This window comes from Prunus avium, chromosome 5 (genome assembly GCF_965620075.1).
Source record: "Prunus avium chromosome 5, drPruAviu1.hap1.1, whole genome shotgun sequence".
Lineage (NCBI taxonomy): Eukaryota > Viridiplantae > Streptophyta > Magnoliopsida > Rosales > Rosaceae > Prunus > Prunus avium.
In genome coordinates, this window is record NC_142288.1 from 24,164,389 (window position 1) to 24,219,114 (window position 54,726).

General features: G+C 38.9%; 3 protein-coding genes across 4 annotated transcripts; 2 read left to right on the plus strand and 1 right to left on the minus strand.

The window, feature by feature from the left end:
• The first annotated feature begins 682 nt into the window (after positions 1-682).
• On the plus strand, positions 683-4,316 carry LOC110758905 (alcohol dehydrogenase-like 4). The gene is made up of 10 exons (XM_021960874.2): positions 683-934; positions 1,051-1,187; positions 1,286-1,335; positions 1,466-1,794; positions 2,354-2,436; positions 2,912-2,987; positions 3,109-3,170; positions 3,381-3,476; positions 3,583-3,744; positions 3,937-4,316. Exons 1-10 carry the CDS (start codon positions 853-855, stop codon positions 4,045-4,047), a joined length of 1,188 nt encoding a protein of 395 aa, XP_021816566.1. The 5' UTR covers positions 683-852; the 3' UTR covers positions 4,048-4,316.
• A 304-nt stretch (positions 4,317-4,620) lies between these two features.
• On the minus strand, positions 4,621-8,849 carry LOC110758904 (polyadenylate-binding protein-interacting protein 12-like). The gene is made up of 10 exons (XM_088253398.1): positions 7,832-8,849; positions 7,490-7,591; positions 7,364-7,408; positions 7,208-7,280; positions 6,974-7,086; positions 6,798-6,857; positions 6,661-6,708; positions 6,476-6,544; positions 5,164-5,225; positions 4,621-5,031 (listed from the first exon to the last, which is right to left on the minus strand). The coding sequence occupies exons 1-10, from the start codon at positions 8,405-8,407 to the stop codon at positions 4,974-4,976; spliced, it is 1,206 nt and encodes a 401-aa protein (XP_088109524.1). The 5' UTR covers positions 8,408-8,849; the 3' UTR covers positions 4,621-4,973.
• Positions 8,850-10,802: 1,953 nt separating this feature from the next.
• LOC110758903 (RING/FYVE/PHD zinc finger superfamily protein) lies at positions 10,803-16,729 on the plus strand. Of its 2 annotated transcripts, XM_021960872.2 has the most exons (8): positions 10,807-12,075; positions 12,261-12,607; positions 13,120-14,208; positions 14,308-14,466; positions 14,929-15,262; positions 15,345-15,415; positions 15,531-15,653; positions 15,969-16,729. In XM_021960872.2, exons 1-8 carry the CDS (start codon positions 11,190-11,192, stop codon positions 16,323-16,325), a joined length of 3,366 nt encoding a protein of 1,121 aa, XP_021816564.1. In that variant the 5' UTR covers positions 10,807-11,189; the 3' UTR covers positions 16,326-16,729. The 2 variants fall into 2 exon arrangements, with proteins under 2 accessions (XP_088109523.1, XP_021816564.1); XM_088253397.1 differs by lacking the exons at positions 15,531-15,653; positions 15,969-16,729 and having other exon boundaries at positions 10,803-12,075; positions 15,331-15,413.
• The last annotated feature ends 37,997 nt before the right edge of the window (positions 16,730-54,726 follow it).

The following is a 54,726-nucleotide window of genomic DNA, read 5'->3' on the forward strand; positions in this document are numbered from 1 at the left end:
TGGCAATACATATAAGCACATAATTAATTTTATATATTGTGGAGCAAGGCTTGAAATGCATGTAAAATCATTTTTTATCTTTTAAAATTACGTCTCTAATGAATGAATCGTTTTGATTTGCCGTCCTTTGGCATTTTGTGCATCTCAAGCACGCAAACGTTCCGCTGACTAATTGAAATATGGACAAATCTTTACAAACTGAAGCTTTCACAATATTTATCAAGAAATATATTTTGTTTAGTTTATAGATTTTTCTCAGTCAATGTCAATATCATGTTAAATTAGACAGCCAAAGTGTTCATTGGGTGCCCTCTGCGCTTACCGAGTCAGTAGTAATCCCAGCTAGCAAGCCATCTCCAGAGAGCAAGTCCATAGTAAAGGTTTTTTTTTTTGTTACAAGCCATAGTTTAAATTACAGAGAAAATAAATTTCTCACACGTATATACAACTAAGGTGTCATGGAAGTTCGAATTTGAAATCTCTTACCTGCAAGTCAAGTCCATAATAAAGTATTAGTATATGTTATCTATTTGTATATGTACGTTCTGATATTTCTTTTTCTTTTTCTTTTTCCTTACACTTAATACAAAGTCAATGGCAGATTAGTAGACCATATCCTCTCCTATTTACATATATGTCATTCCTGATTCATATATATAATGACATCCAACTTTGATGTCCCCATATTTGAAATCTACTTTTCCAAATCTTGAGATTGCTTTCTCTTGCTTCTTTCTGTCTTTATAAGGGAAAATCCAGATAGCTCTAACTATATATATATATAAGAACTTAGAATACTTGCATCACAGCAAGCTTTTACTTGTGCACATTTGCTAAAACTAAGACAAAAAGATGGCCAATCACCAAAATTCTGCCAATGGTTGGTCCAAACCAAGTGATCAAAGAACAACCGGAAAGGTCATCACTTGCAAAGGTATATGAGGTTCAGTAGTGTTTACATGAAATATTTTTTTTCTCATTGTTTGTATATTTACTTGATCAAACACTAACTTACATATGTTGGTTGATGGACGGTGGTGATTTGTGAAGCTGCTGTTGTATGGGGGCCAGGGCAACCTTTTGTGATGGAACAAGTTCAAGTCGACCCACCACAGAAATTGGAGGTCCGAATCAAGATCCTCTTCACCTCAATCTGTCATACTGATCTTAGTGCTTGGCAAGGAGAGGTATGTATATCTATGCCCCTGAATATATTTCTATTGGAAAATTTTCAGCCTATCTTTTGTCATCTTATTCTCGAAACTTTTCTTGTTACTTGTTATAGAATGAAGCTCAACGAGCCTTTCCTCGAATTCTAGGCCATGAAGCTTCTGGGTAAGTCATATTTGACACCAATCTACAGTACCTGATACATTGAGGTTATCGACAAAATATCAACAAAATATCAATCAAACATTTACCGTTTTAAGATTCGACCCTAAAATCTTGTTTCGGTTGTTGATAGAATTGTTGAGAGTGTGGGTGAAGGTGTCAAGGACATGAAAGAAGGGGACCATGTGGTTCCAATCTTCAATGGAGAGTGTGGAGACTGCAAATGTTGCAAGTCTGAGAAAACCAATATTTGCCACAACTTTGGGGTGAACCCATTTAAGAAGGTGATGAACAACGATGGGAAAAGTAGGTTTTCAACCAAAGATGGAAAACCCATTTACCATTTTCTCAACACATCAACTTTCAGTGAGTACACAGTCCTTGAATCTGCTTGTGTTGTCAAGATTGATCCTGAGGCTCCTCTCAAGAAGATGACCTTGCTCAGTTGTGGTGTTTCAACTGGTAAGTCATGCATTAATTGTGCATTAATTAATTTTATAATAAATAATAATAATATCAACTTGTGCCTTTGCCCTTAAGCGTACGTTATAATTTATTCTTATGTATTCTCAAATTTGGACCCACTTGGTCCAAATTTTATAGTCCATATCTGACTCTTTTTTTGTCTTGTTGCAAAAGACCACATGGAAGTTAGCAGCAACAGAATCCACAATATCAGGGAGAGTCTATTCAAAACTTCTGGAATGGATTATGTATTGTAAAAATAAATTATCAACATGAACAATTAATTCTTTATCTCCAGTATGTAAGAATTGCTGATGTGGAAGAACCCTAATTAACTAACAAAGATATTGTGACTTAACTGTATTACAGTATTAACGATAGTCTAGAGTAATGTTCTTTCGTTCGTATCGTGATATCAAATTCGTAGATGACTGTTTGACGAGATAACATTCTAAAGAGTACTGATGTTTATTCAATGTTATACTTTAGAATATTGATGTTTATTCAATGTTATACAGAATTATAATGTATGCGTTTGGTCATGTGATATATGTAGGAGTTGGTGCTGCATGGAACATTGCCAATGTGCAAGCTACCTCGACTGTCGCCATCTTCGGCTTAGGCGCCGTGGGACTTGCTGTGAGTTTCTTTAGTTTTTTTTCCCTTCGGTTGAGTTGCTCACAGGTTTTCTGGCTTCTTTTTTCTTTTTTAATTGATGGTTTTCTGTGAGTTTCATCTCTCTTTTCTTTTTTCTGTTTTTTTTTTTTTGCCTTTTTGGTCAATTACTCACCAGCTATGTATGTATGCATGCACCTTATTACTAAAATATATTGACTTTTTGTATGTTTTTTTCCGTATATTATATGAAAAAGAGAGACATGTTTGACTGTGGAGAGTATTTGTCTTCAATCTTTATATCCAAATGATCTCATCTAATAATTCATTTAAAAAAACGAGTATTATTAACTTGGAACTTGAAGGATTTTGCTTTGTTTATATCAATATTATATTTTCAACAAAAAATTAGTTGCACCTGTCAATATAATTGCTCAAGTGGGGCTGCTTCTTTATTATATCAAATTGCTCAACTAATTGCATGTTGCAATTGGGTCAGGCTGCTGAAGGCGCAAGAGCCAGAGGAGCATCTAGAATAATAGGCGTTGACATTAACCCCAATAAATTCATCAAAGGTGCTTAATTCAACCCTGGCCGTCTAATTTGTTGTAATTAATTTGTGTCATGAAGTCAGCGCATAATTTGTACTTGATTTGGACCTCTGGCTTGGCTTAGCAAATCTTTCGTATAATACAGGTCAAGCAATGGGAGTGACAGATTTCATAAATCCAAGTGAACCCGGAAAGCCCTTGCATGAGGTCAGTGGGCCGTTACATATATTATTAACGGTGTATTTAGGGAGCTGTTATTAGCACTTCAAAAAAATTGTACATGAAAGTAATTCAGATGATCTTTTAGAGTGTCAATAACTCTTCTCTGTATTTTTGATATCTTATTGAAAATTCTGTTTCAATTACAAAATCATGATCTCTTTGAAAGGAAAAATTCATTGGCCCAAATGGTTGCAGAGGATCAGAGAAATAACAGATGGTGGAGTGGACTATAGCTTTGAGTGTATAGGGAACTTGGATGTTCTGAGAGAGGCCTTTCTGTCCACACATGAGGTAGCTTACTTATTATTCTATATGATTTATTTGTGTGTATATTCCTTTTTAATTTCAATGAAATTTTGGGTGAGAAGATATATGATTTTCTGTTTTGTAATTGCAGGGGTGGGGGTTTACTGTGGTTTTGGGAATTCATCCAACCCCAAAAATGCTCCCTCTCCATCCAATGGAGTTGTTTCATGGTCGAGGAATTATTGGATCTGTGTTTGGAGGCTTCAAAGGGAAGTCCCAACTCCCTCATTTTGCCCAAGAATGCATGCATGGGGTTAGTTAAATTCCCACATATTTATATTAATCGTCGTGATATAAGATGTTTATGTTGTTAAATTGTTACGCATATCCGAACTTATTATCTAAATTTACTATCGGACAATATAAGTATGACAACTTAAGTCGGGCGAGAGACAACATTACCCTTCTTTTCCAATTCTGAAAGTTTTATTCATGTGCCTTTCAGGTTGTGGATTTGGATAAGTTCATAACGCACGAGCTTCCCTTTGAGAAGATAAACGATGCATTTCAGTTGCTCATTGAAGGCAAGTCGCTGAGATGCGTTTTACAGCTCTGAGCTTTTCATGCAACTTGCAAGCTGGACATGGATGGCCAGAGGCCTCTGTTTCACGGACTGTGCTTTGCTTGCAGTTGGATTTTGGAGCATGCCATCTAATTCAGTCAAAGTAGGCCTTGAGTTGACACAAAAGTTTTCTTGCCTTGTGATGTATTAAACAGTTGTATTGTGATTGGCTTGTAATGCATTACTATTTAATTAAGGGTAATTCTATTCTATTAAAAATACCCAAACTTTAGGGCTTAGCCAAGTTGGCTAAAACGGACGAACTCCCCACTTTGCACCCAAGTTTGAATCCTCCTTCCCATAATTTAGATTCAATTAAAGTAAAATATCACTTGTATCCAAAACAGAAAAACAAACCCCCAAACTTTTCACATCTACAATTAAAAAGAGTTCATTTTGCTCAAAACATGTACAACTTCCAAGAAAATCGTTACAATTTAAATCAACTTTCAAAGGGCCACAACAAAAATATGCATGCTCACAAGCCCAAATATGCAATGCAAGTATGCACGCAAGACATGGAGAGTAAAAGATTAAGTATGAGCAACATCTAAGCAAAACCACCCATTAACCAAAAGGACGATTTCCATTAACTTACAGAAGGCTGTTAAAAGGGTCTTTAATATACGTCAGAAACTACTTTGCAGCGTTTAGTCTTAAGAGAAAGACCAAACCAAAACGAACAATAATACATGGAATTCATCTTTTAAGCCTCAAGGTTTTTGTCCAACTCTATATTCCAGAACATCATAATAAACTCTAAAAAGAGATCAAAAGATCCAAGGCTATGAAGGCCGAGGACAAGTATAGATAAAAGCAGAACGACCAGAGGCACGGAGAACATCTTTACATAAGTTGTATGTGTATTTAAATATATTTCCAACCGGAACCGTAAATCAGTCTGGGATGCCAAAGATGACTCAATGTATGGGAAGGCGAGGAGAGCGTGGACGAACAGGTGTCTTTGATGGACTTACCCTGCTTATACAAGACACCAGATATATTAATAAACCAAAATCAGACTTATCTAGGAATTATATAATTCGAAAGGTTGGGAGAAGAAAAAGAAAGGGAATCAGTATTCCATTCATAGGATAGATGCAATCTAACCTGATTGGCAATGATCCCAAAACCACACCACTACAGTTGAGAGCAGCAATTGCACTTTCAGCCTGCAGGATGGAAATACATTACAATTACATTTTTATGAATTGCAGCAATGACTGTGGACGTCTATTTTTTATGAGCAGATATCAAGTATAACCCAACTCGTTTCGCAATCCAACTTCAGGAGGACTCAAGTTTGACACTTCATCATTATAGTATGTTCTACAATGCACAAGACATTATATTTCTGGGAAAAAGAAACATAACTAAAATGATAGGACCTTAAGAGGCTTGCCTCCAAAACATAGGTACTGCAAATAACAAATCTATGGGCCGGAGAGGAATGTAAGAACCAATAACAACTTCGCTTTTCAATATTGTATAAACTATGGCAAAAAAGGAAAATGTAAACAAGAATAGAAAAGATAGATATACTTATCAAAAACCAAAATGGGGACTTAGGAAACGGAGGGGAATAGGACAGAACCACACTTAATAAGTGATCCTCTTAGAAACAAAGACATAAGCACAAGAGAAGATCCACGAGAGATGGTCTTGACAACCACCACTCAGGCAACGATTATTCTATTGAATTTTACATTTTCTGGCAGTTTACCACTTGACTCTCTGATTTCAAATCTGACCTATTCCATGTGAATCAAGATCTACTAAATTCTCTAAACCACTAGAAAGCCCAACCAGTGGAATTCAACATATATTAGAAGGTTGCAGTTGCAAGGTTTTCGAATTCAAAATCTCCCGCATAGAATGATAAAAGTTTGTTGGTTTATCACTGTTCCTAGGTTCTTAGGATGTGACTCAACTATAGTTTTACAATCTACCACTAACAATGAATGAAGCATTCACTTGGCCTTTACAAAAGTAAAGACCTAAACTTCTCCTATCCGATCACTGCATGACAGAAAGAATAGAGAGGAACGAACTTCAAAGGCTTAACACAGATTTTCAAAGAACCTTCTTCCCCCTATCCAAATCCCAAAAGCCCCCTTCCTGCTAATCATCCATCTCCACCCTTTTAAAATGAACTGCTTCTTAAATAGCAAATCCATCGCAGCAGTGAGACACATTAGTCACATGACTCAAGTGAAATTAAAGAGACTTTTTAAAAGGTTGAATACCAATCTGCCATACTGTGTTATCACAAAGAGCATTTGGTAAAACTAGAATGCTCAAGTATTCTTACATGATCCTCATATCTACCTCGCTTGTTTCTATTGGTCTAAAAATTAAACCAGATAGCAATACTAAGAAAATAAAAATACAGCATGCAAAGCATAGAGGAATAAGCAACTACCATCACAAACTCAACAAAGGCAATGCGAGTAGAGTGGTGATAGTCCCCTAGTAGCCTCAGACGATAAACCTGCATCAGAAGAGATGACTTCATAAATACTCCAATACATTGGCAGTAATAAGAACTATTAGCGAGGTTACCTAAAAAATGAAACATAAATTCAAACTTTCTATGAAATCACAAACCTCTCCACAGACAGATTCAAAAAAGAGTTTGACATCAGCTTGAGCAACCTGCACAAATCAACCCAAATAACAACCATAAAAATTTTACAAATCGCAACTTGGGCCACATTGGTAACAAAACCCTTCAAGAAAGATACCTTTTTGTCAATATTTGTACAATAGATAGTTCGTGCACACATCTCACGTTCATCTTCAGTCTGAAACCAAAGATCCAAGGAATAAACAAGTTACTATGCAAGAAAATACTGATTCCAAAAGGCGAAAACTATCTCCAGTTCAGAATCCGCAACTGTCACAAAAGAGGTTGACTCACCCGAGGCAAGAATGTAGGGTTAACAGGTGCAATAGCTGTCTTAGAGGGCAACACCCTAACAGGGTAGAATCCAAGCATTGTCCCAGCCAGACTCAAAGCAGCTCGTGCACCATCTGCATAACGAAAAACCACCAACCAAAAATCAATCAGTAACAATCACAGATCATGACCACAGAAAAATAACTATTCAAGCTTATGCAGCCACATAATCTCAGGATATGTCATCCACATTACCTTCGTCAGTGAACTCTATAAAGGCAAAACGGAGAACAGAATTAGGGTCACCGCAAATTCGGCAGTCAACAACCTTCAGACATGGAAAAGGGCGATTGTTCAAAACCAGAATTTAAGTACAGCCAATCACAGAGCTCTTCAAAAGAAGACTATTACCTGCCCACAAGTAACAAAGAGAGCTGCAAGCTGTTCCTCAGTGACCTATGTCCCAAAGAGGCCGCAGCATTAGTTTCACATAGATCAAAATGCTAATCACAACGAAAGAAAATGCTATCTCTATACCTGTTGATCAATGTCAGAAACATAAACAGTCCTTCGAATTCTATCTTCTCGCTGCGCTAGACTTGTCCTGCTGTTGATTCTCCGTTTCCCTTGATTGTTTCTCTGATTTTAAAAAAAAAAAGACCAATCATCAATGAAACCATAAACCTGAGCCATTTTGTGGCATAATACTTAACCAAAAGTTTATACAACCTAATAAACAAACAAACAAACAAACAAACGAACAAGATACAAATTTTCCAAATCATTTTTCTCAGGAATCAACCAAACAATCAAAAGGAAATGAACCCATAAAGCTAAAGTCTTAAAAACGAAAGAGAAAAAAGAAAAAGATGTATATACCCGTCGACCAGCACCAAAGCCATTAACTTGTCCATTTCTGTTGCCATTTTGCATCATTAGTGCCATGTTAACAAAGCCAGCATTAAGTCCATGACCGTTAGCAAGTGAAGGAGGCACAAACTCCTCAGCCATGGGGTTGAGCTTAGAGAACAGCTCCCTCAGCTCCCTCATGTCCCTGTCCACGTCGTGATGATCCCCATTACTCATCTGAAAATCCCCGCCGTTGGATCGCTGCTGCTGATGCTGATGATGATGATTCACCTGCTGCCCCCCGATCTTCGCCACGTGATCGAAGGTCCCCAGCTGACCCACCTTCTGGTTGCTGCCGTTGTTGTTGCTGCTGATGCCGTTGATATTGCCGTTGCCGTTGGGGGGCGGCGTAACCATCACATACAGGCTCTGATCGAGACGGTGTCGTAAAGGGGCGGCGTTGTGCTTGGACTGATCCTGATCGTTGGATGCAGCAGCCGCAGCCGCAGCTCCGCCATCCTGCGATGCAGCCTCCGGGTTCCGATTAGCCGAAGCCGACCCAACGCTCTTCCCCAGCTCCACCCCTGCATTCTCAACCACTGCCATAGCTTTCTCTCTCTCCTCCTCCTCTCTCTACCCTTTTTTCTTCTTGGGTTTTTTACAACAAGTCTTTAAAAATGAATTCTTTGATCGGTGGATCAACAGCGAGACAAAGCCTAAGAACAATCGCGCCTCGAGATCACTACGGAGAAAACGAAAAGAAAGGTTTTTTAAACCACAAAATTAAAAATGAAAAATAAATCGAAATTGGGTTCTCAGTTCTTCTCTCAGCGTTTTTTTTTTGGGGTTTTTGTTTTTTTCTGTGTTATTGGTTTTTAGGAGTGAGAGAAGAGTCGAGAGAGAGTGTGTGTGTGTGATGAAGAAAGCTGTGTGCTTTTGTGTCAAGAGATCGGCTTCTCACTTAAAACTATGACATCTTCGTCCTAAAAATGGCGATTGTTCTTCAACTCAGATTCTGCCCTCTCTCTCTCTCTCTAATCTCCAAATGTACCGTGTCTCTCAAAGCCCATTTCACCATGCACATCCATCCATCCATCCATCCATGCATACATACATATGCCGTAGGTTCTATGTGGACACGTGGCGAGATGTGACTGGAGCATCAGGAGGAAGGGCAGGCGATTGATAGTGTTGAATCATTAATTGGAGGCCTTTCTTTTTTGACTTTTACTCTCTCTTTGCTCCTCCGTACTATTTGGATTTTATACAGTATCGGGAGCGCGCTAACAGTATCAACCTGTACCCGTCGGTCTAGGGGTGTTTCCGTCATTTCGCCTCCCACGCATGGTAAAAGTTGAACAAAAAAGCAGTACTCTAAACTACTCTAAAGGAGATTGAACTCCGATAATATTCTATTTTAAGAGGATCGAACTTAAGTATAAGGAGGTCGACACATTATTTTAACCAACCGACATAACTTATATTTACATATTTGCCCTTACATGTGTTATTTGATTTCAGGAATAATTTTTACAATATAATATTTGGTCGTTTATTTCTTAATTTTTTTAGTGGTTCATTTAATTTACCTTGTGGTGAAAAAAGAAAGGACCTTTGGCTGATAATGTGAAGCAGTATCTTTACTGCTTAACATAAGAATATGCTCCCTTGAGATGAGTATTGGAACGTTGTACATCCATCACATTCTTCTTTTTTTTGTTTAATATTATATTTTTTACTTTGTTTTTGTCCATTTTTGTAGTTGGCAAATTGTCCATTTCATGCATGACATGGGGAAAGAACAATATAATTCAAAACAAGGGTTTTAAGGAAAGATTAAATTTTGTGGCACATCAAATGATGGGTTTGGATTTGTAGCAATATGAAAAGATGGTCCTAGTTGGAAAGTATCATCACTCGCTTGATAGTAACTCAATAACTGAAATTAAACGGTGGGTTTGGTGAGTGAGAAATAAGTATCCGTGATCAAATATGACATTAAAACATTGCAATGTTATGGGGCAAATGTATGGGAAAACATTATGTACGACAATCAGTACACTTTTGATTTGGATTTCTCTTTAATGGCTTATTAATTTGAATACGATACTTTTTAAAATGACATTTAGGGCTACTTTTTTGTAATGAGTATACCGTAAAATAATCAAGAGATCCTTAAATGAGTTACTTATTGAACATGTGATTGTATTTGACGACATCTTTAGATGAAATTGTTAATAATACGAGCAGATCGACCAATTTTACATAATTTAGTGCATAAATTTAATGAAAAAAAAAGTGAAGAAGTAAATTAACATATCATGAGATATGCACCACATTGAATTCGCGTTGAACAATGAGATAAAACTAAACAGATTTGAGTCTCTCTCATAACCCAAATTTTCTGTTGACCGGAATGAATTTAAACGTTTGAAAGTAAACATCAAGTACGTGCAATCACTTACAAACTCTACATATCAAATAAGGTTGGGCAGAAATAATTTCATTATGTATTTATCTTTTTTTTCTCATTCCCCTATTTTAGCGTATGAAAAGGAGACGTCTACTTTCTACCATTTTATACGACCAAAAAAAAAAAAAAAAACTTTCTACCATTTTATTCTGTTGTATTTCATAATATGCTTTACAATTTGTAATGCTGCGTTGTCTTTACGCTAGCTCACATCACATGTGTCATGTCACAATAAAAACATAAAAAAATAAAAAATAAAAATAAAAATAAAAGTTTGGACTTTGCAGAGGTCTGTGGAAAATATAAAAAAAAAGGTCCATTGGACCATAAATTGATCCAAAATTCAAAGCCCAATGAGCCTCTAAAGTAGACTCAATCAATCCTATTCTCACTAAACGCTGTCGTTTCGAGTTTCCAACTGAACGCCCTGATGAATCACGGCCCGGCTCGTCTTTTGACGAGAAGCGATATTTTGGAGCCGAGCCGCGGTAACGAGTCAAAGCTGGACGGACGCCAACACCAATTCACAAAACTCAGAAAAAAAATAAAGAAAAAATAAAACTGGCTCTATCTTTTTCAGTTCCGCTTAATCGTTCTTGAGAAGAAACCATTTTCGTCCCTGCGGATAAAGATCCATTCGTTCAAGCTCTTCGCCCAAGCAAAGAGAAGCCATAGCTTTCCGGATTCCAGGTACTCAAATTTTCAAACACCAATCTTTCGATGCTTGGGAGCTGTATTCTGGGGAATTATAGAAATTCGTAGTCTTGTTAGAGATTTTGAAAACAATGCATCCAGACTGAGAATGATGTGAATTGGGATTTCTTAGGCTTAGGTTTAGGTTTAGGTTTAGGGGTTGTTTGCTTGATTGCGAGGAGACTAGGGTTTTTTGGTTTTAGGAGATAGGAGCTTGGAATTATGAAGGGTCGATCGCACCGCCTTCAGAATTCGGACCCTCCGGACGACTGGGTTAACGGGTCGTGGACCGTGGACTGCCTGTGCGGTGTGAATTTCGACGATGGCGAAGAGATGGTCAATTGCGACGAGTGTGGCGTTTGGGTGCACACCAGGTGCTCTAGGTACGTGAAGGGAGATGATAATTTCGTTTGTGATAAATGCAAGACTAGGAACAATAGGAATGAGAGCGAGGAAACTGAGGTTGCGCAGTTGTTGGTGGAGCTTCCTACTAAGACTGTCAGAATGGAGAGTTCTTATGCCCATCCGCCGAATGTGCCTACTCGCCGCCCTTTTAGGCTTTGGACTGATATACCGATGGAGGAGAGGGTACATGTTCAGGGAATTCCGGGTGGGGACCCTGCTATATTTGGTGGATTATCGTCGGTTTTTACTCCCGAGTTGTGGAAGTCTACTGGGTATGTGCCCAAGAAGTTCAATTTTCAGTATAGGGAATTCCCTTGTTGGGATGATAAGAAGGAGGATGATGCTAGATTTGACGAAGACAATGAGAACCCTGTTAATAAAGGTGCTGGTGTTCTGTTCTCTTTGTTGGCAAACCCAGTGGCTGCTTTGGTGGGGATGAGGGGCCGAGAAGAGGATGGAGGGTATGACAAGAATGTGTCTTTGAAAGAAACGAAAAGGTGGGATAATGAGGTTGATGATCTTAGATGTGGTCAGAGTGGTGTGAAGAAGGAGAGAAGCTTACTTCGGCCTGTTGTATTCCATTCCGGCAAGCGAAAAAAGGACGATTTGGGGACATCCAAAGATCGGAGTAGCAAGAAGAAAGCTAGAGCTGCTGATAAAGAAGCTGATGCAAAGAAAAGAACCACACAATCGTCCAAATCAGGTGATTTGCTGTGCTTTAGATGCTTTAAATGCTTTCTGTGTTTGCTTTTCTTTATGTGATGGAACATATCAGTTTTTGATTTTGATAACTTACAAATGGTAAGAAATATAGCAGTGGGTGAAATCTTGCAGTGGTAGACATGCTCCTGTTAACTCCTACTTTTGTGTTTTAATTTTTATTACTAGTGTTTACACCCCCGAGTGATGCAAAACAATTGGAATTTTCTGAGGACAGAGGTCCGAAGACTTCCAAGGCTGACATTCAGAGTATGAAGAATAAGAAGTTGAGTGACTCTGTGGTCAGAGAACCTGCAGCACCTGCAGCAAACTCTTCTGTTGAAAAGAACTCTTCGGAAGCTGTAATTTCAGACATTTCTAAACATAAGCTTTCATTTGGTGATGGACTGAAGGATGACAAGGTTGGCCAGCAAGTTCCTGCACTGCAGGGGAATATCACCCTTACCAAACCTGATGATGCTGTCACGCCATTGTTAGAGAACAATGACGATGCAACTGATAATGTAAACCCAGAGGTATGCTTTACTGATACTCACCTTTAGCTGGTTACTTAGTGTTTATTTTGTATTTTGTAGTTTTCAAAACACATTGCTTCATTAGCCCCTTGATTTCAACATTTATCCCCTTAATGGCACCATCACTGCAATTTCCACTGTCTCCTCCATTTGGTACACTATGAATAATTGAATTATTCACAATTTATTTTGAAAGGTTGTAACCATGTTTTGACTCTGTGAAGTTAAATAAGAAACAAAGTCTTGGCATATTTTTTCGTTTCCCTAAAATTTGATGCCCAGCATGTAGTAGGCCTATAACTAACTTGACAATTTGAAGAGGTAAAAAACGATAGACAAAAGCATCAGCTTCCACTCTCTATGCAAGTAATGGATTTATGCATTTAAGGACTACTGGATTTGGCACTATTTAATGCTCGTTCATTGGACTGCAAATCTGGTGCTTTATGTGTGTTTTGAGATTTGAGAGTTCAACTATTTTGTGGAAATGACAAATCTTGTAATTAAAATAGGGAGATAGCACGGCAGATGATAATTTGGATGTGAAACCTCCCATTGAAGATGCTGCTGCACCAGAAATTAAGAATCAGGTTCAATATCCTACTGGTGGCGTGTCTATAGAGCATTGTTCCAAAGTGAAAACAGAAGAACATGATGACAATTCTAGGAGCCCTTTGAATGCTCAGTCTTCTCCTCATGCTGATGCACAGGATCTTGTCGTATCTTCGGATCACATGTCTGAAAGTTCGAAGATTAATGATGTGACAGTAAACGGCCCATTGTCCAGTGACCACAAGGTGCTACGTGCTGACAGAAATTCAGAAGCAGCTAGTGAGTCTCATACAGACAAGGGTGTTGAATTATCTGTTGATTCTTGCCAGCTTAAACGAGAATGGGAAGGTTCTGAGGATTCAACGACTCTGCAAAAAAGTTCTTCAGATGCCAACCATGGTTTGGTGTTTGCCGAAGAGCTTTCAAAACCCGGTGGGACTATCTTAAACTCTCCAGCAGTACCCAGTCAGTGTAAAACAGTAGTAGCATGTGCTGGAAAATCTTCCACCGTTTCATCTACCATTGCAATCTCCAAATCATCCACTTCTGATAACTTAAAATCTGGTGATGCTCAGAATCCTAATCCAATCCCCAAGCAACGAGTAATGTCTGAAAGTAATGTTAGCATTAAAAAGGATCGTGCTTCATGTGAGGATATGGATGAAGACAGGGACAATATGTCAAGGAAAACAGTGAAAGAGCAATTAAGATCCCCTACTAATTCTGCTCTGAAAACCTCACACTCAAGCCGGAATCATGATTCCATTTCCAAGTGGACCACATCAGATTCAAAAGATTCAGTGCTTCACTCATCTTCCAAAACATCATCAACTGGAAATACTGCAGTTCCTTCAGGCCCTAGTGAGCCTGCTGGATCTCTGCCAAGCCAGAAGGTTTTACATGCTCATAATAAGTGTTCAGCTTCAAGCGCATTGCAAAGAGGTGAAAAGTTTAACCAGACAACTTCATCTAAGACTAATCAGAGTCACACCACGTCTGCTTGTCCACCTGCACCATCAAGTTTGCAGGCAAAACTAAGTGACGAAGAAGTGAGAAAAAAAGTTTCATTGCTTTATATTGTTATCTTTCATTGCTGGTAGTAGGTTTCCTCTGATAAGATGTTATATATTTTATGGGGATTTTGGCAGCTTGCATTACTTTTACATCAACAACTCAACAGTTCTCCGAGAGTGCCTCGTGTACCACGTGTTCGCAATGCATCTAGCTTACCTCAGTTGGCTTCTCCAAGTGCAACAAGCACGTTAATGAAGCGCACATCTGGTTCTGGAGGAAAGGATCAGAATTCGGTAAGCTGTCATATTTTATATTATCTTTGGAAAAAAAATATGATTTGATTTTACCTATTCTTTTAATGAAAAAAATATGTCTAAATTTATGCAGATTCCAATATGAACTGTTAAAACTGGTTGTTTTTGTTACTAAGAAACTCATTCCTACATAAAATAATAATATAAAAAAGGGAGTTTCACTAAAACACCCAAAATGGGGGCTGAAATTATAAAAAAACCCAACACCCAAAACACTTTATAAACACACCCAAAACCCATCATTACACACACTCAAAACCCATTTATAAACACACCCAAAAAATATACAATTGTTGATTTTGGGTGTGTTTCTATGTTTAAATAGTGTTTGGGTTTTTTTTTATAAATACATGTCTAGTATTGGGTTTATTTATAAATTTGTATATAAAAAATACTCTGAGTCAGGGTTCTGCTAACTAATCCCATTGATACAATCTATAGGTGTCTAGAAGAAAAGTCAGGGATAAAGATGGGTTCCGAAGTTCCCGTGAACATGATGATGAAGCTAAAAGGATTGACAGGGTACCAACTTCTTCAGATCAAAGAAGACAAGATGCAGCATGTACATCGGATGTTGCTGCTAAGAGGGAGGACAATTTATCTTCAACGGTGGTACATTCCAGCAAGAGGAACATCTCCACTGCCACTGCAAACAGTGGACCATCTTCATCTACTGAGGCTAGTGATCGTAATGTGTCATCTGTGCGCAGTTCCCCAAGGAATGCCTCTGATGATGATACAGGCGCAGTTGGTCCTGTTCATCGTACTTTGCCAGGTAGCTGTAATCTTTCTTTACGGTTTCCTATTTCTACTTAGAGTTTTATTCATTGTTTGCTCATCCAGTTCTCCCTATCTAGGCTTGATAAATGAGATTATGAGTAAAGGCAGGCGCATGACATATGAGGAGCTTTGTAATGCCGTGCTGCCGGTATGATTGGTTTCAATTGAATGCTTGCTGTTTTATGTGTAATTGTTGTCTCCCATAATGGGTGTAGAATAATAAGCTTCTTTGTTTGTTTTTCTTCTTTTTTGTTTCTTTGCAGCACTGGCATAACCTGAGAAAGCATAATGGAGAGCGCTATGCATACACAAGTCCTTCACAGGCTGTTCTTGATTGCCTTCGGAATCGACATGAATGGGCTCGGCTAGTCGATCGTGGTCCCAAGGTATCCTCATGAAATCATTTCAAACAGTTGGTTGACATTCTCTGTGTGCATTTGTGTTCATTGAATCAGATATGCTTGGTTGCATGCTTTACTAACTTAATGGGAAATTAGGAGCAAAGAATCAGGGCTGACATTTGTATCTTTTTGGTAGTTGAAAGGTTCTTTTAGATTGTGGCTTGGTGATTTTGTTCCCATTTGCTTCAACATGATAAGTAGGACTATGTAGTTTCTCATGCTATGTTTTTAGGACTTAGATTTGTGGGTGTGCTTGTGCTGCCTTTATATATTTCTGACCTCAAAATTGTTCCGTGGCAGACAAATTCAAGTAGGAAGAAGCGAAAACTTGATGCTGAAGACTCGGAGGATAATGAATATGGCAGGGGTAAAAATCCAAAGGAGTCAGAAGGCAAAAGCATTGAAACACAGAGAGAGGATTTTCCAAAGGGCAAGAGAAAAGCCCGAAAACGCAGGAGACTAGCTCTTCAAGGAAGAGGAATAAAGGATGTCAGGGAGAAACGGAAGGCAGATCTGCACAGTGATGATGATATTGGACCATCATTTTCTAATTCCACTGAAGGAAGCATGTCCAGTGAGGATGATATTCAGGGAGGTGGGGCATGTCCAGCAGGAAGCGAAGCCTCTACTGGTTCGGATGAGACGGGGGCAATGTGATTGTTGATTTTCAGTGTTTGGTCGGATATTGAGGATTCTGGAATAGGCTCTCACAAAGTGGTCATGAAGTCTCTTGGTGAGCTGCCCCTTCTTCCATTTAAGGGTTCTTGCAAGATTGGATCTGTAGGACTACAGCTGCCATACGATTTGGAAGGCTTTTTGCACTGAAGTCCCAGATGCGATTTCATGTCAGATCAGAAAAATGTAATACTAGTGTACATATGAATTGTATAATTTTTGTGACAATGGGTTAGGAATTCCTTGTTTATTGAAGCGTAGGTTCAATTTGATTCTGTAAAATGTTAGGCAGGCTGCAGCTCCCCGGTAACCAAACCTAACCTTTTGTGAATTCATCATCTTGATTTGCGAGCAAATGGGAAAGGTCAGATTTTCTTTTGCATTTATCAATGGTCTTTACTTCACAGTTGTAATGCAGACAAAGGATATAAACCTGAGAAAATACCCTAATCAGAATTGTTTGACCGCTCTCTATGATGCTTCTATTTTTCTTGGCATTTCCCTTCCACTAACTTCTTAGAGGCTTTTTTCCTCCTTAACCTGGACATATAATTATTTTTTTTAACATGATTTCACCATCCCACAGTTATCTACACCACCATCAAAATACTTGTATCTTATAACCCAAAAGCCAACAACAGAAGAACTAGTATATTAGGGAATCCTCATCAATCTGATCAAGAAAAACCCGTTGTGATTAAGGAGCACTAGTAAATGATTGGACTCAAAACTTGAATCAACTTAAATTAAATTCTTATTTACAAGTATCTAGGAAAGCTTTAAAATTAAGAGCTAATAATAATACACGTTTTTTGTGTGTGCATATTTGATATGTATCATTCATTGATCATTTCACACACTACTGAAAAAATACTACAAGTAAAAATTAAATAAATAATATTGAAAGATTATATACATAAGGGCCGATTTTTCAATTCGATTTTCTTATGTGAATGCAATTATGTGCATCAAAGAATTGCTCCACGTGACCATACTTGTCACATCCCAGGATCGGCTCCGCCGTAGCACGATATTGTCCGCTTTGGGCCCCCCTCTCTGCTCTCACGGTTTTGTTTTGGGGAGCTCACGACAACTTCCCAGTGGGTCACCCATCCTGGGATTGCTCTGGCCCCCAACTCGCTTAACTTCGGAGTTCCCATGACTCTGAAGCCAGTGAGCTCCCAAAAGGCCTCGTGCTAGATGGATGCGGGCATGTACATATAAGGCACATCACCCCCCTTTCCGTTGGTCGATGTGGGATTTTACAATCCACCCCCTTAAGGGCCCAATGTCCTCGTCGGCACGCTCGCACCACACGGCAAAGTGGCTTTGATACCAAATTATCACATCCTAGGATCGGCTCCGCCGTAGCACGATATTGTCCGCTTTGGGCCCCCCTCTCTGCCCTCACGATTTTGTTTTTGGGAGCTCACGACAACTTCCCAGTGGATCACCCATCTTGGGATTGCTCTGGCCCCCAACTCGCTTAACTTTGGAGTTCTCATGACTCCGAAGCCAGTGAGCTCCCAAAAGGCCTCGTGCTAGATGGATGCGGGCATGTACATACAAGGCACATCACCTCCCTCTCCGTTGATCGATGTGGGATCTTACAATACTACCATCGTATTCTATAATAACTCCTCGTATAGCCCTCCATTTATGAATTTTAAATCCTTTCATAAGCCTAGCCATATAGATTTGCATTCACTAACGAACCCATGACTCCGAAGCCAGTGAGCTCCCAAAAAGCCTCGTGCTAGATGGATGCGGGCATGTACATATAAGGCACATCACCTCCCTCTCCGTTGATCGATGTGAGATCTTACAATACTACCGTCGTATTCTATAATAACTCCTCGTATAACTCTCCATTTATGAATTTTAAATCCTTTCATAAGCCTAGCCATATAGATTTGCATTCACTAATGAACCCCTTCTTTCTCCTTTGTCATCTATTTTAGAATGTAAGTTGTTTTAATTGAAAAGAAACATTTATTTTAGCAATTATGTAATGTAGTAACATTTATTTTAGAATGTTTCTATTACTACCATTCAAAAAAGAAAAATTATATTAAAATAAATAAATAAAAATTAAAACTTAAAAAAAAAACTCTCACCCTTTCACTCCTCCCAGCCACCCCACCCCAACTTCTCGTTCCCCACCTCATCATCATCAGTCATCACCACTCACACACTCACCGGCGCTGTCATTCTCAATCTGCCATAAGCGAAGAAATACTCTCCTCAGCAACCACACACCTCGTGCTGGCCCACATGCTTATGCATAGCCTCGTGCTGCTGGCTCACAGGCTTATAAGTAGGTTTTCCACATGGAGCCACATCAGCAGAAAAAATAGGCCCCACATCAGCCACTTAAGCATGTTTCCCCTCTAATTGACTTAGAATTAGAAGCAGCATCGGGCTCAAGAACATAGTTTGTTCTCATGTCTTTGTTGATTTGCTAATGCAAGCATTAGGCAGGTTAATTTTTGGTGTGCTTATTTATTTTTTTACCATGTGTGGATAATTAAGGTTCCAACAACTTACTCTGTTTCAGGCTTCTTTACGAGAAGCTGTGCACACTTGAGGAATCTGCGAGCTAAAAAGTCCTTGTATTGGACTTTTTACTTTTTTCAGGAGGACCTTCAGATGAGTCAGTTTTGGTGATTATTTTGATTTATCTGTAGTGAGTGTGAGTCCATTGATCTATGCTTTTCTCTGAAGATTCTTCTTGAGGAGCAAGTTGCCTTAAGCAGGGAAGTGCCTTAAGCAGCCCAACATCAGCAGATACAGATGATAAATGTTATCTTTTTAAATAGTTCTAATGAAAAAAGGAGATAGGGGAGGATTGCAGCTTGTTTTATGAATAGTTCCATCCAGTGTTTGTGTCACGCTTGTCCCACGTGGATAGTCTTGAACACTGATTGCTTTGCTCCTTTTTTCCCCCTAAATTTCTAACATATGTCGTTGCAGGGTGAGCTTGCTCTTGCCTTTGGTGAGTTGTTGAGGAAATTGTGGTTCTCAGGTTAGGAAGAACAAACGATTGCACCACGTTCGTTCAAGGGCAAACTTGCTCGATTTGCTCCTCAGTTTAGCCAGAAAGACTTACTTTTAACCGGGATAATCATAGCAATGTTTTGCTATCCCGTCCAATAACACAATGACACGTGGAAAAGTCATCTCACGTGTCATTGCGTCATTAGCCGAGATAGCAAAAAGTGCTATTCCCGTTGCATGAAAGTCCTCCTCCAGTTTAGCGGCTATGATTCTCAAGTTAGTACTGTAACTGTACCTTTCTTAAATGTCTTCTCTATCTTTAGTACATATGCTACATTATGCTATTCTCTCTCTAGACTCTACTGCCAAGCCATATGTGCAATAGATTATTACATTTTTTAGTATAGTTTCACCAAGTCTTGTAAAGCCATCTACATACTTTTCTAGCAGTATTTATGACAAGTTACCTGATTATTGTATTTGTTCTGAATGATGAATTATTCTTTGTAGGTACTTGTTGCTTTCTTATTGGGTGGACTGCATGAAGATTTGAACCGTGTCAAGAATAAGCCGTACATTGAAACAAAGGATTCAGATGAGGAAGTCGCAGATGAATGTCGGAAATATCACAGGCTCGAAATGATTAATTGATTTGTGGATGTTTGCCAGGTAAGAAATCTTTCTACTATTATTGTTGTATCTGTATCATATAATTTGTGCATCTTGTGCGTTGCTATTTTTACCGTCCATCTACTTTTTCTTGTAGTTGAGTTTCTAAGTCCTTATTATTGCATGTAAACTTGTAAGTGTACAAAATCGCATCTGAACTTTCTGATATTGTTGCTTTCGTATACACATTGAAATGGCACCTAGTGAAGATGCATACAAGGGTCTATACAGGACCTAAATAGAATTTGGAAACAAATAAGTTAAAGAGGTTCAAAGCTTGCGGAGGATGGCTGATTTCTGCTTTTGAAATAGTAATTTTGTGTTTTGCATGTTGTTTCATGCTCATTTTTCTTCATTATTGTAAGCTTCTAAAGTAGGTATCATGATTCCATTTCCAAGTGGACCACATCATATTCAAAAGACTCGGTGCTTCACTCATCTTCCAAAACATCTTTAACATGGAATACTGCAGCTCCGGCGGGCTCTAGAGAGCCTGCTGGATCTCTGCCCAACCAGAATGCTTTACATGTGCAAAATAAGTGTTCAGCTTCAAAAGTGTTGCAGAGAGGTGAAAAGTTGAACCAGACAACTTCATACAAGGCGTACAGGGAAGCATTATTATAAATTTATGTGTATAACATCTACAAATCCTTCAAAGAAGTACCTAATATCGTAATCAAGTTCATCTAACGTAACAGTGGGTCGACAACATACTTGTGAAAAGTGATGAAATAAATTTCGAATAAATCTAAGTAGGTCTTCCGGAGTACCAATGTAGTCAGTCTTCTCTTTGAAGAAATAAACCTCTTGCATGTAGTCAGACCAAGATGCTATGTGTCACGGCCCGCATGTTGAAGGCTCAACTCAACAACTATTGGGCCAACCTAGAGGATCCATTTGTGAAGGTCAAGCCCCACAAGAGAAGCTCAAGGCCCAGCCCGTCGTATGGATCATTCTAGCTCTCTTAGCCCACATGTCTAGATTCAATGTACAGTAGTAGGTAGATTCCAATCGGTGAGATTGTATTGATCCTAGCCCTCTATTGTGGTGGTAGGTGGGATATGATCTCTATTTAAGGAGGATGTCTTATTGTGTATCCTCACCCCTCAACTTGTAAAGTATTGAGTAGCAATACATGCATATATTCTCCCAAACTCTCTCGAGTGTTATTTAGCGTTCTTATCGTTCTTGCTCTTGTTATTGTGTTCTTGCTTGGTTCGATCTTATTTTGTAGGAAGAAAGGCTAACTTAGCTTGTTCAAGAGGCAATCAAGTCTAAGGCCGCACGGAAGGAAGACTCTGAAAAAGTTATCCTGTGACAGTTGGTATCAGAGCGAAAGCTCGAATCATTCGAAGAAGCATGTCGAAGAGCAGATCTGATGTGGAGACGGATATGTCCAAGGTGAATGTGGAGCGTGGGGGCAAATCAAAGAGGGAACGATCTAGAGATGTCATAGCCACGATGGAGAGGCGGCTTTCTAAGATGGAGAATGTCGTGACCGAGTTCGATCAGAGACTCGAGGAGGACGTCCTTACGAAGGTGGGCTTCGAAGCTGTGGTGGAAGAGCTTCAAGGCCAATTCCAGGGAGCCCTTAACTCCGCGCTAGACATCATGAAGCTAGATGTCCAAACCAAGCTAGATCACTTCTTAGTGGAGCTTACTGCGCTTCGTGATGAGATGAAGGATGTGAAGGGAGATTGGGCCTTGTGCAAGGAAGCTGTCTTGAACAAGACCCGGACTCCGAAGGAACCGAAGGTGTTAGATTCTTTCAAGCCCAAATCCTATAATGGGAAGAGGGAGGTGAATGAGCTAGACACGTTTTTGTGGAATATCGAAAGGTATTTCAAGTATCTCAAGATGGAGGATGATGAGCCCAAGATTACTACAGCAACGTTGTTTCTCACCAACAATGCTCTCATGTGGTGGCGTCGTCGATCCATGGAGATCAACCAAGGTACGTTTACACTTAAGACTTGGGATGATTTTAAGAAGGATATTATGTTGCATTTCTATCCAGAGAATGCCAAGTATGAGGCAAATGAGAAGTTGAGATGGCTAAAGCAAACGGGGAGCGTGAAGGACTATGTCGCCACGTTCACCAACCTGTTGTTTGAGGTGCCTAGCATGACAGATGAAGACAAGCTCATGTACTTCATGAGTGGCATACAGAATTGGGCCAAGCTGGAGTTACAAAGGAGACACGTCCAAACCTTGTCAGAGGCAATTGCTGTAGCTGAGTCTCTTGTTGAGTTCACGAAGAATGATCAATGCGACTCCAAGTTCAAAGGAAAGAAAAGTAGCAGTGGATCCGATGGGGGAGACAACAAGCCAAAATAGGGTAGCAAGTCAGGAGACAAGTCCGACAGTCACAAGTCATCCGCGAAGAAGAATGACAAAAGTGACAAGGGGAAGGACAAGTCGAAGATAGCTTGCTACTTGTGCGATGGACCGCACATGATGTGGGATTGTCCATAAAAGAAGGCCTTGAATGCTATGAACCAAGAGAAGGAAGAGGAGGCCGACATGGAAGCAGGAACGAGGGCCATTCACCGCTTCAATGCCCTACAGGCCAAAGTTGCTTAACCATAGGTTCAAGCTAAATGAGTGATGTTCGTTGACGCCATGGTGAATGGCAAGACAACCCGTTGTCTGGTGGATACGGGTGCCTCACACAACTTTATGTCAATGCAAGAAGCAAAGAGACTTGGGTGTCGGGTCTCAAAGGAAGCAGGCAGTATGAAGACGGTGAATTGTCAAACTAATTGATGGAGTAGTGTGGAGCTACACATTGCTATTTGGAAGGGAGTAGCTGACTTCTCCGTGATCTTAATGGATGACTACGATGTCATGCTAGGGATGGAGTTCATGGACAAGGTAAAGGCATTTCCCATTCCGTTTTACAATACTATGTGCATTGCACATGGTGGGACAATGCCATGCATGGTGCCAGTGGTGAGGCAACAAGGCGAGTCAAAGCTTTTGTCAGTCATGCAATTTTCCAAGTCTTGGAAGAAGGGCGAGCTGACATTCCTTGCAACTATGAAGATGGATACAATTGAGAAGGAAATCCAACCAGTCCCAAAAGTTGTGGAAGCAGTCCTTAAGGAGTTTGCAGATGTCATGCCCAAGGAGCTTCCCAAAACCTTACCACCTAGGAGAGAGGTGGATCATGCCATTGAGTTGGAACCGGGTGCCAAACCCCCTGCCAAAGCGCCGTACCGGATGGCACCTCCTGAGTTGGAGGAATTGAGGAAGCAATTGAAGCAGTTGCTGGACGCAGGGTACATCCAACCATCCAAAGCCCCTTATGGTGCCCCAGTCCTATTCCAAAAGAAGAGAGAAGGGACACTGAGGTTGTGCATCGACTACTGGGCACTGAATAAGGTGACCATAAAAAACAAGTATCAAATCCCTTTGATTGTAGATCTATTTGATCAGTTGGGAGGAGCTAGGTACTTCACCAAGTTGAACCTGTGCTCAGGATACTATCAAGTGAAGATCACACTGGGAGACGAACCGAAGACCGCATGTGTGACAAGATATAGGTCTTACAAGTTCCTTGTCATGCCGTTCGACCTAACTAACGCCCCTGCAACCTTTTACACTCTAATAAACAAGGTATTCCATCCTTTCTTGGACAAGTTTGTTGTGGTTTACATCGATTAATATTGTGGTGTACATCAATTCTCTAGAGGAGCACCTCAATCACTTGCAGAAAGTGTTCCGAGTTCTGAGAGAGAACAAGCTATATGTGAAGAAGGAGAAGTGCTCGTTTGTCCAAGAAGAAGTAGAGTTCCTTGGTCACAAGATACGAGGTGGACAATTGCTCAGGGAGGAGGGCAAGGTGCGAGCCATTCAAGATTGGGAACAACCAACCAAGGTACCTGAGTTGCGGTCTTTCCTTGGATTGGTCAACTACTATCGCAGGTTCATCAAGGGATATTCAGCCATTCCCGCCCTCTTGACGAATTTGCTGAAGAAGAACAAGACGTGGCAGTGGACGCCACTATGCCAGCATGCCTTCGATGAGTTGAATATGGCACTTATGGAGGAGCCGATGCTGAGACTACTCGATCTTAGCAAACCTTTTGAGGTACACACTGATGCATCAGATTTTGCTATTGGTGGTGTCCTCATACATGATGGACACCAATTGGCTTTCGAGAGTAGGAAGCTCAATGAAATCGAACAGAGGTATATCGTTCAAGGGAATGAGATGACAGCCGTAGTGCACTGCTTGTGGACTTGGAGGCACTACCTACATGGTTCTCAGTTCGTGGTCAAGACTGACAATGTTGCCACAAGCTACTTTCAGTCCTAATAGAAGTTGTCACCCAAGCAGGCTAGGTGGCAAGATTTCTTAGCAGAGTTCGACTACAAATTGGAGTACAAGCAGGGGAAGACGAATGTCGTTGCCGATGCCTTAAGCTGGAAGGCCGTACTAGCAGCTGTTGTACAACCCCAAAGTTCTCTCATGCAGAGGATCCGAGAGGGCTTGTTGCATGATCCTCACGCCAAAATTCTATTATAGCTTATTAAGGATGGGAAGACAAGAAGATTTTGGCTTGATGATGGTGTTCTCTATGCAACAGGGAAGAGAATATATGTTCCAAGATGGGACAATTTGAGGCGAGAGCTACTAAAGGAGTGTCACGACTCGAAGTGGGCGGGAAATCCAGGCACTCATCGAACTTTAGCATTGATGAGTGAAGCTTACTACTGGCCACAGATGGGGGAAGATGTAGACTCGTTTGTGCAGACTTGCCTTGTATGCCAACAAGATAAGACATTGCAGAAGCAGCCGGGTGGGTTGCTAGAGCCACTTCCTATTCCAACCAGACCATGGGAGAGTGTGTCCATGGACTTCATCGTGAGTCTACCCAAGTCAGAAGGGTGTGGCTCAATTTTGGTGGTGGTCGACAGGTGTTCGGTTCATTTTTACACATGATTTTTCATGTTATTCACCCACTATTTTGAGTTAGTTCTTGACATTTTATAGCTTTTTACTTCCTTTTTGTGTTTTGTTAGATTTTACCTTGGTTGGAATGAAAATGAGCTAAAAGTGCATTATTGGTTATAAACTTTGTTTTTGTTCATTTTCGTAGGTCAACTTCTTGGCCTGGGATCAACATGCTCTGGTGCTCGGATGAGGTCATGATCTTCATGAGACTTGTTCCAATGGATGTTAACTACAACATATCCAAATTTGAGCTCCATTGGACAAGTATTGCCTATCCAACCAATCCAGCATGTTACCACAGCTCTGGAAATCCGGAATTGGCCAGCTTTTACCCCCATTGTGTCATCTTGATTATTCTTGTTACCATAACACTTGGTAACAAGAATTTACCTTAGTAGATGAGATATTTTCTGAAGCATTTGGCATCTTTGTGACGACAAGGCTTCATCATTTGCAAGGGGACAAGAAGACAATGGGTGAAGACTTTGCATTAGAATACTAAAAGTAAAAGCTGGAAAGGAGGAGAGAGGGAAGCAAAAGGAGTGCAAAGAGCATCAGCCATTGCAATCAGAATAATTCCATAATTTTGCAGAGATTTTGGAGCTGGAGATGAAGCTTGGAGCTAGGGAGCTCAAGGAGGAAGACAAGGGCAACAAAGCAAGAAGTGGAAGAGATTTCCACCATTGAAGACCTTGAGCTCCCATGTTCACAAAATCTGTAACTTCTTTCTAGTTTTGTTTTGAGTTTGTATTTGAAATAAGTATGAGGAACTAAACTCCATAGCTAGGGCTTAGGTTGAAGCCCTAAACATGATTACCTTTTTGTTTTGATGCTTGAGTGTATGAATTTCTAGATATTGTTGATGAATTCCAATTCACCAAATTAATCTATCCTTGATGTATGTTCTTCTTTGATTGATCACTTTTGAAAGCATGCTTCTTGAGATTGTTGGGATTATGTGTATCTTCATGTTCTCCTAAGCAATAAATGGATGAAGTAAGAATCATCCATGTGAATTGGTTTCTTGAATACCTAATGTAAACACCATGCTATTAGGATTCTTGTGATGTTCATATTCTCTTTGAACTTAATGGGTTCTCCTTGTAATTGAATCGAAGTACGAACCATACCTAGGTTCGGTTATGGGGAGGGCACAAGTATTGTAGCACGAACCATGCACTTTACGTATATTAGAGAGAATCAATGCGTCTTGAGCCACGACCCATGGTCTTGATTGCGAACATCTTCATCAACACGTTTAGAGTTCATTACTTGAGTATTCATGAACTTGGGTAGAATTGTTTAGGGTGGATTCCGAAACCCTAGTGTTTGTTACATTTTGATTTCACATCTTGATAATTCATCTCCGCCATTCTCATTTAATTTCAAAGTCCATTTACTTTCATGCAATAGAAATAGGTTACTTCAAACAAATCAAACCCCCCCCCCCCAATGTGTGTGTGAGTTGCGTGTTTGACACGTTACGTGTCTTTGTTACTAAATTCTATTTGTTTCCGTAATTGTTTTGGACTTTTGGTCCGCGTTGTGTTCTTCCATTTTCTGTGCTGAATTCAACCGTATAAAGAACGTGAATTTTGGACGTACGGTTGGAAAGTTATAGGCAAAACACTGGATAGAGGTCGAAACTGTTCACGACCGGTCGTCACTGTTCATTTTCACTGTTCACGACCGGTCGTCACTGTTCATGGCACTGTTCACAGGTGATAAAAGGGTGATAGAAAGTGCTGTTTCTGTTTTTCTTTGGTTTCTTGTGTTGTTTCATTTTTTTTACATTTTTTTACTTATTTTTAGTTTCCAATTTGCATTTGTGCATTTGTGGTGTGTTAAATTAGTGTTCTTTACGTACTCAAACTAGAACTTATAGGAAGCCGACAAGTTCTTCGTGGGATCGACCCCGTACTTACATAATCTTTACTTCAATAGATTCGTGCACTTGCGGGTATTTTTAATTGGTTGTTTGCACATTAATTTGTGTCCTCTTAGGAATGCAACAATTTTTGGCGCCATTGCCGGGGAACTGGCACGGCTGCTTATCTGTTTTGTTTGAGTATGTTTAGAGTACTTAGTTTTATTTTTGTTTATTGATTGTTGTTTCATTTTATCTTGATTTGTTTTTTTTTTGTTTTTTTTTCTTACAGGAACATCCAAGGAGTCACCTTCACCATCACCAATGGCAGCCGCAACTGAAATTGTGGAACTTACTATGCAAGAATACTCCAATAAATTTGGGATGGAGGAAGCAAATGCTTTTGGCTCATTTCAGAATGAGTTGACTATGAATGAATATTTCCAACAAACATACAATCCGGAGTGGAGAAATCATTCGAACTTCTGGTGGACCGACAATCCAAATTTTCAACAAGAGCCATATCAACCATATCAAGGCCAACATCATATTTGTCCACCTCATGATCAACCTCAACATTACACTCCACCACAATCTTACCAACCACCTCAAGGACCGACTTTGGAAGAACTTGTTGCTTCAATGGCTAGAAGCACAGATAGTTTCATCAGTGAGAGAAAAAGCTACATACAGAGGAATGACACCCACATGCAGAAAACGGATAAGGCCATTGCCAATCTAGAAAATCATGTGGGGCAAATTGCCACAGCTTTGAGTCAAATGGAAGCAGGGATGATGCCTAGCCAAACAGTGATACCAACCGAGCATGAGCATGTTCAAGCAATTATCTTGAGAACCGGTAAGGTAATTTGTGAGGTTGATAATTCTAAAAGTCTAATTCAAAATAATGATGAGATACAGGTTGAGCAAGTGATTAGGCCTAAGGAAAAAGATGAAATCAACATGGAGGAAGATAAACAAGCAGCTTCTCCATCCGAATGGATCCCAAAGCATGAAATTGCAAGAAGGGCAAGGAAGGAGAAGGTATGTCGTGAACCTACTGATGAAGATATCTTACATGCTCCTTTTCCTCACAGGTTGATGAGTTCTAGGAATATTCAACATACCAAGGACATATTAGAAACTTTCAAGAAGGTGCAAGTCAACATTCCTCTCTTGGATGCAAACAAGTTCAAGGAATGCGAAACTGTTGCATTAACGGAAGAGATTTCTGTTGTTTTGCAAAGGAAGCTTCCTCCCAAGTTGGAAGATCCAGGAAGTTTCACAATTCCATATGTCATTGGTGATAAATTGTTTGAGAAACCTTTAATTGATTTAGGTGCTTCAATTAATCTAATGTCTTATTCTATTTTTGAAGTACTAGAGGAAGACAAGCTGAACATCCATGTTCCAAGTACCAATCATATGTTCAATGCCATCCTTTCTACTCAAATGAGAAGGCCACCCGATCCTAAATATGTGCCTCCTCCATCTAATCCACGTATTGAAGAGCGCTTAAAATTGCTTTTGAAATCTACTCATGCGCATAAAAAGAAAAGAATACGAAAGGGGTTGATTAGATGGCAAAGGGATTTGAAGAAACTTCATGTTCGGCACAAAGAGGCGATTGAGCCAAAACCCCCCAAGTGACCATGGTATGTTGGAAGTCCGGCAAAAGACTTTAAACTTAGCGCTTCTTGGGAGGCAACCCAAGGTGAAGAGAAGAAGTTTGTTGTCATCCTAATCGCTTCAAAGTGGAGTTTCTCTAGACTCAAACTTTCTTTTATTTTATTTTATTTTATTTTATTTTTTTTGAGTTAGGGTTACATTTTTCCAACCAAGGTAATTAAGATTTTCTTGTTGTTTCTCTTTGTTTTTCTTACTCTTTCTTTCTTTTATTTGTTGTTGTTTCTATTTTGTTGTTAAGTTTGGGAAGTGTTTTCAATTCATTAATGCACAATTAGGAATTGGGCGTGAATGCTTATTCTATTTCATAACATGTGATTACATACACAAACGTGAAAATGCGTACATATAATTCCTAATCACATGTTCTTTGTTGCATTCTGCGCCACCTGAGGCTTCTGCTAATTGCCTATATCTGTTCTTGCTTGTAGAATCTGCAGCAGCTCTACATGATCTTCGTTCCTTTTCTGCAGCATCTCTACATGCTGGTTGGCGCTGTAGAGCCGTTTCTGCAGGTCCGCCACCAGAGCTTTCAGGGCCGCCACCTCCTCACTCAGTGCCCCGCACTCTCGTGTTCTCGCCAGTAGGCGCATGCCCAAATTTGTGGCCGAGACCGCGTTGAGCACGGTTAGATTGTGGGACTCGTCCACTGCCATCTGGTCAGACCTCTGCGCCACATGCAGATGATCTGCAACTGTCAGTCTGCTGACAGTCATGCCCTCCGGCAATACTACCCTACGCGGCACCACCTCAGAGAAGTTTGAGGCCGAGCCATGATGGTATGAAGAGTTTGGGAAGATAGGGTTTGGAGGAGCCCGTGTCTGGGCATTTGGTGGTGCAAGGGACAACTCAAGGTTAAGGTCATCAACAAGCATATCTGGGGATGCCATTGATTTTTCTGTCTGGGCTTTTTGATGGTTTTTCTTGAGTTTGCAGGTTGAAATGCAGGATGCTCCTTCTTTCAACCGAGAAGTGGTTTAAATAGCCATATGCTCATAAGGGAGCCGACACCACTTTGCATTTCCTGCGCAATTTGCGGTTGCGTCCGGTTAAAAGGGGAAGCATTTCTACTTTCGCTTTGCTTTCTTTTCCTCCCTGTTTTCTGGTGCATTATGTTTTGATTTCTTTTCAGTTTGTCGTTTTTGTTTTATTTCAGTTGGGGAAGTGTGATTTGTGTCTTTTTCGTTTGTCGCATTCCTTTTATTCCGGTTTGGGGAAGTGCGTTTTGTTTTTCTTCTTTGTCTTTTGCAACTTTCTTTTCTTTTTATTTCCGGAACGAGAAATTTAAAATTTAAAATAAAATAAAATAAAATAAAATACATGGAAATGGCAAAGACAACCAGGCACACCACTAATACATTAGAAATTATTCTTTCACAATGCTCGTTGTCTCGACCATTGGACCTTTGAGTTTAGCCCTATGGCTATCCTCTTCCGGGGCTTCATGCACAGCCTCTTGGGGCTCATCACTCGAGCTCCCAAAGATCGCACTCTTAGCTTGAGCGTACCTACTCTCGCGATCTGTTTTCTTGCGTTTACCCGGTTGGTCCAGGTCCTCCAGCTGCTTTCTCATGTCATGGGCGTAAACACTTACCATCTTTGAGAGATTTTTGTTCTCTTCCCGCAACGCCTCTAGCTGGTGTCGATTCACCTCCACTATCCTTGCCCTTTCCCTTTTTAAACTTTTAATAATACTCTGGCACTCCTCCACCATACTTCGCTCCGCCGCCAACTGACCTCTTAGCACCTCCACCTCATGGGACTTCGCAAGTAGGCGATGACCCACACTTGCGACTGTTGCGGTGCTTTGCACGCTTAGTGCTAGAGCATCGCTCACGACCCTGTTGTCATCCCTTGATCCCAGCACCCGTATATCCTTGGGAGTCACTAGATTTCTAGCAACTCCAAGGGCAACATCGTTGTCCAGCAGTATCGAGTCATTCACTGTCACGTGCCCCCGTGCAAAGGCAAAGTAGGGCATCCACACTGGTGCCACTGCTTGGCCCCGAGTCTGAGTTGGTGGAGCTAGGTTGAGATCCAACGAGAATGGGTAGGAAGAGGCCATTTGAACTTTCTTTTCTTTTGTCTTTCTTTTCTCTTTTGTGTGTTTATGAGTTTGTGTGTTTTTCCCCAACTCTTTCTCTTCTTCTTTTATAGAGTTAGTTTCTACGTAACCCTAGCCACTGCGCTTCTGCGTTTTGCGCGGCCCTTACGGCCTATCTCCTTAGGTCACCTCACCTGTTCCCCAACCCCTTTAATTGCATTTCTGCCTTTCAGCGCTTTCAAGAAACAAAAGTCGTCACACCTTCCTATGAAGCCAATAATTCTGGCTTTGGGACTTGAGAGGGACCTCTGCTTGTCGACACGTCTCTCACTTTGTATCCCGTGACTCATAGGTGCCGAGACTTCAGGGCCCACTTTTTCTATTTTACTGAGTCCTCGCTCTTTGTGCTTCTAACTTGGTTTCTTTGTTTTATATACTTTCTTCGCTTTTGGGCTTTCGTTTGGGTTGGGCTTTCATTTGGTTTGTACGTTTCTTTGGGTTGGATTTCTGCATGTGTAAGACTGTTGTTAGGGCTTACTGTTTTATTTGTTTCTGTTTGGTTTCGTTTTTGTTTTTGTTTTTGCAACCGTGTTGTAGTTGTTTTTCGTGTTTGTTCTTGTATTTACTTGCTTTATTCCCTTTAATTCTTGTTATAACTTTGTTGATGCCTGAATTCTTTAACATTGAGGACAATGTTTGTTTCTAAGTTTGGGAAGGGATAGCAAGTCTTTTTCGTTTCACTTAAATTCTTACTTTCTTTTATTTTGTTTTCTTTTCTGTTTTGAGTCTTTTTTGTTCTTAAGTCACTTTCCGGACATATATGATGAGATTGTGATGAATGTTTAAATGACTTGATTGAAAATGCTTTAAAAAAAATAATAATAATTTGTTATTCACTAAATGGCATCGTTCTAGCATGATATGTTTGAAACCCTCTACGCACTTGCCATTTGTTTCATAATTCTCTAGTTGAGGGACTTGCATGATCCAAAGAATTGTATCAAACATGAATTAGACTTGTATAACCATATAATGTGAGCTTTGAGCCTTGTGCTTCAATTCATGAGTGTTATACACATATTCTTACTTTTCTTGTCATCTGAGTTGTTGTTTGATCTCATTATTCATTGATTTGGTTGAGCACTTAAAAGTTACTCATTCTTGTGCAATTTGATTACATGACATTTGAGAAATGATATTAAGGCCCTCTTTGGACCGTTTGTGCCTTTCAAGCTAACCCTATGCATGCTTAAGCATGATTTTCCATTGTTAACCACCTTGAGCCTATATGTATGCCTTTTCTTTCAAGTAACCAGTTATTACTTCTAGCCTTAGCCTGAAAAACAAGAATTTACCTTTCTAAGGAACTCGTGAGCTTTAATTTAGATGTGTTTTTCATGCTAAGTTTGGGAAGGGTTATTACACCAAATTGAAAAAAAAAAAAAAAAAAAAAAAAAAGAGTACTTCACTAAAAGGGTGAAAGAAAAGAGAAAAGTTGTGGTTAAGTGGCAATGGTCTCAAATTCAATTCCATGTTTCTTGGTTGTTCGAATGGAAGGAAGGAGTGTGAATCATAATTAGTGGAGGTATAAGGCTTTGTGGTCTATTTGATCACCAAAAAAATGAGTGAAAATCTCAAGCGTGATGTTTCAAAGTCTTTTAGTCAACGATTATATGCTCTTACATTGTGAGTTCCTTGGACTTTGTTGTATCCATATCCTTCATTTCTTACTCACCTTACACCCTTAGCCCCATTACAACCTATAATAAAGACCTAAATTGATCCTAAATGTCATGTAGTTGATTTGCACACATTTTTCAACTTTTAAGTGTTTAGCATCCTTCTTGAGATCATATTCATGCATGTTTTTCATCTTGCTAATTTTGAGTTAAGTCCCTTATGGTTTAACTCTATTCTCATATTTACTATTGAGTGATGCATTGTAACCCTCTTCCGAGTGATTCATTTGTGAGATGACAACTTTGGTGAGATTTGAAGTTACATTTGTGCTTGGTATGATTTTTGAAGTTGTGTGAAAACTGAAATTGGAGAATGAGTTCCATTTGGCCATCACACTACTACACTTGAGCATGTTGTGTTCTGAACTTTGCCGCCTTGTGACTAATGTCTAAACTGAGTTTTTCTTGTGAAAACTTTTGAGTCGTTTGCATGAGTCGCTCTCTCTTTGGAAAGTGTTCGGAAAGTTTGTTTCGAGTCTTGTTTTAGTTTCTGTTTTGCTCGAGGACTAGCAAAAGATAAGTTTGGGAAGTTTGTTCGGTTCATTTTTACACATGATTTTTCATGTTATTCACACACTATTTTGAGTTAGTTCTTGACATTTTATAGCTTTTTACTTCCTTTTTGTGTTTTGTTAGATTTTACCTTGGTTGGAATGAAAATGAGCTAAAAGTGCATTATTGGTTATAAACTTTGTTTTTGTTCATTTTCGTAGGTCAACTTCTTGGCCTGGGATCAACATGCTCTGGTGCTCGGATGAGGTCATGATCTTCATGAGACTTGTTCCAATGGATGTTAACTACAACATATCCAAATTTGAGCTCCATTGGACAAGTATTGCCTATCCAACCAATCCAGCATGTTACCACAGCTCTGGAAATCCGGAATTGGCCAGCTTTTACCCCCATTGTGTCATCTTGATTATTCTTGTTACCATAACACTTGGTAACAAGAATTTACCTTAGTAGATGAGATATTTTCTGAAGCATTTGGCATCTTTGTGAGGACAAGGCTTCATCATTTGCAAGGGGACAAGAAGACAATGGGTGAATACTTTGCATTAGAATACTAAAAGTAAAAGCTGGAAAGGAGGAGAGAGGGAAGCAAAAGGAGTGCAAAGAGCATCAGCCATTGCAATCAGAATAATTCCATAATTTTGCAGAGATTTTGGAGCTGGAGATGAAGCTTGGAGCTAGGGAGCTCAAGGAGGAAGACAAGGGCAACAAAGCAAGAAGTGGAAGAGATTTCCACCATTGAAGACCTTGAGCTCCCATGTTCACAAAATCTGTAACTTCTTTCTAGTTTTGTTTTGAGTTTGTATTTGAAATAAGTATGAGGAACTAAACTCCATAGCTAGGGCTTAGGTTGAAGCCCTAAACATGATTACCTTTTTGTTTTGATGCTTGAGTGTATGAATTTCTAGATATTGTTGATGAATTCCAATTCACCAAATTAATCTATCCTTGATGTATGTTCTTCTTTGATTGATCACCTTTGAAAGCATGCTTCTTGAGATTGTTGGGATTATGTGTATCTTCATGTTCTCCTAAGCAATAAATGGATGAAGTAAGAATCATCCATGTGAATTGGTTTCTTGAATACCTAATGTAAACACCATGCTATTAGGATTCTTGTGATGTTCATATTCTCTTTGAACTTAATGGGTTCTCCTTGTAATTGAATCGAAGTACGAACCATACCTAGGTTCGGTTATGGGGAGGGCACAAGTATTGTAGCACGAACCATGCACTTTACGTATATTAGAGAGAATCAATGCGTCTTGAGCCACGACCCATGGTCTTGATTGCGAACATCTTCATCAACACGTTTAGAGTTCATTACTTGAGTATTCATGAACTTGGGTAGAATTGTTTAGGGTGGATTCCGAAACCCTAGTGTTTGTTACATTTTGATTTCACATCTTGATAATTCATCTCCGCCATTCTCATTTAATTTCAAAGTCCATTTACTTTCATGCAATAGAAATAGGTTACTTCAAACAAATCAAACCCCCCCCCCCCAATGTGTGTGTGAGTTGCGTGTTTGACACATTACGTGTCTTTGTTACTAAATTCTATTTGTTTCCGTAATTGTTTTGGACTTTTGGTCCGCGCTGTGTTCTTCCATTTTCTGTGCTGAATTCAACCGTATAAAAAACGTGAATTTTGGACGTACGGTTGGAAAGTTATAGGCAAAACACTGGATAGAGGTCGAAACTGGAAAAACAGAGAAAACGACTCTGCCCAAGAACGACCGGTCGCTAGTGTCTCACGACCGGTCGCTCAGCACACAATTCTGAAGTTTCGACTCTGTACTAAAACGACCGGTCGCTTTTACCTCACGACCGGTCGCCAGACAAAAAAACGACCGGTCGCTCTTAACAAACGACCGGTCGCTGGTCACTGTTCACAGCACAATTCTTTTTTTGTTTTGTTTTGTTTGTTTCTTTTATATTTCTTTTTAGTTTAAAATTTTCATTTGTGCATTGTGGTGTGTTAGTTAAGTGTTCTTTTTGTACTCGAATTAGAACTTATAGACAACCGACAAGTTCTTCGTGGGATCGACCCCGTACTTATACAATCTATACTTCGATAGATTCGTGCACTTGCGGGTATTTTTAATTGGTTGTTTGCACATTAAATTGTGTCCTTTTAGGAATGCAACAACAGGTTCACTAAGTAAGCTACCTTCATCTTCGCACCGACGGATTGCAATGCGGAGGAAGCTGCACGCTTGTTTCTAAAGCATGTGGTGAAGTATTGGGGGATCCCCAAGAGTATTATCAGTGACCATGACACTCGCTTCACTGGTAAACTTTGGACGAAGCTCTTCAGGCTACTTGGCTCACAATTGAACTTCTCTACCAATTTTCACCCACAGACAGATGGTCAGACGGAAAGGGTGAATGCATTGTTGGAGTTATACTTGCGGCACTATGTGAGTGCCAACCAACGAGATTGGGCAAAGTTGTTGGATGTTGCTTAGTTCTCGTACAACTTGCAGTGATCGAAGTCAACAGGGTCAAGTCCTTTTGAGTTGGCAACTGGACAACAACCTATGACACCGAACACAGTGGTGTTAAGCTACACGGGGAGAAGCCATGCTGCATACAAGACGGCCAATGACTGGCATGTGACTAATGAGCTGGCTCGGGCTCAATTGGAGAAGGCAACTCGGAAGATGAAGAAATGGGCAGACAAATATCGGCGAGATGTTGTATTCCAACCAGGTGATATGGTCTTTGTGAAGCTCAACCCCTCTCAACACAAGTCCACTAGAAAGGTACACAAGGCGTTGCTGAGGAGATATGAGGGCCCATTTCCTATCCTCTGAACTGTGGGAAAAGCTGTTTACTGTGTGGAACTATAGCCACGATTGAAGATTCATACGATGTTTTACGTGAGCAATCTCAAGCCCTACCATGTTGACCCCAAGGAGCCAAGTCATTGGGAGTCTCAACGAACTCTACATTTAATGGTGACTTCATTTGACAAAGAGGTCGAGTGCATCATGGCCAAGCGTGAGGTGCGACACAAAGGTGTATCGAGGTACTTTGAGTACTTTGTCAAATGGAAGGGCCTGCCAAAGTTCGAAGGTAAATGGGAGAAATAAGAGTCCTTGTGGCAGTACAAGGACAACATCGAAGCATTCGAACAAGAAGGAATTACCACGGCGACAAGACATCACCAGATTAGGTGGGGGAAAATGTCACGACCCGCATGTTGAAGGCTCAACCCAACAACTATTGGGCCAACCTAAAGGATCCATTTGTGAAAGTCAAGCCCCACAAGAGAAGCTCAAGGCCCAGCCTGTCGGATGGATCATTCTAGCTCTCTTAGCCCACATGTCTAGATTCAATGTACAGTAGTAGGTAGATTTCGGTTGGTGAGATTGTATCGATCCTAGTCCTCTATTATGGTGGTAAGTGGGATAGGATCTCTATATAAGGAGGATGTCTCATTATGTATCCTCACCCCTCAATTTGTAAAGCATTGAGTAGCAATACAAGCATATATTCTCCCAAACTCTCTCTCGAGTGTTCTTTAGCGTTCTTATTGTTCTTGCTTTTGTTATTGTGTTCTTGCTTGGTTCGATATTATTTTGTAGGAAGGAAGGCTAACTTAGCTTGTTCAATAAGCGATCAAGTCTATGGCTGCACGAAAGGAAGACTCTGAAAAAGTCATCTCGTGACATATGGCAGACTTGCTATTCCAATTCTTGTACCAGTCAAAAACTTGTGAGCTGAGGATTTTCCTCAAGTTGCTCCCAGGGTCGGCAGCCATCAATTGATATAACCTATCTGCATATTCTAGACGTTTCATTGGGGTCAAAAGAAAAGGGTGGTTCCTCAGTTTAAAATAAAACTCATTGTACCTGAAAAGACAATAAAAATAATCATTATAACAAAATATAACACATTATATTTCACCAAAAATCAACAGATGAATATCTCTCACCCTAACCGATAGGTACTCAAAATACAAGTCAGAAATGCATCATTCTCAGGCCACCGGAAACTTGATGTCAACAAAGAAAACAAACTCCTAAAAAGCAACTCCATGTCGACAAAATCTTGCCGCTTTTTAAAATCATAAAGATCTTGACTTTTATCACTATAGGATCCTTCAAGGTTTATCATTTTCAAATGACCAGCAATGAACACATAGCTGGATTTCAAGTTCAACGCCCCATGGTCGCAACCATAGCTATGGATCTTAGACACAACAACAATCAACTCCCTGTCAATATAACATAAAAATACTTAGGTCAAAACATTAACATAAATTTAAATAGCAAATGGTAATTTGAGGACCACCTTATTTCCTTCATCCAATAGTCGCACAAAACACAATCTCTGCATATCATGTTTGTCTTCATCAAATCGTGCACTGCACCAAATCTGACTTGGCCAAACCAGTCAGCATGGGACATTCCCACCCATTCATAGCAAATCGTAGCATACACCTTTGAAGAATATGTCTGTTGATCCAGACCACAAACTTTATAGCTACAGCTAGTGCAGAACCATGGACGCATGACCCGTTCATTGCAAACTGAATTAGTTAATTGAAACAACCTCTTTGCTCTATTTTCAGCTCGAACCCCAACCCCTATTTTCCAAAATGTTACATCTTCAGGCTGCTCAATATTATCAAAAAATATATGACCATCCCAAAACATATCACCTTCACTACCATAATGCTCATACTTTATGATACATGACCCCACTATAGAAGAACAAGTGTTATTCTCGAAGACCCGCTGTGACTCCATTCCTGAATCAATCAAAAAAACCAAAACAGATTCATAAACACCAACATACAATTTAAAAGCCAAATTATTTTTAGCTCTGTAAACTCAATATTTATAAATATGAGTGTTGAATTAAGAACCAACAAAAACCTCAGACAAAAAAAACTAAACAGATTTATACAACAAATTCAATACTCATAAACAATACCACACTAAAAACAAATTCAATACTCATAAACAATACCACACTAAAAACAGTGACAGATGAATGTAACAAGAACCTTAAAAGGAAAAAAGACATAAATATATGGATTTTAAATTCATAATTGAACAACTAAAATTAGTACGAAAGGAATGGTAAAAAGAACCTTCAAATGAGAGTCTCTCTGATGGTTAAAGAATGATAAAGCGGGAGCTTTCAAAATAAATAAACTATAAATTCAATTTATTTAAGCATGAGTGTTAAATAATGAAACAGAAAAACCCTAAACTAAATGCAATCAAAGAATACAACAAATGAAACAAATTGAATAGAATTAAAGATTCATGAAAACTAATTGAACAACTAAAATAGTACAAGAGGAATGGTAAAAAGAACCTTCAAAGGAGAGTCTCTGAAGGTTAAAGAATGATAAAGCTGGAACTTTCAATATGAATAAACTATAAATTCAATATATATATAAACATGAGTGCTGAATGAAGAAACATAAAAATTCTAAACTAAATGCAATCAAAGATATAAAATACGACACATAAAACAAATTGAATAGAATTAAAGATTCATGAAAATGAAAAATTTCATCCATACCTATAATACTTAGTAGAAAGGTTTAACAGATTTGTCCTTGAAATGAGGCTTCAGTGAGGAATGATAACAAGAACATTCAAGGGAGAATGTTTGAAGGTTGAAGAATGATATGGCAGAAAGGTTTAACAGATTTGTCCTTGAAATGAGGCTTCAGTGAGGAATGGTAACAAGAACCTTCAAGGGAGAATGTTTGAAGGTTGAAGAATGAAATGACAGAAAGATTTAACAGATTTGTCCTTGAAATTAGGCTTCAGTGAGGAATGGTAACAAGAACCTTCAAAGGAGAATGTCTGAAGGTTGAAGAATGATATGGCAAAAAGGTTTAACAAATTCGTCCTTGAAATGAGGCTTCAGTGAGGAATGGTAACAAGAACCTTCAAGGGAGAATGTCTAAAGGTTGAAGAATGAAATGGCAGAAAGTTTAACAGATTTGTCTGATGGAAAAAAACCACAACACCAGGGCAGAGAAGGAGGTAGCGTTGGCGAGACGTTAGTCCGAGATAGCGAAAGCTGCCACTGCCGAAGTTCATGCTGTCGTTTGGGAGAGGAATGTGCTGCAGGTGAAGGTAAGGAGGTTGGAGAATAAGCTTAAGGAGGTGTCCCGCCGACTAGACGATGCAGAAGAGGCCATGGCCGAAGCTGAGAGGAAGCAAGTGGAGGAGCTGGGGGCAACTCATGCAAAGGCTGTGGTGGAGTACAAGGGTTCAGATGAGTTCAAGAACCTAGTGCTCGACTGATGGTCGAGGAGTAGTTCGGCTGGGAAAAACTGGTGGCAAGGTTTAACCCCGAGTTGGATATAAACTTTGATACCAGTGGTGTGCCTTGATCGGTTCATAATTGTATATTATTTCTTACCCTTCTAGCTTATGATTTGGTTATGTTTTTGAGTTAAACTTGTGCTTTTAATCCTTTTTGTGTTTATCTTTCAGTTAATTGAGCTTTAGGTAACAATGATGGCTTTGGAGAACATAATTCATGCAATTCAAGCATGTTAAGGCCTAATTTGGATGAATTGATGAAGAGCTTAAAGACAAATTCATTATGGCTACAGCCCCCTGCCAGTCCAGTTCCGTAGGTCATATTGCAAGCTTTGTTTCAGCAACCTACATAGCTCGGATGAGGCCACATTCTTCATGAAAGTTGCTCCAATTGGTGTGTACTATAACATATCCAAAATTCAGCCCCATTGGATAAATCTGGAGTCCGTTACCTAGCAAACACAGAACCATGCTCAGGATGGATCTTATCAGCGCGGAAAATGAGTTAGCAATTTGTTTCGGCCTTAACTTCTTCCTCCGACCTTGGATTGGCCCAAATAACATATGGCTGGAAAGAAGACATTCCGAACTTCAATTTTGAGTGCTTAAAGTCCTAATTTGATTAAGAGAAGCCCAAGTTGTAAGCCCTTGAAGTTGCTGGTCATGCTGACCTCAGCATGTGCTGGTTGGATGCTTGGTCATGGTGAGCTAGGTATGAGCTATCATTTCTGGTTGGAAGCTTAATCATGGTGACATGAAGATGAGCTAGGGCTGCTGGTGGGATTTAGTGGTGAAGTGCATCAACCAATTCAAGATTTTCTAATACAAGTGCATCACCCATTTCAGATTTTCTAATACAAGTGCATCAACCATTTCAGATTTTATAATTCAAGTGTTGTATGCATTAGTCTTATTGAATTCTGATTTTCACTTCCCCTAGGCCTATAAATAGGGAAGTTCTCTAAGCTTGTAATAACACCCCAAGGGGGGGAGCTCTCAAGCACTTCTCTAGAGCTCCCTTCCCTTCTCTCCCTCAAATTCTCTTAGTTTCCCTTTGTAGTTCTCAATTGTTGTAATAAGATCATTCTATTAAATTTTCTTTGTACTAAATATCAAACACTTTTCCTTTCTCTTCTTCTAAATTCTTCAAATACTCTCTTCTCCAAACACTTCCCAAACACTTCTCCCATTTCCTTCATCAAATTCTCTAAAGCTTTCAAACACATGTTCTTCCAAAATCCTCAAAGTTCTCAAACATCTCTCTACTTCCCTTCTCTTCCAAAAGTCTCCATGTCTCAAACACTTCACAAACACATTTCTCTTCCTTCCCTAAGTTCTCAAATTCTCCAAGTTCACAAACATCCTCCAAGTTCTCAACCACTCTCTTCCAAATTCTCAAAGTTCCTAAACACTCTCTTCCAAAATCCACAAAGCTCTCAAAACACCTCTCTACTTTCTTCTCCAAATCCTCCAAGTTCTCAAACACTCTCTTCCAAATTCCCCATGTCTTAAACACATGTTCTTCCAAAATTCTCTAAAGTTCCCAAACACTTTCTTCTTCTTCCTCAAAGTTCTCTTAGTTTCCTTAATGTTTTCTTAGTTGTAATTTATTTTTCTTTGTTATGTAAATTCTTTTCTTAAGTTTTCAAGTTGAATTAGTTTCCAAGTTTCAATTATGGTTTTTGTTCTTATTCATTATGCTTATAAGTTAATATGCTAGTTTGAAAGATTGATCACCATTTAGGCTTGCATGTTAGCTATCTTGGTTTGAATTAAGAGTATACACCATGCTTTAATTCAAATTGAACTATGAATAGGAAGAGTATGTATGGACATTCGACAACAGGGATTAGATACATACTTGGTTGTTTAAAATGTTCTTCTATGCTTAATGGGTTCCTAATGCTTAATTTTAGGTTAGACAACAAATGATCAAATTAGGGAATTAGGAACACAAGGTTATGACCACACACCATGGCTTAATCATACTTTAGCTAGAATCAATCCATTAATCTAAATTGAACTTGGGAACTTATTTGCTTGAGTTACTTATTTCTTTCTTCCTTGTTTTATGTTCTTTGTTTTTGTTTCTATTTTGTGTAGGGAAACTAAATTGGATCATTCAATCACCAATCCCTGTGGAATCGACCTCGCACTTACATATGCTATACTACCAACGGTTCGTGCACTTGCGAGTATCACAAGTTGAGGATGCAGCTTAATCCATTTTGGTGGAGCTAAATCTACGCAACAAGTTTTTGGCGCCGTTGCCGGGGATCGGTAACATTGTTTGATTCTATTTGGCTTTCCTACTTTTTTTTTTTTTTTTTTTTCTTAACTAGACAATTTCAAGTTTTAAAGTTAATGACGTTAATGGACAAGTTGTGTTTGTAGTCCAACAGAAAAGGACAATTGCCCAACAAGCAAGAGAACTGGGTTTAAGTCCCAGCTTACACAACCCATTGGTGATTGTTGCTTTGAAACATGGAATTGGATGTGTGTTGATTTTCCTTTTCATTTTAGTTTTTATTTCCTAATCCTTTTTTCAAGTTTTCTGTGTTCGTTTTAGCAATTTATGATAGCTTAATAAAAATGGAGAGAGATGGCAACCTCAATCATAAGAATGGGGAGTGTGGAGCAGTGGGAGAAGTCGCGACCTCCAAATGCATCCATGCTCGACCTAATCGCTTCAAGGGGGAGTATTCCAATCTTTTCTCTTTAGTTGTTTTGTTATTATTTTAGTAATTTTAATTTTCTATTTCTTTTATTAAAAAAAATTAAAAAGATTTTTTATATTAGCTGACTCGTGGTAACTCCAGTGAGCGTCTCCGTCAATACAGTGTCTAGGAGTTCTTTAGGCGACACCTTCGGTGTCTAAGAAGTTTGGGTTTTAAGTGGGACCTTTGTGACCCCTCCAACCTTCCCGGATCCCCTGGCTGTGTTTTCTGAGGCCCTTAACTGGTCATCCATGAGTTGCTTGTATATTTGTGTGTTTTAAAAAAAAAAAAAAATTAAAAAAATTGAAATTTGAGTTTTTATTTTTTTTTTATCCTTGTAAATTGCAATTTGGAACTTCTTTTTTTTATTTTTTTATTTTTCTTTGTGTGGTCAGTTAGTTGTAAATAATAATAAATTTTAAAAAAAAATCAATTTGGAACTTCTTTGTTTTCTTTTTTTTGTTTTGTTAGGTTAGTTTATTTATTTACGTGGTGTGGTTAGTTAGTTTATTTCTGAGTGTTAAAAACACATTTTTATTTCATTTCAAACATTACAAACAAAGAAAAAAAAAAAGTAAAACAAAAAAAAAACAAAAACAAAACAAAAAACAAAAAAAAACATTCAAGTAAATTAAAAATAAAAACAACTTCTTCATCTTCATCTTCATCTTCATGGCATGCCTCTATTGTCTCTTACTTGCAGAATCTGCAGCAGCTCCACATGGTCCTCATTTTTTCTCTGCAGTGCTTCCACGTGCTGATTGGCACAGTAGAGCCGCTTCTGCAAGTCCGCCACCATAGCCTTCAAGGAAGTTATTTCCTCGCTCATCGCGGCACACTCTCGTGTTCTCGCCAGCAATCGCATACCCAAATTGGTAGCCGAGACCGCATGGAGAACAGTTAAATTATTGGACTCCTCCACCGCTGCTTTGTCAGACCTCTGTGCCACATGCAGATGATCTGTCGGTGTGAGCTTGCTGCCAATCATGCCTCCAAGCAGCGCTGCTCTGTTCGGCATTGCCTCAGAAAAGTTCGGTATTACCTCAGCAAAGTTTGAGGCCGTACCGTGATGATATGTGGAGTTTGGGAAGACATGGTTTTGAGGAGCCCTTATCTGCGCATTCGGTGGTGCAAGGGACAGTTCAAGGCTAAGATCATCAAGGTGAGTGCATGAGGATGCCATTGTTTTGTTTTTGGATTTTTTGATGTTTTCTCTAAATTTGCAGGAAGAAATGCGGGGTGCTCTTCTACTTCACCGAGATGAGTTTAAATAGACTTATGCAGATGAGGGAGCCGAAAGCACTTCGGATCTCGAGGGTGCTATCCTGTGCTCTTTTCTCTCGGATCCCTTCATTTCTGGCGCAAATTGCGAGCACGTTTTTTTTTTTAAAAGGGAGCATGTCTACACTTTCACTTACTTTTGCCTCCCTGTTTTCTGATGTTTGTGTTTTTGCTTTTTCAGTTTTTATTTTATTTTATTTTATTTTATTTTATTTTCAATTATTTTCTTCTTGTTTGACTGGTTTCTTAATAATGTAGTTGGAAGAAGAGACAAAATTAAAGATGCGTCTTGGACACCTGGTGCAAGAATCCCAACTCTTCTTTTAAATTATTGTTTGAATTGCGTGTTTATTTCAGTTTATTTATTTATTTATTTATTTTGTTTTTTATTTAATTAGGTAGTATAATTTAAAACTCATAGGATATTCTTTGAAGGAGCTAAATTTTTGGTAACTCCAGTGAGCAACCGCAGTCTATACAGTGTCTAGGAGTTCTTTAAGGCGACACCTTCGGTGTCTAAGAAGTTAGGGTTTTAAGCGGGACCATTGTGACCCCTCCAACCTTCCCGGAACCCCTGGCTGTGTTTTCTGAGGCCCTTAACTGGTCATCCTTAAGTTTTTCTCTTAAAAGAAGAAGCAGTTATTTGTGTATTTACTTAACTAAAAATAAAAAATAAAAAAAATAAAAAATCTTGTTTGGGTCTTCGTGTTTTTGTTTGATTGTCGTTCTTTACATTTAGGGTCAATCGTTTCTTTGAGATAGCTAACGTTTTTATTTCCCAATTAAAGAAAAAAAAAACACACATACACTTTAAAATTAAATAATAAATAAAAACTGAAATCATTTCTTCTTGGCGCTCGGTGTCTCGACCATAGGAGCTTTGAGTTTGGCCCTCTGGCTGTCCTCTTCCGGGGCTTCACGCACAGCCTCTTGGGGCTCATCACTTGAGCTCCCAAAGATCGCAATCTTAGCTTGAGCGTAACTACTCTCGCGATCTGCTTGCTTGCGTTTACCCGGTCGGTCTAGGTCCTCCAGCTGCTTTCGCATGTCGCGAGAATACAACTCTACCATCTTTGATAGGTTTTTATTCTCGTCCCGCAATACTTCTAGCTGGTGTCGATTCACCTCCACTATCCTTGACCTCTCCCTTTTTAAGCTCTTTATAGCACTTTGACAATCTTCAACCATACTTCGCTCCGCCGCCAACTGAGCTTTAAGCACCTCTACCTCATGGGACTTCGCAAGTAGGCGATGACCCAAACTTGCGACACATGCTGTACTCTGCACGCTCAGTGCCAGGGCATCACTCGTGACCCGGTTGTCATCCCTTGTCCCGAACACACGTATATCTTTGGGAGTCACTAAATTTCTGCAAACTCCAATGGCAACATCGTTGTCCAGGAGTATTGAGTCATTGACAGTCACAGGCCCCCGTGCGGAGGCAAAGTAGGGCATCCATACTGGTGCTACTGCTTGGCCTCGTGTCTGAGTCGGTGGAGCTAGGTTGAGATCTAACGAAAAGGGGTAGGAAGAAGCCATTTGATTTCTCACTTTTTTTTTCTTTTTCTTGCTTCTTTTCTCTTTTGTGTTTCTGAGTTTGTGTGTTTTTTGTTTTTTGTTTTTTTCCCTTCTTTTTCCTTCTTATAGATGTAGTCTTTGACAAACAAACCCTAGCCGTTGCAGCGTCTAAGCGTTTTCTGAATATCCAGCGTTCCTCGAGTCCCACAACCTTCTCACTTTCCAACCGTTTCCAACACATTTGTCATGACTTGCTTTGTCTGAACGGACGCGTTCAGCAAAGTTGTCGCGCCTTTCCATGAGCCCGTAATTTTCGCTTGTGGATCTGCGGCGCCTCTATGCGTCGACACGTGGCTCCTGCTTTCTGCCCGTGACTATCCATGAAACGACATCAGGGACCACATTCCCTCTTTTTAGAAATCCCGCTTTGCGCTCATAATTCACGTTTTATCTTTTTAAGAAAAAAATTAAATTTAAACGTGTGGGCTTCAGATTTCATGTTGGGTCGGGTTTTACCGTTGTTGGGTTAATTTCATTTTGGGTTGGGCTTTCAATTGTTTGGGTTTCAGTTTGTGTAAGACTATCTGTTAGGGCTTACTGTTTTGAGTGTTTTACTGTTTCGTGTTTTTTTATTTATTTATTTTATTTTATTTTATTTGATTGTTTGTTTTGTAATTTTTATTTTGTAATTGTTTTATTTTATTTTTGTATGTTTTGTGATTTTTATTTGCTTTAATACCCTTCATTTGTTGTTATGACATTGGTTGTGGCTAATTTTTAAACATTGAGGACAATGTTCATTTCTAGGTTTGGGGGTATTGGAGTTTAGCAAGTAAATTTGGTTTTTCTTAAAATTAAAAATAATAATAATTGAAAAAAAAAATTTTTTTTTTTTTTTTTTTTTTTGCTTGTTTTTATTTTAAGTATTGTTTTGTTTTGTTTTTGTTTTGAGTCACTTTCCGAACACTTATGATGAGATAGTGATAAATGTTTGCATGACTTAAATAAAAATTGGATTTCATTTTATTTTAGTGTTTTTTTTTTTATTATTAAAAAATAAAAAAAAATTGGCATTGTTCTAGCATGATATGTTTGAAACCTTCTTTACACTTGCCATTTGTTTCATAATTTTCCAATTAAAGGATTTGCATGACCCAAAGAATTGTATCAAGCACAAATTAGACTTATATAACCATATAAAGTGAGCTTTTGAGCCTTGTACTTCAATTCATGAGTGTTATATACATACTCTTATTTTCTTGTCATCAAAGTTGTTGTTTGATCTCATTATTCATTGATTTGGTTGAACACTTAAAAGTCATTCATTCTTATGCAATTTGATTTCATGACATTTAAGAAGTGATATTAAGGCCCTCTTTGGATCGTTTGTGCCTTTCAAGCTAACCTTATGCATGCTTAAGCATGATTTTCCATTGTTAACCATTTTGAGCCTACATGTAAACCTTTTCTTTCATTTACCAATTTTATTTCCTCGCCTTAGCCCGAAAAACAAATATTTACCTTTCTAAGGAACTCATGAGCTTTAATTGGGATGTGTTTTTCATACTAAGTTTGGGAATGAGTGTTACATTTCGAAGAAAAAAAAAATCACACAATTGGTGAAAGAAAAGAGAAAATTTAAGTGGTGGTTGATTGAAATTTCATTTTTGGGCCTTCAAAATAAATTGGTGTTTGTTCAATTAAAGGAAAGGAGTATCAATCAATGTAAATGAAGGGTATAAGGAGTTTTGATCAGGTAAAAGAAAAAAATCTAATCGTGATGATTCGAAGTCTTGTAAACAATTATTTTATGCTCTTGCATTGCGAGTTCCTTGGACTTTGTATTATCCATATCCTTCATTTCTTACTCACCTTACACCCTTGGCCCCATTACAACCCATGTTAAAGACCTAAATTGATCTTAAATGTCATGTGGTTGAATTGCATTCATTTTTCTACTTTTAAGTGTTTGACATCCTTCTTGAGATCATATTAATGCAAGTTCTTCATATTTCTATTGCGAGTTAAGTCCCTTATGGTTTAACTCTATTCTCATGTTTATAACTGAGTGTGCATTATAGCCCTCTTCTGAGTGATTCATTTGTGAGAGGACAACTTTGGTGAGATTTGAAGTTGAACTTATGCTTTGTATGATTTTTGAAATTGTGTGAAAACTAAGATTGGGGAATTTGTTGCATTTGGCTATCACACTACTACACTTTGAGCATATTGTGTTTAGAACTTTGCCGCTTTGTAAATAATGTCTAAAAATTGAGCTTTTATTGTTAAAACGTTTAAGTCATGTGCATGAGTCATTTCTCTTCAGAAAATGTTCGGAAAAATTGTTTTAAGTTCTTTGTGTTTTTGTGTTTGTTTTTGTTTTTGGTTTTGCTTAAGGACTAACAATCTTTAAGTTTTCTAATTACTTTGTTTTACAGAGTCAGTAAAACGTTTGTGGGTATCGTATCTGTTAAACCCTCAGGAGACACAACTCCTCCTACTAGGGATGCCTAGAGGTTTAAAGGCTTGTTGCATATGCTAAATGCAATCGAGTTACCTACGAAAGTGGTTTAGTTAACTTCTAGTTTTGTTTTTAACTTTGTTTTGTGTTGTTTTGCTCGAGGACTAGCAAAATCTAGGTTTGGGGGTATTTGATCGGTTCATAATTGTATATTATTTCTTACCCTTCTAGCTTATGATTTGGTTATGTTTTTGAGTTAAACTTGTGCTTTTAATCCTTTTTGTGTTTATCTTTCAGTTAATTGAGCTTTAGGTAACAATGATGGCTTTGGAGAACATAATTCATGCCATTCAAGCATGTTAAGGCCTAATTTGGATGAATTGATGAAGAGCTTAAAGACAAATTCATTATGGCTACAGCCCCCTGCCAGTCCAGTTCCGTAGGTCATATTGCAAGCTTTGTTTCAGCAACCTACATAGCTCGGATGAGGCCACATTCTTCATGAAAGTTGCTCCAATTGGTGTGTACTATAACATATCCAAAATTCAGCCCCATTGGATAAATCTGGAGTCCGTTACCTAGCAAACACAGAACCATGCTCAGGATGGATCTTATCAGCGCGGAAAATGAGTTAGCAATTTGTTTCGGCCTTAACTTCTTCCTCCGACCTTGGATTGGCCCAAATAACATATGGCTGGAAAGAAGACATTCCGAACTTCAATTTTGAGTGCTTAAAGTCCTAATTTGATTAAGAGAAGCCCAAGTTGTAAGCCCTTGAAGTTGCTGGTCATGCTGACCTCAGCATGTGCTGGTTGGATGCTTGGTCATGGTGAGCTAGGTATGAGCTATCATTTCTGGTTGGAAGCTTAATCATGGTGACATGAAGATGAGCTAGGGCTGCTGGTGGGATTTAGTGGTGAAGTGCATCAACCAATTCAAGATTTTCTAATACAAGTGCATCACCCATTTCAGATTTTCTAATACAAGTGCATCAACCATTTCAGATTTTATAATTCAAGTGTTGTATGCATTAGTCTTATTGAATTCTGATTTTCACTTCCCCTAGGCCTATAAATAGGGAAGTTCTCTAAGCTTGTAATAACACCCCAAGGGGGGGAGCTCTCAAGCACTTCTCTAGAGCTCCCTTCCCTTCTCTCCCTCAAATTCTCTTAGTTTCCCTTTGTAGTTCTCAATTGTTGTAATAAGATCATTCTATTAAATTTTCTTTGTACTAAATATCAAACACTTTTCCTTTCTCTTCTTCTAAATTCTTCAAATACTCTCTTCTCCAAACACTTCCCAAACACTTCTCCCATTTCCTTCATCAAATTCTCTAAAGCTTTCAAACACATGTTCTTCCAAAATCCTCAAAGTTCTCAAACATCTCTCTACTTCCCTTCTCTTCCAAAAGTCTCCATGTCTCAAACACTTCACAAACACATTTCTCTTCCTTCCCTAAGTTCTCAAATTCTCCAAGTTCACAAACATCCTCCAAGTTCTCAACCACTCTCTTCCAAATTCTCAAAGTTCCTAAACACTCTCTTCCAAAATCCACAAAGCTCTCAAAACACCTCTCTACTTTCTTCTCCAAATCCTCCAAGTTCTCAAACACTCTCTTCCAAATTCCCCATGTCTTAAACACATGTTCTTCCAAAATTCTCTAAAGTTCCCAAACACTTTCTTCTTCTTCCTCAAAGTTCTCTTAGTTTCCTTAATGTTTTCTTAGTTGTAATTTATTTTTCTTTGTTATGTAAATTCTTTTCTTAAGTTTTCAAGTTGAATTAGTTTCCAAGTTTCAATTATGGTTTTTGTTCTTATTCATTATGCTTATAAGTTAATATGCTAGTTTGAAAGATTGATCACCATTTAGGCTTGCATGTTAGCTATCTTGGTTTGAATTAAGAGTATACACCATGCTTTAATTCAAATTGAACTATGAATAGGAAGAGTATGTATGGACATTCGACAACAGGGATTAGATACATACTTGGTTGTTTAAAATGTTCTTCTATGCTTAATGGGTTCCTAATGCTTAATTTTAGGTTAGACAACAAATGATCAAATTAGGGAATTAGGAACACAAGGTTATGACCACACACCATGGCTTAATCATACTTTAGCTAGAATCAATCCATTAATCTAAATTGAACTTGGGAACTTATTTGCTTGAGTTACTTATTTCTTTCTTCCTTGTTTTATGTTCTTTGTTTTTGTTTCTATTTTGTGTAGGGAAACTAAATTGGATCATTCAATCACCAATCCCTGTGGAATCGACCTCGCACTTACATATGCTATACTACCAACGGTTCGTGCACTTGCGAGTATCACAAGTTGAGGATGCAGCTTAATCCATTTTGGTGGAGCTAAATCTACGCAACATGCCTCCTCCCATTCCTCCTGGCAGGAAGTTGTTGTTTGCTTCCCCTTCATTTGAGGATTCCATTAGTCCCCCCGATGCCAAAGCAGGAGGTGATGCCGAAGTTAGCAGAGGTGGGTCGATCCCAGAGGCTGAGCTTGCGGCTGAAAAGGCAACGAAGGAGCGTGCTGATGCTTGAGGGCCTTGTATTTTTGCTTTTGTGTAACTTAGTATTTGTTCCAGACGGTTTGATTAGAGTGCCGATGGTGCTTTTGTTTTTGTTTGGATATTACCCTGCCCTAAGACATGTTTATTTTTATAGTTGTATGCTAGCATATGCCCTTTGTTTTTTGTTTGTTGAAATATGTTTTTCACTAATTGAGATTGTAAAATGAGTTGAAATAATAAGCCAAGGTCAGGCGATTCATTAGCTAGATGCCGAAAGGCAGTGACTGCATACAACATTTGAGTTGAAGGCTCGAGACATAGGTGCCGAAGGCTTAAGAAACATAAAATCCTAAGGCATGAGCTTTTTCACTTGTGATAGTATTTGAGGTGATCAGCATTCCATGGGTGAGGCAAAGGTTTGCCATTTGTGTCGCGGAGCTAATAAGTGCCTGGGTGGTAGACCTTAGTAACTTCGTAAGGGCCTTCCTATGTTGGTCCCAATGTACCTATTTTGGTGGCCAACGATACCTTGCGCATGACTTAGTCTCCTGTTTTGAAGGCGCGTGGTTTTACTCGGGAGTCGTAGTACCTGGCCACACGTTGCTTGTAGGAGAAGTTACGCATGCTTGCTTGGTCACGGAGTTCTTCGATGAGGTCAAGCTTCAAAGACAACTGCCCGTTGTTTGCTTCGGCATCATACGTGGAGGTTCAGTATGTGGGCTGGTCAATCTCTACTGGGGTAATGGCTTCGGTACCATAGGAAAGAGAGAAAGTCGTCTCCCCGATGGAGATACGGAAGGTGGTGCGGTAAGACCAGAGAACCTCTGGGAGTAGTTCTGGCCAACAACCCTTGGCCTTGTCGAGCTTGGTTTTTAGGGTCTTCTTGATGATTTTATTCACAGCTTCAACTTGGCTGTTGGATTGGGGGTGGGCTGGAGAGGTGAGACGAATCTTAAGGTTGGAGCAAAATTGTTTGAATTTTGCATTGTTGAATTGTCGACCGTTGTCTGTGACAATGGCATGGGGGATGCCGAAGCGACATTCGATATTCTGCCAGACGAATGTCTCGATGCGAGCTGCTGTGATGGTAGCTAGGGCTTCAACTTCGGCCCATTTTGTAAAATAGTCTACAACAACAACTGCGTACTTGACCTGACCTTTGCCCTCTGGCATGGGTCCAATGAGGTCCAGTCCCCATTGGGCGAATGACCATGGACTTACTATTACTGTCAGTGGTTCGGCTGGGAGCTGTGGAATGTCAGCAAACTGTTGGCATTTGTCGCACTTCTAGGTGAAGGTTTGGGCATCAGTGTAGAGTGATGGCCAAAAATACCCCTGCCGAATGGCTTTGTGTGCTAGAGATCGAGTACTTGAATGGTTGCCACAAATGCCCTCATGGATCTCTCGAAGGATATAATTGCCTTATTCTGGGGTTAGACATCAAAGGTAGGGGAGACTGAAGCCGCATTTGTATAGAGCGCCATTAATGATCAGGTATCTAGCAGAGCGATATCGAACGCGTCGCGCTTTAGTAGGATCAGGAGGCAATGTCTGGTGTTGTAAGAACTGTTGGATGGGTACCATCTATGTGGGGCTATGGTCAATGGTACAAATGGTTGGTGTTTGGATGTTGGGCTGGTCTAGGAACTCCATGTGGATGTTGCGGCCAATGCCTTGTTCTAGGGTCGAAGCTAACCTTGCCAAAGCATCAGTATGGCTGTTTTCAGATCGTGGGATATGGCTGATGCGACAAGCGTCGAAAGTAGTCAGCAGGTGATGGGTATGCTGTCATAGAGGTGTCTTTGGCGTTGAAGTCCTGGTTGACTTGATGGACGACGAGCTGGGAGTCGCTGAATATTTGGATCTGTTTAGCGCCCATCTCAAGTTTCAATGAGGAATGGAAACAAGAACCTTTAAGGGAGAATGTCTGAAGGTTGAAGAATGATGTGGCGGGAACTTCAACATAAATAAACAATACAACTTTGAGCAAATACTTCGACCGACTCTGATACCAGGCCTAGATGGGCAGGCCCAAATTAAGCTGCACTCAATATAGGCAATTAAAAAAACAAGCTTTTAAAATGGGCTTAATTATGATGAAAAGAAGAATGAAAAACACCAACCTTTTTTCATATATAAAAAATAGCTACATTGAGCCCAATATCGTCCTGGAAATTCAAATAATTAAGAAAATTATTCCAAAATGATAAAATTGGATTTAATACAAAAAATATCACATGGTTCAATGGAACATAATTGAAAAGAGGAAAAAAAAACCAACCTTCTTATCAAAAACAGGTACATTGAGTCCAACCTCGCTCTGGAAATTCAAATTAATAAGATAATTTCAAAACGATAAAATTTAATTGAATAAAAAAATCACATGGTTCATTGGAACTTACGTCAATGGTGCAAAACCTCTGGTCTGTTTGACTCTTCTCACGCGAGGCATATTTGAAGAGGAAGAGGAAGGAAGAAGAAGGAGGAAAGGGCTCCAACTTTGTCTATCTATTCGTTCTAGCCTAGCCGTTCCCATGCTCTTAAAGAACAAAACGCCTCTTTTGCGTTCATTGAAATTGGAAAGGACGCATTCACCAAAATAAATAAGTAAATAAATAAAATAAATTGGAATGGACGCTTAATAATATATAATTAAATGAATAAATTGGAATATTATGGAATTACTTTTTGATGCTTAATAATATCATTTGTTTAAATTTTTGAACAAAATTTATTTTTTTTAGAAGGAAACGAAAATGTGGATGTGAGAGGAATGGTATAAATAAGATAGTTTTTTTTGGACGAGGGATAATAAGATGTTTAGAGTACCCTATCTTGCTGAGGACGGCAGTGATTATGTATCATTCACTAATCATTTCACACACTACTAAAAAAAATACTACAAGTAAAAATTAAATAAATAATATTAAGCTTATATATGTAAGGGCAAAAAGTTTCAATATTAGATATACCACTCGATTTTCTTATGGGAATGCAATTATGTGCATCAAAGAATTGCTCCATGTAACCATACTACCGTACTATTTTATAATCACTCCCCGTATTTTATTTATGAATTTTGATTCCTTCTAAAGTAAAAAGGCATGCCTAGTCATATGTGATGTAGGACGAGATATGGGTCATTTCCTGGTGGGAAATATTAATTAAAATAAAGTGGCTCAAAGTTGGAAGAAAATCATGCAAGAGAGAAAAATCATGGTTAAGCATCAATTATGGCGCTAAGAAAAGAAGGAAGACGTATTGTTAGGATTTTCGGGTTGCTTGATTTCTTGAGAAGATTTATATTATATTTATCAATCAGGATATTATTTTCCTGATGTGATTTTAATTTTTTTTTTCTTATTAGTTAAGTTTTAGGAATATTCTGGAACCTAGGTTGTCCTACGGTTGGAGGGTTTCTTTGTAGTCTATTTAAGCCAACTCATGACATTTTATTAATCAGTTTTATCATATTATAATCAAATTTAGAGATTTTCTCTATTTTCTGGTGGATTCCAATCACTGATGAATTTCAGTTTATCTTTGCGTGTTTAGATGTTTCTTGATTCGTAAACTCGTGCTTTTGTGCTGCATTAATTAATGAACCCCTTATTTCTCCTTTGTCATTTATTTTAGATTGTTTCTATTACTACTACCATTCAAAATGTGTCAAACGGATTGGGTCGGTCCGAGCGTGATATGAACACGACCCACTTAAGTATGGCCCGACCCAGTATGTTCCATATATTTGGGCGAGTAGGGACGATGTAATTAGGCCAAATGGGCTAGGCTTGGTCCAACCTGTTGAAAACCCATTTATTCTATTTAGAGAAAAATAATACATAATATTATTACATTTATATATTAAATTCAAGTCTATTTCTTTTCTCTAATAACATATATTAAAATTTAATATTTTCTTTATATATAAAGTAATGATTTTGTTATTCAAGTTTCAATTTTTAAAATCCAGATAATACTCTAGTCATTTTCTATTTAAATGTACTTTAAATAAAATTATTGGCATCATTTTTCAACAAATAATAAATCTTGTTTGTATATACATAATTGTAAAAAATATTTAAATGAAGTTGTAAAAAAAAGGCAATACATAAGTCAAATTTATCGTGGGCTCATCTCAGCCAGTTTAGTGGCCTAAGCACGAGCACGGCCCAAGCCTATATTCAAGCCATGAGCTCGGGGGCTGGACTGATGATTTTCTTAAATGGACGGGCCATCGATTCTAAATGAGCCAAGTTGGTTTGGCATGGCCCATTTGACACCTCCCACAGTTTACTAAAATAAAATAAAATATTTACTGTATCCCTCTTGAATCCTCTTATGTTTTTATTTATTTATAGATATAAAAAAAAACTATATCAATAACGAGAACTTCTATTGAGGGATTCCTCAAATAATTTATTTGAGAGGCACCCTTGTATGGCCCATTCCGTATTGTATTTCACTAATCCAAACAATCTATTTTGTAGATATTCATTCAAAGATCATCTCTATAAAAAATCACTTGAATCCAATATCATTTGACCACTCAATTGAATTATTAAAATTTTAGTACTTTCTTGAATCACCGTGTTCATTGATTTTGTGGGACACAATTAGATGTCGAAACGGTTTTTGATTTGTCTAATTTTTTGCAAGAATGATCTATTAATGTAAACTTAAAAAATAGATGGTTTGAATTGTTGAAAAATAATTCGTAAGGGATCCTAAAACATGTCCTTCAAAAAAATTTATTCAAAGAATCCTCAATAAAAGAGGATTATATATAGATATAAGACTTTACATGCATGGGTGAATGTCCTTCCTTGCAATAAGTCAGGTCAAAGAAGCCTCGGTTCTTTTCGTCTTAAGTGTTTTTCTTAAGTTAGATCTTTGGTTCGTGAGTGCAACTAGATAGGATTAACTCGTAAGTTATTTTCATTTGATTTGATCCACCCATGCGGCCATGGCCGTGGGCCAAGCAGGTTTTGGGCTAATGGATGAATTGAACCATTAGACTTTGCCAAAGTTCAAAAAACATGTACAATAGTTAAGTCTTCGAGCTTAATTAGAACTTATAGTCAGTCTCTAAATCTAAACTAC

Bases quoted from the DNA above. Each gene is read 5' to 3' on its own strand.
- LOC110758904 (XM_088253398.1), bottom strand. From the start codon at position 8,407: ATGGCAGTGGTTGAGAATGCAGGGGTGGAGCTGGGGAAGAGCGTTGGG. The intron at 6,858-6,973 runs GTGAGTCAACCT...CTTTGGTTTCAG, and splicing joins ACCCTACATTCTTGCCTCGG to ACTGAAGATGAACGTGAGAT. The intron at 5,032-5,163 runs GTTAGATTGCAT...TTGTATAAGCAG, and splicing joins TTGGGATCATTGCCAATCAG to GGTAAGTCCATCAAAGACAC.
- LOC110758905 (XM_021960874.2), top strand. From the start codon at position 853: ATGGCCAATCACCAAAATTCTGCCAATGGTTGGTCCAAACCAAGTGAT. The intron at 3,171-3,380 runs GTCAGTGGGCCG...AAATGGTTGCAG, and splicing joins CCGGAAAGCCCTTGCATGAG to AGGATCAGAGAAATAACAGA. The intron at 3,745-3,936 runs GTTAGTTAAATT...TGTGCCTTTCAG, and splicing joins CCCAAGAATGCATGCATGGG to GTTGTGGATTTGGATAAGTT.
- LOC110758903 (XM_021960872.2), top strand. From the start codon at position 11,190: ATGAAGGGTCGATCGCACCGCCTTCAGAATTCGGACCCTCCGGACGAC. The intron at 14,209-14,307 runs GTGAGAAAAAAA...GGATTTTGGCAG, and splicing joins CAAAACTAAGTGACGAAGAA to CTTGCATTACTTTTACATCA. The intron at 15,654-15,968 runs GTATCCTCATGA...GTTCCGTGGCAG, and splicing joins TAGTCGATCGTGGTCCCAAG to ACAAATTCAAGTAGGAAGAA.